At 36.0% G+C, this 72,089-nt stretch overlaps 1 protein-coding gene across 1 annotated transcript; it reads left to right on the top strand.

The window, feature by feature from the left end:
* Positions 1 to 39,256: 39,256 nt before the first annotated feature.
* LOC100734995 (cell surface glycoprotein CD200 receptor 2-like) lies at positions 39,257 to 50,932 on the top strand. The gene is made up of 5 exons (XM_013151707.1): positions 39,257 to 39,320; positions 41,016 to 41,081; positions 45,313 to 45,627; positions 45,745 to 45,993; positions 50,739 to 50,932. Exons 1-5 carry the CDS (start codon positions 39,257 to 39,259, stop codon positions 50,930 to 50,932), a joined length of 888 nt encoding a protein of 295 aa, XP_013007161.1.
* Positions 50,933 to 72,089: the final 21,157 nt, after the last annotated feature.

Raw genomic sequence — 72,089 nt, 5'->3', positions numbered from 1 at the left:
CCCTTCTTTTCTCGTTTCTCCCACCCTAGTTGTTTTCTTTTTTTTAGCAGTTTTTTTCTCTTCCACAATATCTATTATACTTTTAGATCTTATTTACTCTTTCAGTTTTTTAATACTAGGGAGATAATACGATGCTTATGCATGCAAGTCTAATTTATTTCACTTACAAGTAAGAACTCTAATTGTATCTATTTACCTATAAAAGCCTCCAGTTTATCCTTCTTAGTAGCAGAGTAGTACTCCATTATATAAAAATACCACCCAAAAAACCTCCACCACATCTTTTTAGTCCATTCCTTGGTTAATAGATATCTGGGTTGTTTCCAAGATTTAGTTATTACAAATCATGATACTATAAACATGGGTGCACATATATCGCAGTGGTATAATATTTTTAATTCATCTAGGAAAATACCCAGAAGGAGAAGAGGTGGGTCAAATGGGACTTCCAAACCTAGTTTTTTGAGATATCTCCACACTGATTTCTACAGTGGTTGTACCAGTTTATACTCCCATTAGCAACAAGAAAAATTCCTTTTTCTGCACAGTCCCAGAAGTATTTGTTACTGGATGATTTTTTTGATGATAGCTATTCTGTCTGGTGTGAGATGGAGTCTCAGTGTTGTTTTAATTTACACTTCTTAAATTACTGATGATGTTAAACATTTTTTCATATATTTATTTGCTTTTTATATTTCTTTTTTTTACTTCAAAGAGAGAAAAAAACAAAAAAACAAAGATACCAAATTTCAGAGACAAGAAAATAGGAAATTGACAATGGTTATTATATTACATATTGTTATCTTCAAAGTAGTTGCTCAGATTAGAAGATATAAGCAGGCATAATTGATCAAACAATATAAACACAAACTGCTCTTCAATAAACTAAGAGAAATCATCAGTATAATTATCTTAGCTATCTTTTGTATACATATTTTTTCCCTTTTCTCTTACTTTTATCCTTTCGTCTATCCCAGTTCTTTACTTCTGAGCTGTTTCTTTCCTTTTTACAGTACCTGTTGGAGATTTTGGGTCGTATTTACTTTTTCAGTTTCTTATACTAGGGAGATAATATGAAATTTACACATGTAGGCCTGGCTTATTTCACTTATGAGTATGGTATGAAGTTGCATCCATTTACTTATAAAACCCTTGAATTTCTCTTCCTTTATAACCGAGTAATACTCCATTGCATAAAAATACCACATCTTTTTTATTCATTCTTTGGTTGTTGAGCATTTGGTTTGTTTCCAATATTTAGCTATTACAAATTATGCTGTTATAAACATGGATGTACATATATCACTGTGGTGGGTGTTTTTCAGTTCTTGGAAAATACGCAGAAGAAGAATAGCTGGACCAAATGAGATTTCCAAACCTAGTTTTCTAAGGAATCTCCACACTGATTTCCACAGTGATTGCACCAGTCTTCAATCCTACCAACAGTGGAGAGGTGTGCCTTTCCCTTCACTGCCCTGTCAGCCTTTGTTACTGATTTCTTGATGAGAGCCATTCTTTCTGGTGTGAGATGAAATCTCATTGCTGTTTTAACTTGTAACTCTTGAACGACCAGTGATGAACATTTTTTCATATATTTGCCATTTGTATTTCTTCATCTGAAAAGTGTGTATTCATCTCCAATGCCCATTATTGGATTGGATCTTTGAATTGAGAAGAGTCTGAGGTTTTTTAGTTCTTTATAAGTTCTAGATATAAATCCTTTGCCTGAGGAACAGTTGGATAACATTATTTCCCACTCTGTGGGCTTTCTTTTTATTCTTCTGGTGATTTCAATTTGCAAAAACTTAATGAGGTCTCATTACTGATTCTTTGAACTATTTCCTGTGCAGTTTGGGTTTTGTTCATGAATCCTCTGCCTACCCTTACGTTTTCAAGATTTCTACCTACCTTGTCTTCCAGGAGATTTAGTGTTTCTGTTTTAATATTTAGATTGTTGATTAACTTTGACTTTAGTGCATGATGATAAGCATGGGCCTACCTTAGTCTTCAGCATGTGGAAAGCCCATTTTTCCAGCATCATTCATTTAAGAAGCTCTTTTTATCCCACTGAACATGTTTGGATGCTTTGTGAAAGATAAGGTAGCTGTGTCCTCATCTTCTATTCTGTACAACTGATCCTCAGGTCTGTTTTTTCTTCTCCCTCTCCCTCTCCCTCTCCCTCTCCCTCTCCCTCTCCCTCTCCCTCTCCCTCTCCCTCTCCCTCTCCCTCTCCCTCTCCTTCCTCTTCCTCTTCCTCTTCCTCTTCCTCTTGTTCTTCTTTTTGAGTACCATGATGATTTTATCACAATAGCTTTGAAGTATAACTTCAAGTCAGGGATTATGATGCTTCCTGCCTTGCCTTTGTTACTCGGGATTGTCTTTGTTATTCTAAGACTCTTCTGGTTCCAGATGAATTTTGGGAATGTTTTCTCTATATTTGTGAGGTATAGTAATGGTATTTTGATTGGGATTGCATTAAATCTGAATAATAGTTTTGGAACTTTGGCCATTTTCATAATTCTTGTTCTTCCTATCCATGAGCAAGGAATATCTTCTCATTTTTTGAGATCCTCTTCAATTTATTTTTTCAGAGTACTGTGATTTTCAATCTTTTACTTCCTTCATTAGATTTATTCCTAAGTATTTCAGTTCTTTGGATGTTAATGTGAAGGATGTGGTTTTCCTAATTTCTCTCTCAGTGAGTTTGCTATTTGCATACAGGAATGCTATGACCTTTGAAAGTTGACTCTATATCTAGCTATGCTACTGAATTATGTTATTAAATCTAGATGTCTCTTGATGGAATTTTTTTGGGATCTTCTCTACAGATTGTCAGGTCATCTGTGAGTAATGATAATTTAACTTCTTTCTTTCCTATTCTTATTCCTTTTATTTCTCTCTCTCTCTTGTCTAATTTCTCTGCTAATGTTTCCAGAAACACATTGAATAGGAGTGGTAATAGTGAACATCCTTGTCTTATTCTGAATTTTAGGTTGAAAGTTTTCAGTTTATAGACAAAAACTTAGTATGATGTTGGTTGTTGATTTGTCATAGATGATTTTATTAGATTGATGTAAAGACCACCTTTTCCAATTTTCTGTAGAGTTTTTTTCTTTTGGTAGCAGGGATTGAACTCGTGATCTTGCACTTGCCAGGCAGGCACTGTGCCCCTGAACTATATCCTCCTCTGTAGGATTTTTTAAAAATCTGGAGTGTTGGAATAGAAGCAGAAAAGCTTTTTTTTTGCTTCTATTGAGATGAACATATGATTTTTGTCTTTGGCTCTGTTGATATGGTATATTATATTTATTGATTTGCGTATGTTGAACCATCCCTGCATTCCTGAGATGAATCCCATTTGATTATGGCATATAATATTCTTGATGATTTGCTGCATTGTGTTTGTTAGTATTTTATTGAGGATTTTTCTATTGATATTCATTAGGGATATTGGTCTGTAGTTCTCTTTTTTCGGTTGGGTCTTTCTCTGGTTTTGGTGTCAGGGTAATGATTGCCCAGAGGAATGAGTTGCTTTAAATTTCATTAAAGAGTTTGAGGAGTATTGGCATTAAGTCTTCTTCTTTTTTTTTTTTTTTGATTTTATTACTCCTTAGTTCTTATTACTTTTTTGGGGGGGAGAGAATAAAGTCAAATATGGCAAAACAAAGCTGTAAGTCAAAACCAAGGATAGACATAGCACATGATGTAGAACAGAGTACAAGGTCATCAACAATGGTTATCAACATTGTCTCTTGTTTCCTTAAAAGGAATTGTCCATCTCATTAGATATTATAAAGCCGGACAAAACAGTGGAGAACAAGACCAATAAAACTTAGGCATTGTGAACATTACAGGACTTCCAAAGGAGACAATAGTCAAACTAGAATGGGCATCTTTGTGAATCTTATTGCCTTCAAATTAGTTGCCTATACCTTCAAATTTGCTACTATCGCACAGAATGGAACAGAGTCTAATCAGTCAAAACAAGATCGTGGGAGTATTACAGGACTTCAAAACAAGTTAATAGGAGATCAAAAAGAGTTACTACTATATATCCTAATTTTTTAAGTTTTTCCCTTAATTAAAATAAACATAAGAAATAGCTAAATAATTTTTTTAAAGAATAGTGGTTACCATAGTGTCTGTCTTTTTCCTTAAAATATTTGGATAAAACTTCATATACTATAGCTTCAAATATTTCCATATCAAAAAGCCCAGAGTAAAGCCTTTCTAATTAATAAGTGAAAATTTTATAAGGCTTCAAGGCCACATAATGGGGAATCATGATTATCACATATTTTTATATATTTGAATCATTACTTACAGTAGGGAAACTATTCGGTATTCATACATGCGAGATTGATTTATTTCACTTATGAGTATGGTCTCAAGCTGCGCCCATTTATTGATAAATATCTCAATGCAATCCTTCTTTATAGCTGAATAATACTCCATTGTATAGAAATACCACAACTTTTTTATCCATTCCTCAGTTGATGGACACTTGGGTTGTTTCCAAGATCTGGCGATTACAAATTGTGCTGCTATAAACATAGGTGCACATATATCCCTGTGGTATGATGCTTTCAGTTCTTCTGGGAATATGCCTAGAAGTGGAATAGCTGGAATAAATGGGATTTCCAATCCCAACTTATTGAGAAACCTCCAGACAGACCTCCACAAAGGCTGTACCAGTCTACACTCCCACCAACAGTGCAGGAGGGTTCCTTTTTCCCCACAGCCTCTCCAGCATTTGTTGTTGTTGGTTTTCTTGATCCTGGCCATTCTTTCAGGAGTGAGATGGTATCTCAGTGTGGTTTTAATTTGCATTTCTCTAATGACCAATGATGATGAGCATTTTTTCATGTATTTATTTGCCATTTGCATTTCTTCATCTGAGAATTGCGTATTCATCTCAGATGCCCATTTTTGGATTGGATCTTTGAATTTTGAAGGTCTGAGTTTTTTAAATTCTTTATATGTTTTAGACAAGAGTCCCTTGTCTGAGAGAGAGTTCACTAAAATCTTTTCCCAGTTTGTGGGTTTTCTTTTCACTATGCTGGAGATTTCTTTTGACATGCAAAAACTTTTTAATAAGAAGTGGTCCCAGTTATTGATTCTGGGAAGTATTTCCCATGCAGTTTGAGTCCTATTCATGAATTCTCTACCTACTCCTATGTCTCCAAGGTTTCTACCCAATTTGTCTTCCAATAGATTTAGCGTTTCTGTTTTAATATTCAGATCTTTGACCCATTTAGATTTTAATTTAGTACATGGTGATAGACATGGGTCTAGCTTTAGTTTTCGGCAAATGGAAAGCCAGTTTTTCCAGCACCATTTATTAAAGAGACTGTCGTTCTTCCAGTGAACCTGCTTGGCTCCTTTATCGAAGATTAGGTGGTTGAGTGTGTTTGTAGTTGTGGTTGTATCTTCTAATCTATTCCATTGATCTTCAGCTCTGTTTTGATTCCAATACCATGTTGATTTTACTACTGTTGCTTTGTAGTATAATTTCAGGTCAGGGATTGTGATGCCTCCTGCTTTGTCTTTGCTGCTTAGAATTGCTTTTGCGATTCTAGGTCTCTTCTGGTTCCAGATGAAATTTAGGAGTGATTTCTCTAGATCTATAAGGTATGTTGATGGTATTTCTATTGAGATTGCATTGAATCTGTATAAGAGTTTTGGGAGAATGGCCATCTTCACAATGTTTGTTCTTCCTATCCATGAGCAAGGGATGTCTTTCCATTTTCTGAGATCATCTTCAATTTCCTTTTTCAGTGTAATATAGTTTTCACTGTATAAGTCTTTCACTTCTTTCGTAAGAGTAATTCCTAAATATTTCATTTTTTTGCTTGCTAATGTGAATAGTCCAGTTTCCCTCATTTCCCTCTCTGTGGTTTTGTTGTTTGTGTATAGGAATGCTATTGATTTCTGAGTATTGATTTTGTATCCAGCCACATTACTGAATTTATTTATTGTATCTAAGAGTCTTTCAATGGAGCTTAGGGGGTCTTCTATGTAGAGTATCATGTCGTCTGCAAACAATGACAACTTAACTTCTTTTTTTCCTATCTTTACCCCTTTTATTTCTCTTTCTTGCCTAATTGCTCTGGCTAGTACTTCCAGTACTATATTAAATAGGAGTGGTGATAAAGGACATCCTTGTCTTGTGCCTGATTTTAAAGTAAAGGCTTTCAATTTTTGGCCATTTAGTATGATGCTGGCTGTTGGTTTGTCATAAATGGCCTTTATTATATTGAGGTAAAGACCATCTATTCCAATTTTCTGTAGAGTTTTTATCATGAATAAATGTTGGACCTTATCGAAGGCTTTTTCTGCATCTATAGAAATGATCATGTGATTCTTATTTTTGGCTTTATTGATATGGTGGATTACATTTATTGATTTGCGTATGTTGAACCATCCTTGCATTCCTGGGATGAATCCCACTTGGTCATGGTGTATAATCTTCTTGATGATTTGCTGGATCCTATTTGCCAATATTTTATTGAGGATTTTTGCATCTGTGTTCATTAGGGAGATCGGTCTATAGTTCTCTTTTTTAGTTGGGTCTTTGGCATTAAGTCTTCTTTAAATTTCTTGTGGAATTTAGCTGTGAATCCACTAGGAACTGGGCTTGTCTTTGTTGCTAAGTTTTAATTACATTTTGAATTTCATTAATTGATATTGGAATATTCAGAATTTTTATATGTTCTTGGTCCAGCTTTGGTAATTCATATATTTCTAGGAATCTGTTAATTTCTTCTGTGTTTTTCATCCTATGTGGGTAAATGTTTTCAAAGTAAGTGTTGATGATCTTCAGAATTTTCACAAGCTCTGTAATGATTTCACTCTTTTCATTCTCCATTACATGAATTTGAATTTTTTCTCTCTTTTTTTTGATAAGATTAGTGAGGGTTTCATTAAGTTCATTTATTCTTTCAAAGAACCAACTCTTCAATTTTTTAATTCTTTGTATTGTTTTCTTAGTCTCAATTGTGTTAACTTCTCCTCTGATTTTTATAATTTCCTCTCTTTTGGCCTCTGAATTTGACTTTCTCTTTTTTCTAGTAGCTTGAAGTACAACATTAGGTTGTCTACTTGTTCCTGTTACGTTTTATTGATGTGATAATTTATCATTATAAATTTCTTCAGAGGACTGCTTTCATTGCATCAGGTGGGTTCCTGTAAGTTGTATTTGCATTTTGATTACAGATATTATTATTTTCTCTTTTAGTTTCATCTGTGACCCATTGGTTATTCAGAAAGGTGTTATTTAATTTCCATGTGTTTTTGAAGTTTTTGTAGTTTCTTTTTATCATTAATTTCCAATTTCATTGCACTGTGGTCAGATAATATGCAAGGGATAATTTCAATTCCTTTTCATTTACTTAAGCATGTCCTATAGGCTATTATATGGTCCATTTTTGAGAAAATGCCATGAACAACTAAGAAGAATGTGTATTCTGATGTTGGGTGAAACACTCTGTAAACATTTACTAAATGTGTTTGTTCAAAAGTTTAGTTCAGTTCTGTTATTTCTTTGCTGATTTTTTGCCTAGTTGATCTATGTCTTTGTGACAATGAAGCATTATGGTCCTCTGTTTCAATCATGTTATTGTTTATTTGATTTTCCATGTCCATTAATATTTACCTTATGCAATTGGGTGCTCTTGTATTTTGTGCATATATATTTAATGATTGTTATCTCTTCCTCTTGAAGTTTTCCCTTAAAATAGTATGTAGTGACCGTCTTTATCTCTTTTGATTAGCAGTTTACATTGTCTGCAAACATAATAGCTACCCTTGCTTTTTTCTGAATTCCTGTGCATGGAATATTGTTTTCCACCCTTTGACTTTCAGTCTGTGAGTTTCCTTTTGAGTCACATGTGTTTCTTGTATACAGCATATTGTTGGGTGTTGTTTCTTGATACATTCTGTCAATCCATTTCTTTTAATTGGTGAATTGAGGCCATTTACATTAATGTTTATAACTGATATGTACTGGCCTAACTTTGTTGTGTAATTTTCCTGTTGTTGTTTCCCTGCTTTTCTCTCTTGTTTAATTGCTTGCCCAGTCTGGTGGTTTCTTTCTGTTGTTCTGGGAATTGTAGTCATTTTTATCTCTCTCTAGTTTGTCTTTTAATACTCTTTCTAGGGTTGGTTTGGTGGACATGAATTTCTTCAGTTGTTCTTTGTCATGGAAATATCTTATTTCTTCATTAATTTTCAAAGAAAGCTTTGCAGTGTATGTCAATCTGGGCTGAAATTTGTTTTCTTTCAGGGCTTCCAATACTTTACTCCAGGATTTTCTTGACTTGATGATTTGTGTTAAGAAGTCTGTCATGATTCTAATAGGTTTTCCTTGATAGGTGAGCTATGTCTTTTGTCTAATAGCTTTTAGTATTTTGTTACTATGCTGAATTTCAGAGATCTTGATTATTATTATGTCTGGGTAAAGATTTATTTTGGTTATGACTGTTTGGAGTTCTTATACATCTCACTTATCTGTCTATCAGATTCATTTCCCATACTTGGGACATTTTCTACTATTACTTGTGCAAATAGTTTGTTTTAATGTCATTTACATTGACTCCTGAATTTTCATTGACACCTATTGTGGAGTCTGTGTCTATATCTTCAATTCTCCAATAAGTGCATGGCAAAGACCCAAAAGAATGAGACAAGTGGCATGATCTTTAGGGCTCCAGGGGAACTAATGTCCTCTGCAGAGTTCATAATTCTGATAGCTGATCCACTGACTGTCTCTGGGCAGTGTGTATTTATTCAAAACAAGGAAAAATTTGAGTAGAAAATGCAGGATACCTGAGCAGGATTTTAGGAGGGGTTCAAGGACCCTTGTGAGCAACAGGTGATGCTAATTATGGAAAACCATTCAGAAAGTCTCCAGGTAGCCTCAGGTGTGGCCTATCTTGCCCCCTGAGGTGTCTCTTCATTCTCAGTTCAGCCATGCCTGGGTCATGCTGCAACCCTGCACATTTATTCAGTTTCAATGACTTTAATAACCTATCATCATATATTGTTTTTCTTTGCACCATTTTGAAGCTTTGAATTGTTATTTCAACCTTATTATTTTTTAAAAAGTTCTTTCCTTTCATGATCAGTAGCTGTGATTCTGTCTTCAAGGTCTGAAAGTCTGTCTTCAGTTTAATTCAAGCAGCTTCAAAATCTTTCAATGAAAATTTTAATTTCCTGGATATGTCATCAAATTTGTTTCATATATGTTCATTCAAGGTTTCCATCATTTCCCCATGCTCCTATACTTTTTTAAAATCTGTCTTCTGTTACTATGCTGAGCAACCCCTTTATTAAGGTTGTCACTTCTTTCTTTACCTAAGAGATTAGATGTAATCTGTTTTCCTCTATACTCTCATGGATTTGTTTCTTTATTTCACTTGCTATATTTACAGAAATTTCAGGTGTATGACTTCCAGTGTCCTCTATTTCAGTGTCTCCTGTACTTGTTCCTGATGAACTGGGTGTTTGAGATTGCATTTTGCTTTTTCATTTTGTCATTTTCACCTCTTTGAGTTAATATTTTGGTCTTTTCAATACTGCTAGTCTTAACATCCCCTCGTGTGTGTCTTAGGGTCCTACTGTGTGGCTGATGTTCACTAAATGGCTGGGTCCTACAGTGTAGGGGAGGGCCCAGTCACCTGAATTCTTGCAGGGATTGTTGCATGAGTCCTATATTAAGCCTAGCTTGGCTAACCTAGGAGTATGAATGTAAACCAACTCATAGTTACTATTGTTACTGCAGCTTCAGACTGTTGTAGGCCACCAGATCCACCTGTCTATAGGATGAACCTCAGCTGGGACCCTACTGTTCTCCCTGCATATTGCAAAGATGCTTTTCTCACCAGCTGGTTAGTCAGCTAAACTTCCTCATGTAACTCCGGCCATTTTCCCTGTCACTCATCCTCAAGCCCCTCCCTTCTCCACAAGATAATAACTTCTGGGAGTGGCTTTGGATTGAGGCCTTTGTCTGTATATCCTCACTGGATCTGGCTTACTCGTTGGCTGCTGTTAACTTTGAATATGTCTTTGTGTCTTTGCTCTTGCTGTGGGTTGCATTGGAGATGGTAGATTGGAATTAACTTGCTAGGATTACAATAATGTTTCAATGGGATTATAAATATAGCTTTCTCAATTATGAGAAAGATTAGACAAGGGGCTACAATTGGATTACAATATTCAATATTAGAATTATAATAACTTTTCATTGAAGTAAACTTGATAAGAATATTGCTTCTCTTTGATAAATCAATTTATTTTGTTTAGCTTTGTTTTTGTATTGCTTGTGAGGTAGTTCTTGAAAAATCTTCTCCCCATGGCCCTTTAAGAGATACATGGATCACTATTTGCTGAAAAACTCTTTAATATTTTAATGATCCTCAATTTATCTTTTATTAAAATAAATTGTATAATATTGATAATATTTTGACATGGATTCTTTCACTCAGTATAATTATTTTTCAAATTTACTTATTTTTGCTTATATCAAAATTCCATTCATTTTCTTGATGAATAGTATTCCTCTGTATGACTACACCAACACTTTTCACTTTTCAATACATGTTTGGGTTGCTTCTAGATGAGAGTTTTCAAAAATAAAGCAGCTATGAGGATTAATATGGAAGTCATTATGGAGGCATATGTCTTAATTTCTGGTAATGGAATGCCTAGATCATTTGATAGATGTATTTTTAAGGAACTTTTTAATAAATTGTCAAACTATTTTTCAAATGACTGTGCCAACTTACATTTCCACCAGTGTGGAATTCCAGTTGTTCAATACCTTCACTGAAACTTGGTTTTTCAATTTCAGCCATTTTAGTATTATGTAGTGATATTTCATACAGTTTTAGCTTAGTTTTAGTTGACACTGTTTTTTCATGTTAATTTGCCATTTGTATATATTGTTGTGTTAAATGTTTAAGTCTTTTGTCCATTTTTATTTCTTCTTTTAAACATTTTTTATTTTAAAGAGATTAAGACAAAAGAGGACATAACAAAGCAGATCAGAAAAGAACAATGTAAGCAACACAGTATTTTACCACAGGACAACCCATAATTAACAATAGCTACCATAATGTCTCTTTCTTTGAAGTAGTTGAGCATAACTTCATATACAATAGTATCAAACCATTCAAGAGAATGAAAGTATTACAGGGTATTCAGAACCAAATAACAGAAAATGAACAATGGCTACTATATGATCTCATTTTACATAGAAAATTTGTTTATACTATCACACATAATATAAAATCCAATAAGGTACAACATGATAGAACCAATGAAAACAAAAGAACAAAAGCATGGTAGAACTTCAAAGCAAGGTGATATTAAATCAGCACTGGCTATTATACATGTCTTATTTTCTTCAGAATAGCTGTTCATACAATCACAGATAATAAAATCAAAAAACCAGGACAAAACCATTACAACTAATGAATGAAAATATTATAAGGCTTCAAAGCATTGTATTGGGGAATCATGACTACCATAAAATCTTATATATTCTTACCGTTTCTTACACTAGGGAGACTATACGGTATTTATACATGTGTGTTTGATTTATTTAGCTTATGAGTGTGGTCTCAAGTTGCATCCATTATTTATAAAGATCTCAATGTGATCATTCTTTACAGCTAAGTAGTACTCCATTGTATAAAAATACCACATCTTTTTATCCATTCCTCAGTTGATGGACACTTAGAGTCGTCCCCAAGATCTGGATATTACAAATTGTGTTGCTATAAACATAGGTGCAAATATATCACTGTTTTCAGTTCTTTTGGGAATATGCCTAGAAGTGGAATAGCTGGATCAAATGGGACTTCCAATCCCAGCTTTTTGAGAAATTTCCAGACTGACCTTCACAGTGGCTGCACCAGTCTACACTCCCACCAACAGTGCAGGAGAGTTCCTTTTCCCCCACAGCCTCTCCAGCATTTGTTGTTGGTAGTTTTCTTGATCCTGGCCATTCTTTTGGGAATGAGATGGAATCTCAGTGTGGTTTTAATTTGCATTTCTCAAATGACTAATGATGAACATTTCTTCATGTATTTATTTACCATTTGTATTTCTACATCTGAGAACTGTGTATTTATCTCAGATGCCCATTTTTGGATTGGGTCTTTGAAATTCAGGGGTCTGATTTTTTTTTATTCTTTATATGTTTTAGACAGAAGTCCTTTGTCTGAGGGACAGTTCACTGAGATTTTTTCCCAGTTTGTGGGAAAAAATTTTACACTATGCTAGAGATGTCTTTTGATATGCAGAAACTATTAAATAAAGTTTTACACTTTTTACACTTTATACTATGCTGGAGATTTCTTTTGATATGCAGAAACTTTTTAATAAGATGTGATCCCAGTTGTTGATTCTGGGAAGTATTTCCCATGTGGTTTGATTCCTGTTCATGAATTTTCTACCTACCTCTATGTCTTCAAGATTTTTACCTAATTTGTCTTCCAACAGATTTAGAGTTTCTGTTCTAATATTGAGATCTTTGATCCATTTAGATTTTAGTTTAGTACATGGTGATAGGCATGGGTCTAGTTTTAGTTTTTGGCATATGGAGAGCCAGTTTTTCCAGCACCATTTATTAAAGAGACTGTCATTCTTCCAGTGAACATGTTTATCAAAGATAATATGGTCAAGTGTGTTTGTAGTTGTGGCTCTATCTCCTAATCCATTCCATTGATCTTTGGCTCTGTTTTGATTCCAGTACCATGTTGATTTTACTATAGTTGCTTTGTAGTATAACTTCAAGTCAGGGATTGTGATGCCTCCTGTCTTACTATTGCTGCTTAGAACTGTCTTTGCTATTCTAGGTCTCTTCTGGTTCCTGATGAATTTTAGGAGTGATTTCTCTAGGTTTATGAGGTATGTTGATGGGAATTTTATTGGAATTGCATTGAATCTGTATAACAGTTTTGGGAAAATGGCTATTTTCACAATATTTATTCATCTTATCCGTGAACAAGAGATGACTTTCCATTTTCTGAGATCCTCTTTGATTTCTTTTTTCAGGGTATTATACTTTTCACTGCATAGATCTTTTACTTCTTTCATGAGATTAATTCCTAAGTATTTAATTTTTTTGGATGCTAGTGTGAAGGGTGTGGCTTCTTTTATTTGTCTCTCAGTGGTTTTGTTGTTAGTGGGTAAGAGTGCTATTGATTTTTGAGTATTGGCTTTGTATCCAGCTACATTGCTGAATTTATTTGTTATATCTAGGAGTCTTTCATTGGAGTTCTGAGGGTCTTCTATGTAGAGTATCGTGTCATCTGCAAATAATAGTTTAACTGCCTCTTTTCCTGTCTTTACCCCTTTTATTTCTCTCTCTTGTCTAATTGCTCTGGCTAGTATTTCCAGTACTATGTTGAACAGGAGTAGTGATAAGGGACATCCTTGTCTTGTGCCTGATTTTAAGGTAAAGACCTTCAGCTTTTGGCCATTTAATATGATGCTGGCTGTTGGTTTGTCATATATGGCCTTTATCATATTGAGGTAAAGACCATCTATTCCGATTTTCTGTAAGGTTCTCATCATGAATGAGTGTTGGACCTTATCAAAAGCTTTTTCTGCTTTTATAGAAATGATCATGTGATTCTTACTTTTGGCTCTATTGATATGGTGGATTACATTTATTGATTTACATGTGCTTGAACCATCCCTGTATGCCTGGGATGAATCCCACTTGGTCGTGGGGTGTAATCTTCTTGAGGATTCACTGTTTGCCAATATTTTATTGAGGATTTTTGCATCTATGTTCATTAGGGAGATTGGCCTGTAGTTCTCTTTTTTAGTTGGGTCTTTCTCAGGTTTTGGTTCTAGAATAATATTTGCTTCCAGAAATGACTTAGGAAGAATTACTTCCCTTTTAATTTCATTGAAGAGTTTGAGGAGTGTCTGCAATAAGTCTTCTTTATATTTCTTGTATAATTCCACAGTGAATCCATCTGGGCCTGGGCTTTCTTCTTTGTAGGTCAGGATTTAATTACATGTTCAATTTCATTAATAGAAATTGAGTTATTCAGCAGTTTTACAACTTCTTGACCCGGCTTTGATAATTCAGTATGTTTCTAGGAATCTGTCCATTTCTTCTGTGTTATGGAACCTATAAGAGTAGAGGTTTTTGAAATAGGTGTTGATGATCTTCTGTATTTCCACAGAGTCTGTAGTGATTTCACCTTTTTCATTCCTTATTGCTTGAATTTGAGTTTTTCTTCCCTTTTTAAAATAAGGTTGGCTAGAGGCTTATCAATTTTATTTATTCTTTTGAAGAACCAACTCTTTGATTCATTGATTATTTGAATTGTTTTCTTAGTCTCTATTGCATTAATTTCTGCTCTGGTTTTTATAATTTCCTCCCTTCTTTTGGCTTTGGGCTTGACTTGCTCTTCTTTTTCTAGGTGTTTGAGGTGTAACATCAAGTTATTTATTTGTATTCATTCTGTTTTCCTGATGTGGGAAGTCAGTGCAATAAATTTTCCTCTGAGGACTGCTTTCATTGCATCCCACAGATTCCGGTAAGTTGTATTTTTGTTTGCTTGTAGGTATTGTTTAATTTCTTCTTTATTTTCCCCTGTGACCCACTGATTGCTCAAGAGTGTATTACTCAATTTCCATGTGTTTGTGTGGTTTTTGCAGTTACTTTTATCATTAATTTCTAGTTTCATAGTGCTATGATCTGATAACTTGCATGGGATAATTTTAACTCTTTTGCATTTACTTAAATATGTTCTATGAGCTAGTATATGGTCTATTTTAGAGAATGTCCCATGTATAGCTGAGAAGAATGTATGTTCTGATGTTGTTGGATGGAACACTCTTTATATGTCTATCAAGTCCATTTGTTCACATGCTTGATTCAGTTCTGTTATTTCTTTGCTGATTTTCTGTTTGGTTGATCTATTCCTTGATGTCAATGATGTGTTAAGGTATCCTGTTATAATTGTGTTATTGCTTATTTGCTTTTTCATTTCTATTAATACTTGCTTTGTGCACCTGGGTGCTCTGGAATTTGGTGTATATATATTTAAGATTGTTATCTCTTCCTCTTGAAGTCTTCCCCTAACTAGTGTGTGACAAAATTTTTGGCTCTGCTAAAAAGGTAAGAAGTATGAAATAAAAGTGGCCTTTATTTTAAGAATGTGGAGAGGGTCCATGATCTCTGGGGTCTGGTATTCTCTCTGCCTGACACATGTTGTGGGGGCATACATGTAGCCTAGGTTTGGGGTGGAGTCTAAGGGGCACAGGCCTGATGCACAGGTAGCACAGTGGAATTCATTTTGCACCACAGGTAGGGCTTAGTGGTGGGGAAGATGCCCTCAAGATAGAGCCTCTTGGTTCTGCCTCCCAGCCTCCCACTACTGCAGCTTCCCATCCAGGGCACAAAATCCTTTCAGTGTGTAGTGACCTTCTTTATCTTTTTGGATTATTCTTAGTTTGCAGTTCACATTGTCTGCAAACAGAATAGCTATCCCTACTTTTTTGGGGGGTTCCTTTTGCATGAAGTATTGTTTTCCATCCTTTGACTTTCAGTCTGTACATTTCCTTTTGGGTTAGATGGGTTTCTTGTAGATAGCATATGGTTGCATGTTGTTTCTTGATCCGTTCTGCCAGTCTGTTTCTTTTAATTGGTGAATTGAGACCATTTACATTAATGCCTATGTACTGGTTTATTGTTGATACGTTATCTTTCTGCTGTTGCATCTTTATCTTTCCATTCTGTTTGTCTGCTTTGCTTAGTGGTTTTTTCCTATGTGTATCTAGATTGTCTTTCAGTATTCTTTGCGGGGTTGGCTTGTTGGTCATGAAGTTCTTCAGCTGTTCTTTGTCATGGAAGTATCTTATTTCTCTATCCATTTTGAAGGGCAGTTTTACAGAATACATCAGTCTAGGTTTGAAATATTATTTCTTTAGGATCTGAAGTACTTCACTCCATGCTCTTCTTGACTTCATTGTTTGTGTTGAGAAGTCTGTTGTGATTTCTGATAGGTGATCTGTCTTTTGTCTCTAACAGCTTTTAATATTCTATTCTTAATGTGGACTTCTGGGATGGTGATTATTATATATCTGGGTGTGATTTTATTTTGATTATGGCTATTTTGAGTTCTATATGCTTCACTGATCTGAATGTCAGTTTCCATCCTCGTGCTTGGGAAATTTTCAGTTATTACATCTGTAAATAGCCTCTTGATATCATTTGTCCTCTTCTTTTTCATTTATCTCTATCAATCTTATGTTATTTTTGTTTGAATCATCTTGCAGCTGTTGAATTGTTATTTCCTGCTTTCTTGTGTTTTTAAAATATCTTTCCTTTCCTGTTCACTAGCTGCAATCTTGTCTTCAAGGTCTGAAATTCTATCTCCACTTTTATTGAGGCAGTTTTGACAACTTTCAATGGAATTTTTGATTCCCTGTATATCTCTTTGAATCTGCTTCATGTATTCTGTTTGTTTCCTATATTGTTCATCCAGAGATTCTATCTTTTTGTTTTGTTCCTCTAATTTTTAAACTGTGTCTTCTTTAGATGTGTTCAGCATCTCTTTCATTTCTTTTATCAATTCTTCTTTTACTTGGGAGATTATTTCTAGTTTGAATTCCTTTAAAGCTTCCCAAAGTTGCTGCTTTATTTCAGTTGCTATTATTTCAGGTATTTCAGGTGTATGGCATATATTTTCTTCTATGTACATGGCTCCTGGGCTTTCTTGGGATGGGCTGGAGGTTTGAGATTGCATTTTGGTCTTTTGTTTTGTCATTTTCCTATATTTCTGTGTTTCAAGTGATATTCCAAAGCTTCCCCTGGGCATGTTGGAAATCGTCTTCTATGCCTTAGGCTCTTGGGAGTGAATGGAGGTTGCTGAGCAGGGTCCAGTTAGGCCCATAGGACCTCCTGTGCCCTGCCCAGTGTTTCAGGAAGCTGGGTGGGCTCCTAACCACTCTGAGTGATGGTCCAAAGCTCTCCCCAGGCAAGCAACGATGCACTGGAACTTCACATGCCCTCAACTCCTCTGATTGAAGAAGGTCTCTGGGCATGGTCTATTTGGTCTTCAAAGCCTCCCAAGCCTAGTCTAGTGTGGCTGGAAGCTGGGCAGGCACTTAACCACTGGGAGCGATGATCTTAAACTCTCTTGGGCCGAGCTGGGGTGTTGAACTCACCTCTGGCAGCCCAGTTCCCCAGATTGAAAGAAGGTCACTGGGTGTGTCCCAGCCATGCTGGAAACCTGAAGAATCCAGTCTAGTGTGGCTGGAAGCTCGGCGGGTCCTTGACCACTCGAGCAATGATCTTAAACTCTCCCAGGCCGAGCTGATATGCTGGAACTCTGGAAGAAAAGATTCTGTTGCTAATATTAACAAGTGTTTCAAACACTGAACTGTCAGCAACTTCAAAAAAGGTTGCTAAAATTGATTGTATTGTTCAGGTTGCTCCTTGGTTAACCAGGTATCTCCATATCCATTTTTATTCTTATATATATGTATGTAAGTATATATGCTGGGGAATGAGCCCAGGCTTCTCACACTGGGCTACATTTCCAGTCCTTTTCATTTTGAGACAGGGTCCTAAGTTTCTAATTTTCCCCAGGGGGGCTCGAATTTCACCCCTCTTGCCTCAGTCTCCCAAATTGCTAGGAACACAGGACAGTGCCACTGTGCTCAGTTTGTCTTTTTTGTTTTTAAGTCTTTTTGTAATATACTTTAGAAATAAGTCCTGTGGCACTAGTATGTTTGGCAAACACTTACAAAAGTGTGCAGCTTGCCTTTTGTTTTCTTGTGAAGAACAAATGTTTTTAATTTTGATGAAGTCCAGTTTTGTCATTTCTTGTTTTGCTCTTTGAAGGTTATCCAAGAAATTTTTGCCTTCCCCAAGATAGCAAATATTTTCTTCTGCCTTTTTTCTTGATATAGTATAGTTTTGAATTTTACATACGGGACTTTGATACATTTTGTACAATTTTTATTAGGAATATGTTAAAACTGAATTTTTTATATTCATATGCAAATCTACTTTAAAAAACATTTCCCTCATTAATTTGCCTTGGCATTTTGGAATTAATCAGTAGACCTTGTGTGCATGTGTATAATTCTGGACTCTATTCTGTTCAGTTGACAAATAAATATGTAATCTTTTTGTTAATGCCACAATGTCTTGATTAGTATACCATTTCAGTAGATTTTTAAATCAGAATAAGGCTCATGGTTTATTCTTTCTTTTTTTTTATTTAAGAGGAAAAAGAGAAAAACGCAAAACAAAACAAAGCAGTGTAAGGTTACATATAATACCGAACTACAAAAAAAAAAAAAAAACCATAACAGTAAGAAATCACCTGTTAATAGATTACATATTATCGTCTTGGAAATAGTTGCTCAAATCACAGTATCAAAGAATACAAAGTAGACATTCAAACAGAGAGACTGCAAACAGCTGTGTTCAATGATCCAAAAACATTAATATAGTCAGCTATTCAACACCCCTATACACACTTGCTGTTATATCCGTTAGAGCTCTTTTTTTTTCCCTTCCTCTCTTTTTACAACAAAATTTACACATTTTGGATTTTATTACTCCTTAGTTCTTATTACTTTTTGGGGGGGGAGAATAAAGTCAAATATGGCAGAACAAAGCTGTCAGTCAAAACCAAGGATAGACATAGCACATGATGTAGAACAGAGTACACGGTTATTAACAATGGTTATCAACGTTGACTCTTGTTTCCTTAAAAAGATTTGTCTATCTCATTAGATATTATAAAGTTGGACAAAAACAGTAGAGAACAAGACCAATAAAACTTAGACATTGTAAACATTACAGGACTTCCAAAGGAGACAATAGTCAAACCAGAATGGGCATCTTAGTGAATCTTATTGCCTTCAAAGTAGTTGCCTATACCTTCAGACTTGATACTATCACACAGAATGGAACAGAGTCTAATCAGTCAAAATAAGGCCGTGGGAGTATTACAGGATTTCAAAACAAGTTAATAGGAAATCGAAAAGAGTTACTATTATATATCCTAATTTTTAAAATTTTTCCCTTAATTAAAATAAACATAAGAAATAACTAAATAATTTTTTTAAAGAATAATAGTTACCATAGTGTCTGTCTTTTTCCTTGAAATATTTGGATAAAACTTCATATACTATAGCTTCAAATATTTCCATATCAAGAAGCCCAGAATAAAGCCTTTCTAATTAATAAGTGAAAATTTTATAAGGCTTCAAGGCCACATAATGGGGAATCATGATTGCCACATATTTTCATATATTTGAATCATTACTTACATTAGGGAAACTATTCGGTATTCATACATGTGAGCTTGATTTATTTCACTTATGAGTATGGTCTCAAGCTGCGCCCATTTATTGATAAATATCTCAATGCGATCCTTCTTTATAGCTGAATAATACTCCATTGTATAGAAATACCACAACTTTTTTATCCATTCCTCAGTTTATGGACACTTGGGTTGTTTCCAAGATCTGGCGATTACAAATTGTGCTGCTATAAACATAGGTGCACATAAATCACTGTGGTATGATGCTTTCAGTTCTTCTGGGAATATGCCTAGAAGTGGAATAGCTGGAATAAATGGGATTTCCAATCCCAACTTATTGAGAAACCTCCAGACAGACCTCCACAAAGGCTGTACCAGTCTACACTCCCACCAACAGTGCAGGAGAGTTCCTTTTTCCCCACAGCCTCTCCAGCATTTGTTGTTGTTGGTTTTCTTGATCCTGGCCATTCTTTCAGGAGTGAGATGGTATCTCAGTGTGGTTTTAATTTGCATTTCTCTAATGACCAATGATGATGAGCATTTTTTCATGTATTTATTTGCCATTTGCATTTCTTCATCTGAGAATTGCGTATTCATCTCAGATGCCCATTTTTGGATTGGATCTTTGAATTTTGGAGGTCTGAGTTTTTTTAATTCTTTGTATGTTTTAGACAAGAGTCCCTTTTCTGAGAGATAGTTCACTAAAATCTTTTCCCAGTTTGTGGGTTTTCTTTTCACTATGCTGGAGATTTCTTTTGACATGCAGAAACTTTTTAATAAGAAGTGGTCCCAGTTATTGATTCTGGGAAGTATTTCCCGTGCGGTTTGAGTCCTGTTCATGAATTCTCTACCTACTCCTATGTCTCTAAGGTTTCTACCCAATTTGTCTTCCAATAGATTTAGTGTTTCTGTTTTAATATTCAGATCTTTGACCCATTTAGATTTTAATTTAGTACATGGTGATAGACATGGGTCTAGCTTTAGTTTTCGGCAAATGGAGAGCCAGTTTTTCCAGCACCATTTATTAAAGAGACTGTCATTCTTCCAGTGAACCTGCTTGGCTCCTTTATCAAAGATAAGGTGGTTGAGTGTGTTTGTAGTTGTGGTTGTATCTTCTAATCTATTCCATTGATCTTCACCTCTGTTTTGATTCCAATACCATGTTGATTTTACTACTGTTGCTTTGTAGTATAATTTCAAGTCAGGGATTGTGATGCCTCCTGCTTTGCCTTTGCTGCTTAGAATTGCCTTTGCGATTCTAGGTCTCTTCTGGTTCCAGATGAAATTTAGGAGTGATTTCTCTAGATCTATAAGGTATGTTGATGGTATTTCTATTGGGATTGCATTGAATCTGTATAAGAGTTTTGGGAGAATGGCCATCTTCACAATGTTTGTTCTTCCTATCCATGAGCAAGGGATGTCTTTCCATTTTCTGAGATCATCTTCAATTTCCTTTTTCAGTGTATTATAGTTTTCACTGTATAAGTCTTTCACTTCTTTCGTAAGAGTAATTCCTAAATATTTCATTTTTTTGCTTGCTAATGTGAATAGTCCAGTTTCTCTTATTTCCCTCTCTGTGATTTTGTTGTTTGAGTATAGGAATGCTATTGATTTCTGAGTATTGATTTTGTATCCAGCCACATTACTGAATTTATTTATTGTATCTAAGAGTCTTTCAATGGAGCTTAGGGGGTCTTCTATGTAGAGTATCATGTCGTCTGCAAACAATGACAACTTAACTTCTTTTTTTCCTATCTTTACCCCTTTTATTTCTCTTTCTTGCCTAATTGCTCTGGCTAGTACTTCCAGTACTATATTAAATAGGAGTGGTGATAAAGGACATCCTTGTCTTGTGCCTGATTTTAAAGTAAAGGCTTTCAATTTTTGGCCATTTAGTATGATGCTGGCTGTTGGTTTGTCATAAATGGCCTTTATTATATTGAGGTAAAGACCATCTATTCCAATTTTCTGTAGAGTTTTTATCATGAATAAATGTTGGACCTTATCGAAGGCTTTTTCTGCATCTATAGAAATGATCATGTGATTCTTATTTTTGGCTTTATTGATATGGTGGATTACATTTATTGATTTGCGTATGTTGAACCATCCTTGCATTCCTGGGATGAATCCCACTTGGTCATGGTGTATAATCTTCTTGATGATTTGCTGGATCCTATTTGCCAATATTTTATTGAGGATTTTTGCATCTGTGTTCATTAGGGAGATTGGCCTGTAGTTCTCTTTTTTAGTTGGGTCTTTCTCAGGTTTTGGTACTAGAGTAATATTTGCTTCCAGGAATGACTTAGGAAGGATTGCTTCCCTTTCAATTTCATTGAATAGTTTGAGGAGTGTCGGCATTAGGTCTTCTTTGTATTTCTTGTAGAATTCTGCAGTGAATCCATCTAGGCCTGGGCTCTTCTTGATGGGTACCGACTTAATTACATTTTCAATTTCAGTAACAGAGATTGGGTTATTCAACAGTTTTACATCCTCTTGATCTAGCTTTGGCACTTCATATGCTTCTAAGAATCTGTCTATTTCTTCTGTGTTATCAAACTTTTGAGAGTAGAGGTTTTTGAAATAGGTGTTGATGATCTTCTGTATTTTTATTGGGTCTGTAGTGATTTCTCCTTTTTCATTTCTTATTGCATGAATTTGAGCTTTTTCTTCCCTTTTTAAAATAAGGTTGGCTAGGGGCTTATCGATTTTATTTATTCTTTCAAAGAACCAACTCTTTGATTTGTTGATTCTTTGGATTGTTTTCTTAGTCTCTATTGCATTGATTTCTGCTCTGATTTTTATAATTTCCTCTCTTCTTTTGGCTTTGAGCTTGACTTGCTCTTCTTTTTCTAGCTGTTTGAGGTGTAGCATCAAGTTATTTATTTGTATTTGTTCTGTTTTCCTGATGTGGGAACTCAGTGCAATAAATTTTTCTCTCAGGACGGCTTTCATTGCATCCCACAGGTTCCGGTAAGTTGTATCTGTATTTTCATTTTCTTTTAGGTATTGTTTGATTTCTTCTTTAATTTCTTCTGTGACCCACTGATTATTCAAACGTGTGTTATTCAGTTTCCATGTGTTTGTGGGATTTTTGCAGTATCTTTTGTCATTAATTTCTAATTTCAGAGCGCTATGATCCGATAACATGCAAGGGATGATTTCAGCTCTTTTGCACTTGTTTAAATATGTTCTGTGAGCTAATATATGGTCTATTTTAGAAAATGATCCATGTACTGCTGAGAAGAATGTGTATTCTGATGTTTTTGGGTGGAACATTCTGTATATGTCTATCAAACCCATTTGTTCACAGGTGTGATTCAGTTCTGTTATTTCTTTGCTCATTTTCTGTCTGGTTGATCTGTCCCTTGGTGTCAGTGGCGTATTAAGGTCTCCTGTTACAATTGTGTTACTGATAATTTGAGTTTTCCTTTCTGTTAATAAATGTTTTATATAACTGGGTGCTCTGGAGTTTGGTGCATATATATTTAAGATAGTTATCTCTTCCTCTTGGAGTTTTCCCCTTACGAGTATGTAGTGACCTTCTTTGTCCTTTATGGTCATTGTTGGTTTAAAGTTCACGTTGTCTGCAAACAGAATGGCTACTCCTGCCTTTTTTTGGATTCCTGCTGCATGAAGAATTGTTTTCCATCCTTTGACTTTCAGTCTGTGAGTATCCTTCTGGGTTAGATGGGTTTCCTGTAAACAGCATATGGTTGGATTTTGTTTCTTGATCCATTCTGCTAGTCTGTTTCTTTTGATTGGCGCATTGAGACCATTTACATTAATGGTTATTACTGTTAAATGCTGGTTAATTGTAGGAATGTTATCTCTCTGCTGTTGCATCTTTATCTTTCTGTTCTGTTTAATTATTTGCTTTGCTTAGTGGTTTTTTCCTTTGTGTATCTAAACTGTCTTTCAATATTTTTTGCAGGGTTGGTTTGGTGTTCATGAAGTTCTTCAGCTGTTCTTTGTCATGGAAGTATCATATTGCACCATCTATTTTGAATGATAGTTTTGCAGGATATATCAGTCTTGGTTGGAAATCATTTTGCTTTAGGATCTGGAATATTTCACTCCATGCTCTTCTTGACTTTATCGTTTGTGCTGAGAAGTCTGCTGTGATTCTGATAGGTTTTCCTTTATAAGTGATCTGTCTTTTCTCTCTGACAGCTTTTAATAATCTATTCTTATGTTGGATTTCTGGGATGGTGATTATTATATGTCTGGGTGTAGTTTTATTTTGGTTATGACTATTTGGAGTTCTATATGCTTCACTGATCCTGATGTCAGTTTCTGATCTCATGCTTGGGAAATTTTCAGCTATTACTTCTCTAAATATCCTCTTGACATCCTTTATGTTGTCTCCCTCTCTTTCATTAATCCCTATCATTCTTATGTTATTCTTCTTTGCATCGTCTTGCAGTTGTTGAATTGTTGTTTCCTGGTTCCTTGTTATTTTCAAAAGATCTTTCCTTTCCTGTTCACTAGCTGCAATCATGTCTTCAAGGTCTGAAATTCTATCTTCACTTTCATTAAGGCGGTTTTTACAACTTTCAGTGGAGTTTTTTATTTCCTGTATATCTCTGTGCATCTGCATTATGTAATCTGTTTGTTTCTTATATTGCTCGTCTAGGGATTCTATCTTTTTGTTTAGTTCCTCCAATTTTTTATCTGTGTTTTCTTTAGATACATTTAGAATCTCTTTCATTTCTTTTATCATTTCTTCTTTTATCTGGGAGATTATTTCGAGTTTGAATTTCTTTAAAGCTTCCTGGAGTTGCTTGTCAACTTCAGTAGCTATTATGTCCGATATATGAGGTGGATGGGATATATTTTCTTCTATATACATTGCTCCTAGGGTTTCCTGAGATGGGCTGGAGGTTTGAGGTTGTAATTTGGTCTTTCGTTTTGTCATTTTCTATATTTCTGTGTTTCAAGTGTTATTTGAAAGCTTCCTCCGGATCTGTTGAAAATCCCCTTCTATGTTTGGAGCTACTGAGACTCTGACACCGCGCTACCCCAAGCCATTGGGCCTACAGAACCAGTGGCCCTCCTCTGCCTGCTCAGAACTCCGCAGTTCCAGACAAGCTGGGCCTCAGGGACACTGTGTGCCCACCTGCCCCTTGGAAGATCCACAGCTCTTCAATCGCAGCCGGGTTAGGGTGCTCACCACAGGCCGCAGTGCCTCAGGAGCCTGTGATCCCTCCCTGCTTGCAGAGATATCCACAGTCCTCCAGACAAAGGAAGGGACTTCTGCAGGCACTCCAGATCCGCCCAGCTCCTCCTCTGCAGGCAGATGGCTAGGCGTGGCCGGGCTTGGGGGTTAGTATAGGCCCGCCCATCTGTCAGGAGCTCAGCAGACTTCCAAGTGTAGCCGGGAGGGATGGGGAGGCGGCTGTAGTGGCCTCTAACCCACTGCTCCACTTCACTGCACCCAGAAGCCTGGGGGGTCCGGAACAGTCTGAGATTTGGGCAGACTGTGCTGGGCACTCACCACAGGCTGAGGTGCCTCAGGAACCTGCGATCCCTCCCTGCTTGCAGAAATATTCAGTCTTTCAGACAAAGGAAGGGGCTTCTGCAGGCACTCCGGATCCACCCAGCTCCTCCTCTCTGGTTTATTCTTTCTTTTAAAAAGTTGCTTTGGTTATTTTAGGTCTTATGTACATCTATGTATAATTTCAAATCAGTTATCCAGTTTTCACAAAAAGTTCTTGAAAACTTTCTGTTGTTACTGAACTCACAAATATAGGGATATTTAAAATCTTGGGGGTGAGGGGAGCATGATGCACATTGAGATAAACTCACCTCTAGCCCTTTAAAATTTTTTTTTTAATTTTGAGACAGGGTCTCATCAACTCACTGAGTTGTCTAAACTGGACTCAAATTGACACTCCTCTTGCCTCAGACTTTCAAAGTAATGTGATTGTTGGCATGAATCTTAATAACACTGAATCTTCTAATCTATAATCATAGTACTTGACTTATTTTAGATCTTTTCACATCCTCTGAACAATATTTTAAAATTTCCAATGTAGTGATCTTGAAAATCTTCTGTTAAATTATATTTAAGTATTTCATATTATTTACTACTGTAAATAGAATTGTATTTCTTTAGTTATCTGAGTTCTTGAGAGTAATATATAGGAATACAACTAAATATTGTATCTTAACCTAATATCCTGTGATGTTGATAAATTCATTAGTTCTAGTAGTTGTTTTGTAGTTCTTAGTGTATTTAGCTAAGCAGTTGTATTATTTGCAAATACTTCTTCCTTTCCAAAATTTTGTCCTTTTCTTTCTTTTGCTTTTGTCTACTGGCTAAAGCCTGCAAAAGATAACTGAGTAGAATCAATTAGACTGAACAGAGAACTTGTTCCTTATTTAAAGGATATTCATTCTTTCAGTATGAAGGGTGATACTTAAGATTTAATTTTAAAGTTATACTTTATCAGTTTGAGAAAGTTTCCTATGATTTTTAGCCTTTTATCATGTAAGGGGGTTAAAATTTTCAAATCTTTACCTGAAAATACTGAAACAATATAGATTCTCTCCTATATTCTGTTGATATGATGAATTACATTGATTGAATATTGAAATTTGCATTCTGGGGGGGGAACCTCCTTTGGTCATGTTCTATCATATTCTCAGCATGTTGTTGTAGTCTAGTTGCTAGTATTTTCTGTTTTGCTGAGTTTTCTTATGAATTTTCTTCTTTCTTTTATTTTATATTTACTTTGATTTTGTATTTTGGAGATTCTTCATTTTGAATTGTGTGTCACTGTTTTAGAATTTGTAGGTTTTCTATAAAAATTTAAACCTATAGTCTAGCTTCCTTCTTTTCATTCAACAAAATATTTTCCTATTTTCCCTTGTGTTTTATCTTTGACTAATGAATAAAAATGTGGTATGGTCAAGGAGTGAATTTGTGTGATTTTGTGGCAATTGTACAAAAAATGTGTATGTTATGATTGTTCGTTTTAGTGCTTTATAAGTGTCACTTGAGCTAAATAGGTTTATAGTGCTGCTCTGATTTTCCATGATTTTATTCTTTTTTCCTCTTCTCCTGTCTTTTTTTCTCCCTATAGTTCAGCAATTGGTGATAGAAGAAAACTGAAATTTCCTACTCTGTGGTCAATTGTCTACTTTTTAAAAGTCCTTCAATCTTTTAAATGTGTGTTAATGGGAACCTGCGCATTTATAATTGTGATATTTGCAATAATACTATGTGTTAAATAGTATTATTTCACAAATGAGGAAATTGAGACTCTGAGAAGCAAAGTTCCACAGTTGTTAAGGACATATCAGGATTTCCAGATAGACAGTCTGCATATAGTTCCCATGCCAGCAAGGGCCTTGTGAGATAAGCTTTGCTTGCTTCCCAGACTTAGAATGTTTGCTGTATGCTTGCTGTCATGCATCCCTCAGAAAATTAAATATACAAATAGATTCTTTGTAAGGTGAATGATCAATGAAGCATTGCTCAGGTTACAGAAAGAAATCCTTGGGACCCAGACAAGGATGGGAAAAGACAAGGGTGGGTACTCACATGGACCTATAGCCATCTGCTCTTGGTCCCGTCCCTTAAGTCTTCCTGTGACTGTCTTGGGAGCTTGCATGCCGGTCCCTCAGATGAATCCCAGAGTGGTCCCTCTCATGAACTTTCAGGACCAGCTATAATGGGAGACTACAGTATCACAATCATTTCACATGGTTGCTGTTTGCACCTAAGCTAGCTACGGAACAGCAAGGACAGCTCAGTTTATGAGCTGACAAGGAAGGTTTAACCTTCCATGTGACAGCTCAAGGTTCCAGGTGGCCTCTCTTGGGACTGATGTTCTTTCAGCACAGACCAATTTTCTAGCTTACAGTTTATATTGATTCAGCTGTGGGCACTCAGCTGGCACAGCTGTGTCCCCTAGAGTGCTGATTCCTTATATAAATGTAGTGACATACAGCTTTGGTCTGGGGCTGTCTGAAAAATAAGTGAAAAAATGTCCCCATTGCAAAGTTAAAAAGAAGCCTCCTATTCACTGGTGGGAGGCTACTACTAGAGCTAAGCAGCTTGTGCCATTTAACACTGTACACGCCAGGTTTTAAATTGTGTTGTTCATGTGATTCTTTCTTACACACACCCCTCCCACAAGCTCACTCCCTTCTGCTCTGCCTCAGACATTGCAGGAAGTATGTGGATGCAGCCAGTGGGCGATGACCTTTCAGAGTAAGGAAATTAAAGTCCAGAGAGAAAGAATCATTTACCTAAATTGAAACTGGACCGGAACCCAGAAAGAGGAAGTCCTCATGCAGTGACTTTTGCTAGACACTGTGGCCCATATTTCACCAAGAACTGTATCAATATGAAAGGGGGACTGTCAATGCCACAGAAATGTTTGGGGAAAAATAATTATATTCTATTTCTGGATTTCCTACAGGTTCTGTATTTATTTGTTGTGGCTGCCATAACATGGGATCACAATTTTAGTGGCTTAAAGCAACAGAAATCATTTTCTGAGCACTCTGAAATCTTGAAGTCTGAAATCAGAGGGACAGTGGTTTCAGTTTCTTCTGGAGCTCTGGAGGAGGATCAGTTCCATGTCTCACTTTTAGTTTTTGGTGAGTGCCTGAAGTTATTGGTGTAGAATCATCACTGCAAACCTGCCTCTATCCCATGTGTGTGTGCACGTGTGTGCATCTCTCTTCTATGTATCTTTTTAAAGAATACTTGTTATTGAATTTAGAACCCATCTGGACCCAGAACTGATCGCAGATTATCTCATCTGAAAAACCTCAACGTCATTACAGCTGTGGAAAAAACTTGCTCCCCTTCCTCCCCCCAAAACAGTTAAATTCACAGGTTCCAGGAATTAAGACACGGACATATCTTTGTTAGTCTGTGGGCATGTGTAGGTTCACTCATCATTCTGTAGATCCCCTGTGTTCTATTCCTTAGAATTTATTTGTGCTGTATTGGATGCTAGATATTAAAATTAAGTAGAATACCAGAAGATATTACTACTATAATGAAGAAAATGTTTATTGAGTTTCAGCTGTGAGACAGGAATTCAGCTAGGAGCCACTGGTGTAAAAACAGTTATGATAGATCACTATCCTTCTCATTGTCTAATATCAAGTTCTAAGGCCGCTGATAGAAGACACTTGTGGGGCCTTAGCCTTTTGAGCCCCTCCTCCATTTTTTTTTAAACTGGGGACTAAACTCATAACCTTGTGCTTGCCAGGCAGGTGCTTGCACTGCTGAGCTAAACCCCCATACTCCTTGGCTTTGTGGTATGAATTCACCATATGAGACATCATAGTTCAGGAAGTTGATGGTTCAACATGCCAGCCTTAAACCTTTGAAAAGATTTGATGTAGTGACCTTCTTTATCTCTTTTGATCATTTTTGATTTAAAGTTCACATTGTCTGCAAACAGATAGCTACTGCTGCTTTTTTTCTGGGTTCTTGTTGCATGGATTATTGTTTTTCATGCTTTGACTATCAATCTATGAATTTCCTTTTGAGTTGTATGTGTTTCTTGTATACAGAATATTGTTAGGTTTTGTTTCTTGAACCACTGTGCCAGTCTGTTTATTTTGATTGGTGAATTGAGGCCATTTGCCTTAATTGTTATAATTGATATGTACTGGCTTATCTTTGTCATATTGTCTTCTGCTGTTGTTTTCTTGCTTTTCCCCTCTTTTTAATTGCTTGGGCTGCTTATTGATTTCCTTATGTTGTTCTTTTGGGAATTGTAGTAACTTTTATCTCTCTTTAGTTGGTCTTTTAGTTCTCTTTCTTGGGTCAGTTTCATGATCATGAATTTCTTTGTTGTGCAAACATCTTATTTCTCCATTAACTTTGAAAGATAACTTTGCAGAGTACATCAATCTGGATTGGAATTTGGTGTATTCCTTGACTTGAAGTATTTTATTATAGGCTTTTGTTGACTTGATAATTTATATTGAGAAGTCAGCTATGACTTGAATGCAATTTCTTTTATAGTTGATGTGCTTCATTTGTCTAACAGCTTTTAATGTTCTGTTTTGTGCTGAATTTCTGGAATCGTGATTATTATGTTTCTGGGTTTGATTTATTTTTTTTTTATGGCTAATTGGAGTTCTATATTCCTCACTTATCTGTATGTCAGATTCTACTCCCATGCTTGGAATATTTTTTGCCTATCACTTATGCAAATAGTATTTTTGTGTAATTTATGTTAATTCTTGCTTTTTCTTGACTCCTATCATTTTACATTGTTTTTCTTTGCATCATCTTGAAACTGTTGAATTTCTTGATTCCTTATTGTTTTCAAGACATCTTTCCTTTTGTACTTAAAAGCTGCAATTGTTCAAGGTCTGAAAGTCTATCTTCAATTTCATTGAAGTGGTTTTGTCAGCTTCAATGGAATTTTTAATTTGATGGATATCTGAATCTGTTGTATTCACTCTTATTCTTTCCTATATTGTTCATTCAAGGTTTCCGTCATTTTCTTATGATCCTCTTTTTTTTTTAACATGTGTCTTCTTTAGATAGGCTCAGCAATTCTTTCATTATGGTTGTAATTTATTTTTAAACCTGAGAGATTGTTTTTGATCTTATTTCCTCCACAGACTCATGGAGTTGTTTCTTTACTTAAATTGCTATTTGAGAAATTTCAGATCGGTGACTTACAATTTCTTCAATATCAGGATCTTCTGGATTTGTTCTGGACAGCCTGGAGGTCTGAAATTACATTTTCCTCTTTTTTCTTGACATTTTGTATTTCAAAAACTTTTCATTTTGTTTTCTGTGATAATCCTTGTGAGTTTTGGTGATAAGTGCATTATCACTACTATCAAGGCCTCTCTAGGAGAAGTCTGTTCTTCAGGGACATCTTCTGTGTGTAGGAAATTCTTGGTTTGTTTCTATCTCAAGATCCTACCTTCTCAATTAATTGAGAGTGGAATGTTGGCTTTTGTTTGGCTCAGTCACCAGTATTTTGATGTAAGGCTGAGAGAACCTTATTACCCCAGAGTTTGTCAATACTGTTACACAGTGCAGAACAACTGATCCCAACAGATATGACATCACACCTGCAGTAATAGAGTTAGCGATAATGATAGCATTAAGCATGTTTAGAATTGACAAGCTGTAGTAACTATTGATTTTGTATTTTACACCATAGAATCAAAGTCTACGGCTAAAAAATAGAATCAATCATAAATTAAGGGTTTGTATGCAAAGTGTTTTCTCTTGTTAGAGTGAATTTACCCTGCGTTTGTCCAGAGGAACCAGTTGTCAAGACTAGAGTGCTTCCTACACTGGCTGCCCATCCCACGATGCAGGGGAATGGGCCAAGCACCTGGGTTCCTGTGGGCCAAGGTTCTCAGAATGGTGGAGAGACAGTGGGAGGGATTTATCCTCTCCTGTATGGCTCACCGCATCCTCCACCACCACCACCACACACACACAGAATGGTTCACAGGCAATAGGTGGGCTCTGTTGCTTTTCAAATACTAAACTTGAAGTAACCTTCTTCATCTGCAGAATCTCCAGAGGTAATCTCTCTCCTGGAGAAGAACAAAGCTGCAGTGTACAAAACTAGTTTTAAGCAAGCAGGCAGCATAGATCTTCTGAGCCCGAGATGAAAATTGCAATACTAAGCATTAGAATTAAATTGATGGGAAAGTGACTGTGAAGAGCATAAGTCACTGAGCAGACAGCAATGTGCCTGATGTGACCTGCTCTGTCTTATATTTATGTGGCCATAGGTTAGTAGGCTTGTAGTTACTGATCTGATTATTATAACTTATTCATTCACTGAATCATTTCCTTTGGAAATTCTAATTGACTTATATTAAAATTCTAATTCTGTTCTCCATTTATTTTATTCCCTGTTTTTTTTTTCTTCTTTTCCTATATATTTTCTTGTTGCAGTGAAATGGGTTTTCTCAGGTCAGTGTTACCCACTACTATTTTCCTTCTACTGTCTCCATTATATTTTTAAATTCATGACATTTAATTTCAATAACTATATTTTTCATTTCTAAAAGTTCAGCTCTTTCATTTTAATTTGCTCCTTTTCTTTTCAAGTCATCTTATCCATATGCTACTTTTGGTGACATTTGTGTTGTCCCATTATTTTCAATTACTGTGTTGCCAGTTATCCTGTGGGTTGCTGTGATGCAGTTATGGAATTATGGGAGACACAGTGACAGTTGTATGGTAGATGGATGGGGAAGAATTTGAAGAGCAATTTTGAAAATACATGAAATTTGACAGGAGTTTAAGAAGTTAATTGAGCTAACACAGTAGAAAGAGGGGATTCTGAATAAAGGTGATTGTACATGCAAATACAAAGAGTCATGAAAGTTTTTGTTGGCTAGAGAAGAAACTCAAGGTAAGCAGTGAGTGATGAGAAGGGGAAAAGTACTAGGAAGATCCAGAAGTGGGCAGATAACACCGGTGAGTCCCAGGGGGCACTGGGACAGTAGTAAAATGCCCACCTATGAACACATCCGGCTCTTGGGGGACATGCATACATAAACCCCAATAATGTGTATGAAAATAATTATACACAGACATGTAGAGAAGAATGGAAATGGTGAAGAGTAGCCTCCTTTCTGTTTTGCATTTTATTTTTACCTCTGTGTTTCTGAGTTTTATTTATCTGTATTAGGAACAAATTGAGTGACATCATCTGAAAGCAACAATAACTCTCACTGGAATAGAAAAGAAAAGTGAGACTCAAGATACCAGTCTTTCACGCCCTGCAGACACTCCTGGATTCTATCAACTATTTATGGGATTACAAGAGGGAAAGTGGAGCTAAGTCCTACGATCTTTGTAGGAGAAATTACCAGAAACAGGTTTCTCTTGATAATTGAAATGGCTTTATAGTCAAAGCTTTGCAGAGAATATTTAGTGCTAAGTCAGCTTACAGTTCTCTTTCTTTAAATATTATATAAAGTTAGAAAATATTGTCAAGAATGTAAACATTAAAGAAAATTCATAAATTGTCTTAGTCTGTCCAAATTGTGCTGTGGGTCTTTGTTTTTGAAGTTATGAAACACAATTCCAGTGGTTAACAGTTATATTTGTTCTGAATTTGTTCTGAACTTACACTCTGTTTTAGACATTTTTGTCTAATTTTACAAACAAAGGGAATCCTGGTGTGTGTGTGTTTATGTGTGTGTGTGTGTGTGTGTGTGTGTGTGTGTGTGTGTGTGGTACTGGTGACTGAACACAAGATCTTCACACTGATCTGCATGCCCAACCCTTTCTTACTTTCTATTTTGAGACAGGGTCTCACTAAGTTGCTAAATTCCTAGGACTGGGCCTTACACTATGCTATAACAGATAAAAATTGTAAGAAATTTGCATTTCTTCAAACTTTCCTTCCATTTTCATATTTGTTATTATGTTTGCATTTTGAATATTTAAAGTATTTATATTTTGTTCTTTAGCAATAATTCCTTGAAATATTTAGTCTTATTTCAATATTTAAATGGATTTATTGTTCATCATCAATAATAGTTTTTTATTTTGGGAAAAATCACTAGTCTATTTTAAAGTAATATGGGATGGAAGAAAAAGGGTTAAAGAGAGAGAGTTTCTTTCTTTCTTTCTTTCTTTCTTTTTTCTTTTTGGTACCAAAGGTTGAACTGGCGACCTCTTGCTTGCCAGGTGTGCACCTGTACCACTGAGATAAATCTCTGACCCATTTATTTTTTAAATGTTCTCCTGTTCTCTACGAATCTATACGTAAGATATACTACAACCCAGTATTGCTCAGAATGCTTATTTCTCTCTGTGATGCAATTCATTAAATATATGGTGAGATGTAACTTATCAACATAATTATGAAGAAATCAACAGGATTAGTTTTTATTATGTGTTAAAAAGAAAGAGAAATAAAAAAGAAAGCAAAAACGAAAATCTCAAACTCTCAGGAACAAAGTAAATTCTGACTCTTTATCAAAGCTTTTTAGAAACTACTGATTAAACAAAATTATTCTCAAATGTTAGAGCAGATACAGAAGCTGTAACAATGAAAGACTTGTCTGTGGTTCAGATGAGAAAAAACAAAAACAAGACAAAAAAACAATAAAAGCGAGCATATTGTATGCTTTAATACCTATAATAAGCACAAGTGACCACACTGTGAGAAACTATTACCTGCCTCTCACAAAGATTGTGTTTAAAGTTGTGAAATTAGTGCTATTATATGAAGTGTTTGTATTAGTGGTGGAAATATCTGTGATAAAATCAAACTGAACAGGAAATTCGTGTGGCTATTTCAGTGCTAAAATGTACACTTTAGAGAGGCAGGTGGAGGAGACGGGAGAAGGGCTGCCTAGAGCAGTGTGGGCTGGAGATGCAAGCTGAGTGTGAACTGCTGTGTGGGCACAGGAGTCCCTGACATGTTCTGCAGAAGAAGGTGAAGCTGTATTTGTAGGAGACTGTAAAGTCTTCAAAAGTAACTCTAAAGTGAGCATCTTTTCTATACAGGAAGCAGATGATGCCCAGGGTGACGAGAAGAGTTTAACTTTACAGGACAGCAAGCCTGCAGCAAATTAAAAAATACAGAGTGCTTAGTGACTGTGGCATGGAGATGGTCAAGGAGCACTTAAAAGCAACGATATTGAATGACATGAACGAAAGTGCTGGAGTAGGAAATGCCAAAACTCTTCTGTTCCTCTACTAACGCAACAATTAAGTGAGCAAAGACTGTGAAACTCAACTTCTTTGAGACTCTGGAATTTAATGTTAGAAACAGGCCACCACAAGGGAATACTTACAGAAGAGAAAAGCTGCTAAACTTCAGGAAGAGAGGGGTGTGGCATTCTAACTTAACTATAGCCCCACAGCCCACCTGGCCAGTGTCTATGGTGACGGGGTGGAGGCAGAATCAATCTTGTTTTTGAAAAGAATTGTAGCCCTATGCTTTGACGTGTCTAGTGGTTCTATGATGGATCAGTCAGAAGCCTGCCTCTGTTTCTTTCATGTTGGAACTGTCCTAGAGCTGGAGCATCCTACCCAGGCATTTGTTAAAAACTACTTAATAGCACATAGTCTTGTGGCAGCTGCGTTTGATCAAGGATAAAAATGGGACAAACAGCAGACAGACCAAAGCCTAGGAAGGAAGAGACTTGCAAAGCAGATACTGTTAGGCTGTGAACTTTGTAAAGCTACCCTATCCCCTGGGGAACTGAAAGGCCACCTACATGCCCAAGGCTGAACACAAACTCAGGAAGATCTAAGAAGCCTCTAAATTCTCACCTCTGGCTGACAGGCAAGCAGAAAATAAAGTCCAAGGCAGATTTGTAAACTGTCTAGTGGGTGCTGAATGTGTTCCCTAATTCATCTGCAAGAACAAGGAGATATCTTCACTTAAATGCAGATATTTAAAGAAATCACGTCAAACCAATAGAAGATTCATAAGCAACAGAGAAGTCAGTAGGCACACACAATGTGATGTTAACTTTAAAATTTAGTTTAAAAATTCACAAACAAAAGATCAATAATAGTAGCAATCAGGAATCTCCAGGGAGAGGCAAATCTGATTTGCAGAGTTGCTGCATCATAATATTTAAAACACTTAGTGCTCAGCAATTAAAAATTATGAGAGATGCAAGGAAACAGGAAGTTATGGCCCATACACAAGGAAAAAGGAAACAGAAAGCATCTGTGGGGAAAATATAATTTTCTAGTCAAAGGCTTTAAATCAAGTATTTTAAATATGCTCAAAGAGCTAAAGAAAACTTTGTAAAAAATAAAGAAAACTAGAGAAACATAATCTCACCAAATGAAAACTATTGATAAAGATAAATATGTAAAGCAAGGTTAAAAGAAATTCTGAAACCATGAAGTACACTGCCTGAAGTTCAGTAGCAGATTCAAGCAGGCGGAAGACAGAAACTAAGAACTGAAGAACTTAATGTGAGAACTTGAAACAGAGAAAATGATCATCTCAGTGGAGCCACTCTAGTCCAAGGACCTGGGAGTAGAAAAAGGAGGAGGACCAGGAACACAAGGAGGAGAAGAAGAAATATGAGGAGAAGGAGGAGAAGGAGGAAGGGAAGAAGGAGAAGAAGAAAACGGAACGGAACCTCAGAGGTCTTTGCAATATCAAGAGAGTGATTATGTACAGTGGGGTTGGGAGGGAGAAAGAGGCAGAAAGAATATTCAAAAGAATAATGTTTGAAAAGTCCCCCAATTTGATGAAAGATATGATACCACATATTCCATGAACTGCAAGTAGGATAAACTCACCGGGAGCCACACTGATACACATTATAATCAAATTATCAAAAGAGAAATGAAAAGTCTCAAAAGTAGGAAGGGAAGTGACACACTGCATACAGGGGGCCTGGAGGAAGAGTAGCAGCCAATTATTCATCAAAAATCATGAAAGGTAAAAGGTTAGTTATATTTTAAAAAACTGAAAATTGGTAACTCCAGTCAAAGCTATCCTTCAAAATGAAGGTGAAATTAAGATATTTTCAGATAAACAAACGTGGGAGAAATTCATCCCCCTAGAGAACAACTCATAGCGATGTGAAGAAATAAGGAACTCGGGTATAAATAACCACAAAACATAAAAGACAACATTTTTGGTTTGTGATTTTCCTAAATGATTTAAAAGACAAGTGCATCAAATATAACTATAAATCTCTATTAAGTAGATGCACAAATGTAAATTTTTACTTGTGATAATTTTAACATAACAGTAAAAAGATGAAGTTGTCTGAGAGCTAAGGTTTTTTTTTAAATTATTGAAGTTAAGTTGATACTAATTCAATCTAGATGACTAGAAATGTAAATTGTAATCTAGTGCATAACCACAAAAATAACTCAGCAACATTAAAAAAGGGAAGGAGAATAAAATCAAAACACTACACTAAGCGAACATCCAATAAGCATCCGAAAGCACTAAGGAGAATTGAGAAAGAATGTATGAGACAGAGAAAACCAAACAAGAAAGAACAGAAGTTAGTCCATTCTTATCTGTAACTATGTTATGTATCATGTGTTTAGAGAAAAACAAATACAACACAATTACATATTGTTTATAGGAGATTCACTTTACATCAAAAGACACAAACAGAAAACAAAAAGGTAGAAAACGTGTTTTTGGGGATAGTAAACAAAAGAAAGCTAACGTTGCTATATTCAATATCAGGAAAAAAGTGTAACTAATTTATTAACTCAGGATGCAGAGGTGGGAGGATCACAAGTTTGAGCCCAGCCTGGGCAACTTGAGGTTTAGACTTTGTTTCAAAATATAAAATAAAAAAATCCAAGGATGAACTTCAGTTTGAAGTGCCTGATTAAATTCCGGAACTACAAAAAATTTGTTATCAAAAACAAAACAAAAAGAAACTGGGTGTGGTGGCTTGTACTGTAATAGAAACTTTATATTAGCCTCAAACTTGAATAATCCATTTTCACAGAGAAATAATATATTTACATCATATATATATATATATATATTTTTTTATTTAAAGAAAAGGAAACGAAAAAAAATACATGGAGATTAAAAAAAAGGGTAGAAATAATACTAAATTACAGACAAACAAAAGGTAAGAAATTGCCAGTTGATAAGTTACAAATTGTCATCTTCGAAATGGCTGTTCAGGTTATAGAATTAAAGTATTTAGAATGACATTCAAAAAAGTGACCCTACAAACCATTCTGCTCTATGGCCGAACAAAAGCTCCGTAATATGATTATCAGTCCCACCTATTTGTTTTACATCTCTAAGAGGATAAGGTTAACCATATCAAAACAGAACAGAACATTAAAAAATAAAAATAAAAATAAAAAACAATTTAAAGAAATACAGATTTCAAAGCAAGTCCACTGGAGATCTACCTTATCTAACTGTCTCTAGCTTCTTACAAATAGTTGTTCCTAACTTCACCCACTTTCTATACTTATTGCATATTATAGAACTAATCAAATCATTACAGGATGATGGAGTCTTTTTAGGTCCTCAAGTTCCAAATTAGGGAAGACAATACCAACTACCATCGCATCTCTCATTCTCTTTGTGATAGCCGTCCCCATCTCTGCATATGCTGAAGTTGAGCTGAAGAAACCAGTCCAGAGTCATTTTAATCAGCAAGCAATAGATTGCTAGAATTTATATTATAATGCTACAAAATAAGCCTCGGGTTTTTCAGGTCTCTTCCTCAGAGTATTTGTTCCTATCCTCTCTGTATTATAGGGAAAACCAAGTCATAACAAGACAGCGAAACAATTTCCTAGATAAACATGCAATGGATAAGACTTATAAAACTATAATATAAATGATCTTCCGTAGCTACTATGTTTTCTCTTGTTATTTTCAATAGATTTGTCGACAACACTGGCTTATTATAGTTAAACATACTATCACCTATTTTTATAAAAACTTATCTTTGACTGCATTGTAGTATTTGAGAGCTGTTACTGATTCATACCAGTATGGATATCCTTTACATCTTGTCATGCTCAGAGTAGTTTCCTCTACTTTTAGGGTTGATTCTAACACGCATACCGATTTCAAATAGGATCAGTCAGGGCCAACCAATAGTCTTATGATTCAGATACAATTAAGATCAGTCATAGTAAGACAATGTAAGTAATACAGGATTTCAGCCTAAGTCAATAGGAAAGTAAGGATAGTTACCATGGTATAACCTGCTATTTTTGGTTCTAGAGGTCTGTGTCCTCAAATCTGATATGAGCGGACAGACCAGAACAAATTTAATTCAATCTAAATATGGCACTAGGTCTACTGTGTCTTTTAAATCGTTATACACCATTAGCAATGACCTCTGCTTTTTTTTTTTTTTAAATATAGTTTCAGAGCTGTCTCTACTAAAGACTAGCTTACTGTCTCTGCCTCATGTCTGCTACTCCACTTTTCTGCTATAATTTGTCCACCTTATTCCCTCATTCCACTGTCTGCCCCGTTCACTGAGTCCTCTCTGCCACTGTTGCTGGAATCCTGGTATCTCTTCCTCTCTTTCTCTGTAATGTCCTTCAGCGCTCTCTGTAGGGTTGGATTGGTGGCCACGAACTCCCACAGTTCCTCCTTGTCTTGAAAGTATCTTATTTCTTCATTAATTTTTAGAGAGAGTTTTGACGGATATATGAACTTAGGTTGCATATTTTTTTCCTTCAGGACTTGGAATATTTCTCCCCACTCCCTTCTTGACTTAAGAGTTTGTGTTGATAAGTCTGCTGTTATTTTGATAGATTTCCCGTTATAGGTAACCTGCATCTTTTCTCTGGCTGCTTTTAATATTCTGTTTTTTTGGTGGATTTCTGGGATCTCGATTATTATATGCCTCGATTATTATATCGCTCGATCCCCTAGCTCGCCGCCATTTTCAGACCCCCATCATATATTTTTTTAAAAAAAACCTTTAACATGGTGTTAATGATGAACTGTCTAAAAAATTTTATTTATGTGAGGTTCAATAACTGGTAAGATAAATGAATGACAATTTAAAAATGGCCTAGTGTTCATTTCTGGGAAGAAATTATGAGGAGAGGAACTAAAGAAAACTCTGAGTAAAATGTTACTACCTTGGTTTAGGAAGTGCATGTAAGAGTGCATATGTATATACAAATTCAATAAGCTGTACACTTACGGTTTCTGCACTTTGTCAGGTATGTTTTATGCCCGTGAAATGCTCCTTTTTAAGTGAATGGCTATATTATGTCTGTTACTCTTTTAAGGGTTGTGGAAGAACAAATAAGATATGGTTTGGGGTTTTTTTTTTTTTTTGCTTTATCACTGACATTTCCTGCTTATGGTTAATTAACCAAAATGTACAGAATGGAGATAAAGATAAAGATAAGCAAAATGACATTCAACCTTGTTGGAATAAGAGTCAACAAGAGGACCTAGCAGAAGAGATTCACTCCATTCATTGACTATTTACAGTGGACTTGTTTAAGTGGAAAATCACTCCAAATGTATACCTTGGTGAGAACTTTGGCTGTGAGGTTACTGATTTCCATCATTATCTTTATGCCTGGTAAGTCTGACATTCTGATATCTTTAGAAGAAAATGCATCTATCTTTCAATAGTAATGAGGATGCTCTTGAGTTACTCATAAGACATTTTAGATTTGTGCTACAGGCACAAACCTAGTTTATATCTTGTATATTTTGTCTTTTATCTTTTGTGTCCCCTGAAATTATTATAGCTAAAGGTGTTTCTAATGGTTGTCTTTTAACCTTAATGCTGGAAATAAAATTATTTTTCTCAGCACTATTACACTATTACAGCACTAGTGTTTTAGGTCTGAGGATATACTTAATATATATATATATACTTAATGCTTCTTTCCTTCAGGTCAAAAGACTTCTTTAGTATTTCTTCTAAGGCAAATCCAGTGATAATATATTCTGTCAGATTTTTTTGTACAAGAAAGTATTTCTCCTCCATTTTGAAGCATAGCACTTCTGGCTATGGTGTTCTTGATGGGCAGTTGTCTTCTTTCACATTCTAAAATACACTGTGCTAATCCTTTCTGGCCTGCATGACAGAAGAATGTACTGACAGTCTCATGGAAGGTTTCCAGTGTGTAACAACTCATTTCCATCATAGCTTTTAATATTCTCTCTTTAGCTTTTAACACTTTGATTACACTGTAGTCTTGATGTAGGTCTCTTTGGATTCATAGTAGGACGTGTCAATTTAGTTTTCTGGATGTAGATTTCTCCTTTTCCTCCCCTGACCTGAGATATTTGTCATTATGTCTTTTAGTATGTCTTCTCTCTTTCTTCCCATACATTACACAAATAATTCATACATATTCTCTTTGATAGTGTCCTGTAATTTCCTTAGAGTTTCTTTAATCTTTCCATCCTATTTTATAGTTGCCCCTCAGATTGGATGATTTCCCATGGTTTGTCTTCCTGTCTGCTTGTCATTTTGATCTAACATATTTTTGAACACTACCATTTAGTTTTTGAGTTCAGTTATTACAATTCTCAACTAGGTGATTTCTGCTTATGGAATATTTTTTATCTCCTTGTGACATTGATCAGTTCTTGTACTGCTCTCCTTAGCGTGGTTTGCAACTTTGTCTTTTAAAATTCCCTGTCAGGTAAATTATATTAAAAAAATATGTCTCCAACAGATATTCACCATTCATGAATCTTTAAATCAGTAAGACCTGACTGGTACATACCTTGCTAGGAATGCTAGGGTTTGACTGATAGAAAAAGTCAGAAATATTTAAAATAAAATGACAGAAATAAATTCCATGCACTGTGAGACCTCCTTGAACTACATATATTTTGGATAGATTTTATTTTTCAGAAGTGTTTTAGTTCGTAGTAAAATTGAATGGAAAGTACAGAAAATTCTGATGGAACTGTTGAGTTCACCCAGGCACTGCTTCCCCTGCTGTGGACATCCTGTAACTCAGTGTTACGTTTGCTACAGTCACTGCACCCATGTGGACTCATGATTCTCACCTGAAGCCCAGAGTTTCCATTAGGGTTAACTCTTGGTGCGGTAAACTCTATGGCTTTGGACAAGTATATGAAGACATGTCTCCATTCTCCCGCTATCATACAAAGATATCTCACTGCTATAAAATTCCACTGTGCTTTAACTTTTTATGATTTTATTTCTGAAAGACTTTGAGGAAAAACAGTGACTTCACTATTTGAGTATTTAAAAATTAACTTCACTTATTGTTTTCTAAATATTTTCTAGATTCAGGTACTTCATGTATGGATGAAAAACAGATTATACAGAATAATTCATCCCCTCTTGCAGAAGGTAATACACTTTCACAATTAGTGGCCTGCACCAAAGGGATGGAGGGTTTAACTTAGAAACAGTCAGTGATGACCTGGCTGAAGTCCAGCTGATGACTGCAGAATATGGTGATCTGAGTGCTGGGGTAAAAGGGACAAAATTCACAGTTGAACAGTTTTGGAATATATGTGTGGCTAAACACACAGGAAGAGAAACTTATCTAAAAGCGGTTTGATAGTATCACAGTAAGTTTTTAATAAAGTTCTTTTTTTCATTTTAATGAAGAAAATAAAAACAACAGTACAAAATTTCAAAACAATATTTTGGAGAGTAACTATTGCTAGTACATTGAATATTGTAATAAAGTAGTCGCTCATATTAAAAGATATAGATGTGAAAAATTGATCAAACCATACAGGCACAAACCTTACTTTTCAATGAACTAATAGTTTAACTATTACACTATTTTGTGGGTGTGTCTCTATTTTTTTCTTTCCCTTTTGTCTTTTCTCCTTTCCCCCATCCCAGTTTCTCTTTTCTTTTGAAGTTTCCTCCCATTTCATAATCCTATCGTGCACTTTCTTTTTTTATTTAAAGAGAAAAAAACCAAAACATTAAAAGGGTACAAGTAATACAGAATTTCAAGAGAAAAAAATATACAGTAAGAAATAACTAGTTTAATAGATTACATATTGTCATCTTAGAAACAATTGTCCAAATTACAAAATTAAAGCATACACTTGAATAACTATTTGTAAGAAGACAAACTGTAATCATCAACTAGTGATTTCTTACTGTTTATTTTTCTTTGAAAGTATGTATTATTTCTACCCACTTTCTGTTTTTTTTAGTCTTTCTTTAAATTCAGTTTTAAAAAGAATACACTACAGTACCCAGTGCTGATCATGCAGTGTCATGAAGTGAAATCCAGCAATACTATTATTCTTTGTCCAAAATGATTTTAACCTTCTTTAGTTTGTTTAATATAAACCTAAATGAAGATATGGATAACTGCATGTATGTTTAAATGTATTGGATTGACAACCATGTTACTAAGTTTTTGTTGGACAGTTGAACAGAACTTTTTGCAGTCTCTCTGTTTGAATTCCCACTTTACATGTTCCATTTTTGTACCTTGAACAACTATTTGTAAAACGACAACATCAACTAGTGATTTCTTACTCTTTTTTTTCTCTGAATGTATGTACTATTTCTACCTATTTTCTTTTTGTTTAATCTTTCTTTAAATAAAAAAAATTAAAGCAAACAAAGTGGACGTTCATATAGTGAGATTGCAGACAGTTCTCTTCAATGATCCAATAAAAACTCAGTAATATGGTTTTCTATCCTACACACTTAAATATACAGGCAGTTATATCCTTTAGATCACTTTCTTTTCCTCTCTTTTTTACAATAACAATTAAACTTTTTGGTTTTTATTACTCGCACAGTTTTAATAAAACCAAATGTGACAAAACAAAACAGAGTCAGTTAGAGCAGAAGGATGGACATAGTATATGATGCAAAAATAGAATACCAGGTCATCAAAAATGATTATCATTGTGCCTCTTGCTATCTTGAAAAGAGTTGCCTGTATCATCAGCTATAATAGAATTGAACAAAACAGTACAGAACAAGACCAATGAAACTTACACTGGAGACCTTATAGGAGCTCAAAAGAAGATAATAGTCAAACCGTCATGGGCATCATAGTAAATCTTACTGCCTTCAAAGTGGTTGCCTATACCCTCAAACTTGATACTATCAAACAAAACAGAATACAGTAAAATCAGACAGAACAAGATGGGGAGAGCAATACTGGGGTTCAAACCAGGTTAACAGAAAAACAAAAACTTACTGTAATATATCCTGCTATTTTTAAATTTAGTTTCCCCTTAATTAAAAAATAAGAAAAAATAAATTAATTTTTAAAAAAGTGGGAGATTGAGATAAAAGAGGATATAGTAACCGAACAACACAGGTCAGAACCGAACAATTTAAGCATCATTGTGTTTCACCAACAGAAAACCTGACATAATAGTAGTCACCATAGTGTTTCTTTCCTTGAATTATTTGAGTATAACTTCGTATACTATAGCATCAAACATATCAAGACAGTGTGAAGCCATTCAAGAGAATGTAACAATTACAGGGTATTTAGAACAAGCTAACAGAAAATGAACAATGTTTTCTATATTATCTCTTTGCCTATAAAAATTTTGTTTATACTATCATGTATAGTAAAATATAATAAGATACAACACGTTAAAACCCATGGAAACCGACGAACAACTGCTTGATGGAACTTCAAGACAAGATGATATTAAATCAGCACTAGCTATTATGATGTCTTGTTTTCTTTAAAATTGCTATTTGTACTGTCACAGACAATAAAATCGAACAACCCAGATTAAAGCCACTCCAAATAATGAGTAAAACATTATATGGCTTCAAACCAATATGACTGGGAATCATGATTACCACATTCTTTTATGTATTCTTATCATTTCTTACACTAGGGCAACTGTTTGGTATTAATACATGTGAGTTTAATTTGTCTCACTTATGAGTATGGTCTCAAGCTGCGTCCATTTATTTATAAATATCTCAATGTGATCATTCTTTATAGCTGAGTAGTACTCCATTGTATAAAATACCACAACATTTTTTGGTGCATTTTCTATCTTACTTACTTTTCACCATCTTATACTAGGAAGACAATATGATTTTTACACATATGAGTCTGATTTATTTCAGTTATGTATGGTCTCAAGTTGCATCCTTTTACCTGCAAAAGTCTTAAGTTTATCCTTTATAGCTGAATAGTACTCCACTGTATAAAATGCCCCATCTTTTTTATCCATTCGTCAAGATTTGGCTATTACAAATTGTGCTATTATAAACAAGGGTGCACATATATTACTATGATGTGATGTTTATAATTCTCATGGGAAAATACATGGAAGAGAAATAGCAACATTGAATGGGACCTCTAATCCTAGTTTTCTAAGGAATCTTCACTGATTTCCATAGTGGCTGCACGAGTCTACACTCCCACTAACAATGGAGAACGGTTTCTTTTTCTCCACAGCCCCTATCACCAGCTGCAATTGTGTCTTCAAGATCTGAAGTTCTATCCTCTCTTTCATTCTATGTGTTGTCTATACTAATACATTTCTTTTTATGAAAAAATTGCAATGGCAAATAAATCTGTTCTTTTCTTTTTAATTTTTTAAAGAGAGAAACAGTAATAACAATGTACAGAATTTGAAAAAAGATAATAGAAAATTAAAAATGGTTAATGTATTGCATATTGTTACATTCAAATTAATTGTTCAGGTTACAACATATAGGTATGCAAGATAATCAAACAACCTAAGTGCGAGCCATTCTTTTCAATGACCTAAAAGAAATTAGCAGAACAATTATCTTGGCTACTGTGTATATACATGTGTATATAATTTTTTCCTCTTCTTCTTTTCTCCTCACATCCCAGTTGTTTTTCTTCCCTTGTTTTTATATTTATGCAACATGCTGCTGTCTCACCAGAAAAAAAAAAAAACAACATTTCTAAGCATCATCAACTTTCATTTTCACGGGATACCTAAACTGACAAAATTGCTTGTTATTTCAAGATCTGTTGACATCATTTATTCTCTTAACATTTTGAATTTCAACTTGAATACCATATTAGTTAATTTCAATGAAAGTACCACATACTTTCCAAACTAATTTTTGGCAGCAAAGACACTTTGGTGGAGAGGCATTTAGTTTTGATGTTACTGATTTTTTTGCATATATTACAAACTCAGGTGGATTTAATCACACAACTATTGCATTTGCTTTTCTGAAAGGCTTAATTCTTGTGATAAATCCAATATTCCCACCATCAAAATATTAGATTTTAGAATATTTAATTTAGAATTCACTTTCTTATCAATTTCAAAATATCAAAATACCTCCCAATTTCAATATATTTTTAACACATGTTGATTCCATTGTAATGATAATATAGAACAAAATGCTTCCTATTTGAGTTTCATTTGCATTTATAGTATACATTATGTATATCTTATGAATATTTATCTTTATATAAATCTACTATTCTGATACGATCAACAGCTAAGCAATGTCTAAACACAGATTCACACTACGTGTTATAGATAAATGTCAACGTAAAAGATCTTTCTGAAGCTTGTTTTTTCCCATTTCTTCTTTTTGTGTGGCGTGTGGTATGTGTATGTGTGTCCAGCTAACTTTAGGCTGTCTGTAGAGATGGGCTCGACGACGGTGCTCTGTTGCCCTGATGTCCTACTGACAAACGTGCTGCTAACAACGTGGAAAATCACCCTCAGAGGTCAGCCCTTATGCACAAAATCCTATGATAAGGAAGAAAATCAGACCTCTGACAACTGCACTGATGAGAGGATAACGTGGGCCTTCAGACCTGACCTGAGTCCTCACCTTCAGATTAATGGAGCGGCTGTCACACATGATGGAATTTACATCTGTGAAATGGTAAACTCTACTGGGAATTTCCAACATGAATTTCAACTCCAAGTGCTAGGTAAGGGGCATCATAAATTGTGAAGCATCACATCGTCATATTGGTGACTGAGACAAATTCTCTAAATTTCAACTCTGATCTGGAGGCTGAAGCATAGTTTTCCTCACATCCCCGCAGTGCGCCCTGAAGCAAACATCTTTCTCAACAAGAATAAAACCGTGGTGTGCCAGGCAGTGGCAGGCAAGCCGGCTGCACAGATCTCCTGGATTCCACCAGGGCACTGCCAGAAGGAAGAAACGACCAGCTACAGCAACCGCACAGTGACGGTCAGGAGCAGCTGCAGCTACTCAGGGAACGTGTCCACCGTGACCTGCTTGGTCTCGCATTTGACTGGGAACTGGAGTCTGTCTGAATCTCTGAGTCCTGGTTAGTAATTCTGTTAGTTTTTTGTTTGATTTTCCTCCATTCTTTCATTGGATTTAGAACTGTGCAGAGAAATTTCTTTCAAAGACTTTATCTCCATTTTATCTTCCCTCCCTTTCCAAAATAGATAATGTCTAAAAGAATATTACAGAACATTTTTGTAAAAAGCCACATTGTAGAATGCAGATTATTCCATTTATATTGATTTCTTCTATACTAGTATTAGATTGACTTAAGTAGTGTGTTCTAACAGGATACTCATAGTTTAAATTGAAGTGTAAAGTATCACTTCAAACAAGTACTTATGGTTTCATGAGAAGGAGTAAGTTACTCAAAAATGCCTTCATAGAGTTTAGTCTGGGATGATTTTCTCCTTTATGCTCTTCTCATCAAATTTCTTACAATAACATCTGATATTTATTTTCTTCATTGTGGTCTTCTATCGTACTCCCATTTCTTGTCATCTAAAAATATTACAGTATTACTTTAATCAATACAGTATACATAAAGTCAATTTGTTACATATGACCCTAAGTGAAAAACACAGGTCTAACACTGCTTTACCAAGCCCTCTTTTCTGTCTTCATTTAATGCACCAGAGCCAAGTACTTTCAAATCTTTAAGTGTTTTTTGTGATAATTAACTCCATTTTTTTAATCCACATGCTTATATGGCTGTTTCTTGTTTATCACACTGACATTATAGTCACTTCCCCCTAGAGTGGACAAACTGTCAGCATTCCCTTATTCCTACCCCACCCTTCTATCAGTTGTAGCAGCTTTTAGTAATTACATTAAGTTGAATTTGCAAATAGGATTCTTAAATCAATCAGTACATGCTTTCTCTTTTTTACTCTTTTCCATATCCTTTATGCTGGCATTACTTTTTAAAACTTCCAAAGTATGTACTTACTGCTAGGTAATGTGAAGCTTATACACAAAACTGAAGAACTATTAATGCTTTCCACAGATCACATTTAGGTAACTGATCACTTCTATTTTTTTCTGAATGATTTCCCTTCTTGAGTTTTTCATGCTCATGGGTGAATCAATCCTGACTGGTCACTTGACCTGGTGTGTAGTTATTGGCCTGGATGGTCTCTTTGCCTTAATTCTCTGCTTGATTCTGTACATATTTAACCTGAGTTTCTCCTACCTTCTACCATTTGTTTGCTGTAATCTCTCTCTTTGATATATTTTCTTTGGTATGAACATTTTTCTCTTTTTTCCTTTTCTTCCTTTCCTCTTTCTCCCAGCATATTTTTTTGCCTTTTGAATAGTTTTTTCCAGCTCACAGTATCTGTCATACATTTTCTACCTTATTTACTCTTTCAGTTTCTCACACAGGGAGACAATGTGATGTTTACATATGTGAGTCTGATTTACTTCACTTATGAATATAGTCTCAAATTGCAGCCATTTACCTATAAAAGTCTCAATTTATCTTCCTTATGGCTCAGTAGTGCTCCATTATATAAAAATACCACATCTCTTTAATCCACTCCTTGCTTGATGAGTTCTTTTCAAGATTTAGCTATCATAAATCGTGCTGCTATAAAAGTTGGTGCACATATATCACTGTGATATGATGTTTTCAGTTTATCTAGGAAGATTCCCAGAAGGGGAATAGCTCGGTCACTGGGACCTCCAATTCTAGTTTTATGAAGATTTTCCATATTGATTTCCACAGAGTTTACAACAGTCTGAACTCCCATCAACTGTGGAGAAAAGTTCCTTTTCTGCATAACTTCTCCAGCATTTGTTATTGGTTGATTTCTTGATGACAGCCATTCTGACTGTGGTGAGAGGGAATCTCAGTGTTGTTTTAATTTGCATCTCTTCAATAACCAATGATGCAAAAGCTTTTATGTATTTATTTACCATTTTTATTTCTTCATCCGAGAAGTATTTGTTCATCTAGATGTGTTTTAATGAAGACTTTCAAAGCTATGAACAGTGTTTTTGTCATTTCCGTTGACTCCTGCATTTTCTTTGACTCCAGTCAGTCTTAAGTTGTTCTTCTTTGCATTATCATGCAGTTGTTAGGTTATTTTTTCATGTCCTTGCTATTTTTCAGAGATTTTTTTGTTTGATTATTGGCTACATTTGTTTCTTTTAGATCCAATAGACTAACTTCACTTTCATTATTACAGTTTGCAAACTTTCAATGGCACTTTTAATTTCTATTTGAATCTGTTTAATGTATTATATTTGTGTTTCTATGTTGAGTATTTATGATTTCCATTATTATTGTACTCCTCTATTTTTAAAATCTATGTCCACTGTAGATTTATTGAGAAAGTCCTTCATTATGACTGTTACCTCTTTTTTTAACCTGTGAGATTGTTTTGATGTCCTGTATATTCTTGTGTATATGTTATTTTTTTCTTCTACTATTTCTTTTACTGTCCTTCCAGTAAATTCAAGTGGATGGCTTCTGATTTCCTCTATCTCATTGTCTCCTGGATTTGTCCTTGGTGGGCTGGAAGTCTGGGATGGCATTCTGTTTCTGCTTCTTGTTATTTTATATTTTTCAATTTTAATTTGTTTCTGAGGTTGTTTGCATTTTTCGTATGTTAGGTAGCTTTATAACTGGCATGGAAGCTTCCCTAGGCAATGACTATTCCCCTGAGGTGTCTTCTAGATGTAGCTTTCTATTGGTCTTTGTCTCAGGATCTTATCTTCCCACTTTATTAGAGATGTTGTCTTGCTGTTTGGCTCAGCATCCAGTCCTTTGGTATTAGGCTGTGGGCATGATTGTCACCCCAGATTATCCCAGTGTTATTGTTGCAGAAAAACCGATTTCAAACTAAATGGAAGACCCTTTGCCCTGAGAAATCTAGATGTCAACTTTATTGACTTTATGCCAGCAGACTAAAGGACTATCACTGAATCCAAATCACCAGCAACAAGCTAGTTTAGAGTTTAGCTTAAATACAGTTTGAAAGCAGGCGTCATGTTATTGCATGATTGGTTACATGAATTGTGTTAAGTCACATATTGTTCTATTTACTTAAAAGGAATTGTTTACCATAATGGAAGAACATCCTGGGGATGAGGAAAAGGGATTCAAGCAGTGCAAGAAAAGTTAAAACTATCCTTAACTACGCCATTTTTTTCCAAACTAAGTTCTTAAAGCTTGATGGGAACAACATACGTTGTTTTAACTAAGGACAGTACAAGCTGGACATAGTCAAATTGACCTAGCACATTATCACAAGCAAAGCAGTTGGATTCAGTCAATGCTGACTGAATTTAGCATGGTGCTTACATGGCAAGCAGCAAAAGGATAGGCAGAGGCCACTATTTGATTTTTAACTGTCACATGTCTATAAGCTTGCTATTTTATAACTGTGCCTTTGCTATTTGTATTTGTGCCTTTACATTATCAGTTAAAGGTGTTCATCATACTTGAATGTTAGCATTGAAGTGACCCAGGGGCTGTCTGCTGCTGGAATCTGAGCCCCAAAGCACTTGGAGATACAATGATGGTCCTACCTTCTAGCTGCTACTCCTTGACTGGGTTCGAGGCTCTATAGCTCTGGTTCATTCACAGCCAGTGAGTGTGTGGTGGGTCACTTGGGAAAGTGTCTCGTGTTCTTACTGTTGCTTCTGACTGCACAAGACTCTCCCAGTCTAGTTCAGGTCTCTGTCTTCCAGCGAGGAGCAAAGTTGCTTGCTGACTCCTCACCTATCAGGTCAGCTACACAGCTACTCTAGCCACATGACTTGGTCTCTGGTCTGTGTCAGTGAGCTATTTCTCTGGTAGCAGAGAATTCTGTTTTTTTTTTTTTTTTTTTTTTCTGCTCTGTCAGGTCCTCCTTTAGTTTAGAATCCCTTTGATTTCTTTCCCAGTTTTTGTTTCCAGACTCTGCAATTTGTTCTGCAGAAGCCGAGCAGTTGTCCCTCAGCACTGTGCCACTTTTAATACCCCCCTTGAACTAAGTGTCTATTGGCACTTATATTAATTGGCATTCATGTATGAACTTCTGCCATCCTGTTACACTATGAGGCCAGATTTTTAGACTACTGGAGCCAGAAGACCTGTAGTCCAAATCCCACAAGTGCAGGGATTTCCTCTGTTCTATATATAGCCAATGAGAAAAGGCTCATTGGTTTGAAAATTCCAAAACAATGTTGTTGACGTTTTTTGGGAATAAAACTAAACATTTACAAATAAAATACTGAGAAATCCAAGATTTATAAACAGATTCAAGGACTGGGCAGAAGCTTCCTCTGCCTCCCCATCCCTTCCCTCTGTGTCCCTTCAGCCACATTCATAGGACACCAAGAGCACAGTTTAGAAACCACTTGCCAAGCTGACAGTTGCTTTGTTGACTTGTGCAAGTAAGTTGAGTGTTTACTGTGGCCAGCAGTTTATAGGTAATTACATTTGCTGCCATGCATTCATTTTCGTTTCATTGCCTTAGAAGAAAAGTAAACAGAATTATGTTTCCAACTATCTTCTTTATGATAAGCTACTTATTTCTCGTGCTAGAGGTGAGAACACCCTTTGTTCTTACTGTAACAATGGGGTGTGAGTTTCACATCTCTCATACAGGAATTCACCATTCATAAACCTTAAAGCAGCAAGACCTGACTGAGATGACGCCTTGCTGGAAACACTAGGGTCTGAGTGATAGAACAGTTCAGAAGTGTTTAAAATAAAATGGCAAAAATGAATTTCATGTACTATGAGACCTCTTTGAATCACATATTTTTGGTTTTTTAATAGATCTTATTTTTTAGAAGAGCTTTACATTCACAGCAAAATTGAGCGGAAAGTACAGAAAATTCTCATCGAAGCTTTGACCTCACCGGGCACCACATCCCCTGCTGTGGACAACCTCACTGTTGTTATATTTACAACAGTCACTGAACCCACGTGCACTCATGATCCGCACACAAAGTCTATAGTTTCGATTAGCGTTATGTCTTGGTGAGGTAGATTCTCTTTGAGTTTGGGCAAGTGTGTAAATACATGTATCCACCCTCATGGTATCACACAAATGCTATCACTTCTATAAAAGTCCTCGTGCAGCACCTTTTTATTCAAACATGACTTAGGGTAATTCTTCTTCAAACTTTTGTTTAGGTTGTTCACTTGTTTTGAACCATTTTCTCTTCTCTTCTAACCACCTATTTAAAGCAGACGAGTGTACTTCACTCAAATCTCACTTTCCCCCAACTCCAACTAGAGCTGATTAATCTTTCTATTTCCTTTTTTCTTCAACCCTTTCTTTTCTTTTTTTTATTTAAAGAGAAAATCAAAACTAAATGAAGCAAAACAGTAAAAGGCTAGAAGTAATACAGAATTTCAAGAGAAAAAATATACAGTAAGAATTCACCAGTTAATAGATCACATATTGTCATCTTAGAAACAGTTGTCCAGATTAAAAAATTAAAGCATACAAAGTGGACATTAATACAGTGAGATTGCAGTCAGTTCGGTTCAATGATCCAAGAAAAACTCAGCAATCTGGATCTCTAGCCTACACATTTAAATATACTTGCAGTTATATCCTTTAGATCACTTTCCTTCCTCTCTTTTTTACGCTAACAATCACACATTTTGGTTTCCATTACTCCCACAGTTCTTATAACTTTTTCTTTGAAGAGGAAAAGAAAAAAGATTTTTAAAAAGCCAAAAAAAAAAAAAAAACCCAAAAAACAAAACAAAACAAATCAAGACGGACCAAAGAAAAACCCAATGTGACAAAGCAAACAGAGTCAGTTAGAACAGGAGGATGGACATAGTAAATAATGAAAAAAAAAAAAGATTACTAGGTGATCAACAATGGTTACCATTATGTCTCTTGTTATCCTAAAAAGGGTTGCCTATATCAGCTGGAATAAAAGAATTGAACAAAACAGTACAGAAGACCAATAAAACCCACATTGGAGAGCTTACAGGACTTCCAAAGAAGATAATAGTCAAACAATAACGGGCGTCATAGAATATCTGGTTGCCTTCCAAATGGTTGCCTATACCCTCAAACTTGATACTATTAAGCAAAACAGAATATAATAAAATCAGTCAGAGCAAGATGTGGAGAACAATACAGGGATTCATATCAGGTTAATAGGAAAAAAAAGTTACTATAATCTATTGCACTATTTTTAACTTAGTTTTCCCTTAGTTAAGAGATACTAAGAAATAAATTAATTTTTAAAAAAAGAAAAGAAAAAGGTGGGATTGAGATAAAAAAGAACATATCAATAGAACAATACTGGTCAGAACCGAAAAATTTAAGCATCATTGTGTTTCACCACCAGATAGCCTGACATTAATAGTAGTTACCATAGTGACTCTTTCCTTGAAATATTTGAGTCTAACTTCGTATACTATAGCATCAAACTTAACAAGACAGTGTGAAACCGTTCAAGAGAATGAAATTATTGCAGGGTATTTAGAACCAGCTAGCAGAAACTGAACATCAATTTCTATATTATCTCTTTGTCTATAAAAAATTTGCTTATACTATTGCATACATTAAGATATAATAAGATACAACATGTTAGAACCAATGGAAACAAATGAACAACAACTTGATGGGGCTTCAAAACAGGATGATATTAAATCAGCACTAGCTATTATGCTCTTATTCTCTTCAAAATAGTTATTTGTAGTATCACAGACAATAAAATAAAACAACCCAGATTAAAACCATTCCCATGACATTATATGGCTTCAAACCAGTGTGACTGGGAATCATGATTACCATGTACTTTCATGTATTCTTATCGTTTCTTACACTAGGGAAACTATTCGGTATTTATACATGTGAGTTTGATTTATTTCACTTATGAGTATGGTCTCAAGCTGTGTCCATTTATTTATAAATATCTCAATGTGATCATTCTTTATAGCTGAGTAGTACTCCATTGTATAAAAATACCACAACTTTTTTATCCATTCCTCAGTTGATGGACACTTAGGTTGTTTCTAAGATCTGGCTATTACAAATTGTGCTGCTATAAACATGGGTGCACATCTATCACCATGGTATGATGCTTTCAGTTCTTCTGGGGATATGCCTAGAAGTGGAATAGCTGAGTCAAAAGCTTCCAGTCCCAGCTTTCTGAGAAATCTCCAGACTGACCTCCACAATGGTTGCACCAGTCTACACTCCCACCAACAGTGCAGGAGAGTTCCATTTTCCCCACAGCCTGTCCAGCATTTGTTGTTGTTAGTTTTCTTGATCTTGGCCATTCATTCAGGATTGAGATGAAATCTCAGTGTGGTTTTAATTTGCATTTCTCTAATGACTAGTGATGCTGAACATTTTTTCATATATTTATTTGCCATTTGTATTTCTTCATCTGAAAATTGTTTATTCACCTCAGATTCCCATTTTTGGATGCGGTCCTTGAATTTTGGGGGTCTGATTTTTAAAAATTCTTTGTATGTTTTAGACAGAAGTCCTTTGTCTGAGGGGCAGTTCACTAGGATTTGTTCCCAGCTTGTGGCTTTCCTTTTCATTATGTTAGAGATTTCTTTCGATGTGCAGAAACTTTTTAATAAGATGTGATCCCAGTTATTGACTCTGGGAAGTATTTCCTGTGCGGTTTGAGTCTTGTTCATGAATTTTCTACCTACCCCTATGTCTTCAAGGTTTTTTCCCAATTTGTCTTCCAATAGATTTAGTGTTTCTGTTTTAATATTTAGATCTTTGATCCATTTAGATTTTATTTTAGTATATGGTTACAAGCATGGGTCTAGTTTTAGTTTTCGGCATAGGGAGAGCCAGTTTTTCCAACACCATTTATTAAAGAGACTGTCATTCTTCTAGTGAACATGTTTGGCCCCTTCATCAAAGATAAGGTGGATGAGTGTGTTTGCAGTTGTGGTTGTATCTTCTAATCTATTCCACTGATCTTTGGCTCTGTTTTGATTCCAGTACCATGTTGATTTTACTACAGTTGCTTTGTAGTATAACTTCAAGTCAGGGATTATGATGCCTCCTGTCTTGCCTTTGCTGCTTAGAGCTGTCCTTGGTGTTCTAGGTCTCTTCTCACTCCAAATGAATTTTAGGATTGATTTCTCGAGATCTATGAGGTATGTTGATGGTATTTTTATTGGGATTGCATTGAATCTGTATAACAGTTTTGGAAGAATGGCCCTTTTCACAATATCTATTCTTCCTATCCATGAGCAAGGGATGTCTTTCCATTTTCTGAGATCATCTTCAATTTCATTTTACAGTGCATTATAATTTTCCCTGTATAGGTCTTTCACTTCTTTCGTGAGAGTAATTCGTAAATATTTCATTTTTTTGGATGCTAGTGTGAAGGGTGTGGCTTCTCTTATTTCTCTCTCTGTGATTTTGTTGTTAGTGTATAAGAATGCTATTGATTTTTGAGTATTGATTTTGTATCCAGCCACATTGCTGAATTCATTTATTATATCTAAGAGTCTTTCAATGGAGTTTTGGGGGTCTTCTATGTAGAGTATCACATCATCTGCAAATAGTGATAATTTAACTTCTTATTTTCCCATCTTTACACCTTTTATTTCTCTTTCATGTCTAATTGCTCTGGCTAGTATTTCCCGTACTATATTAAATAGGAGTGGTGACAGGGGACATCCTTGTCTTGTGCCTGATTTTAAAGTAAAGGCCTTCAATTTTTGGGCATTTAGTATGATACTGGCTGTTGGTTTGTCATAGATGGCCTTTATTATGTTGAGGTAAAGACCATCTATTCCAATTTTCTGCAAGGTTCTTGTCATAAATGAATGTTGTACCTTATCAAAAGCTCTTTCTGCATCTATAGAAATGATCATGTGATTCTTACTTTTGACTCTATTGATATGGGGATTACATTTATTGATTTACGTATATTGAACCATCCCAGCATACCTGGGATGAATCCCACTTGGTCATGGTGTATAATCTTTTTGATGACTTGCTGCATCCTATTTGCCAATATTTTATTGAAGATCTTTGTATCTGTGTTCATTAGGGAGATTGGCCTGTAGTTCTCTTTTTCAGTTGGGTCTTTCTCAGGTTTTGGTACTAGAGTAATATTTGCTTCCATGAATGACTTGGGAAGGATTGCTTCCCTTTCAATTTCATTGAAGAGTTTGAGGAGCGTTGGCATTAGGTCCTCTTTGTATTTCTTGTAGAATTCTGCAGTGAATCCATCTGGGCCTGGGCTCTTCTTTGTAAGTAATGACTTAATTACATTTTTTATTTCATTAATAGAAATTGGGTTATTCAGCAGTTTTATATCTTCTTGACCTAGCTTTGGTACTTCATATGCTTCTAGAAATCTGTCTATTTCTTCTGCGCTATCAAATCTTTGAGAGTAGAGGTTTTTGATATAAGTGTTGATGATCTCGTGTATTTCTATTGGGTCTGTAGTGATTTCACCTTTTTCATTCCTTATTGCATGAATTTGAGCTTTTTCTTCCCTTTTTATAAAATAAGGTTGGCTAGGGGCTTATCAATTTTATTTATTCTTTCAAAGAACCAACTCTTTAATTCATTGATTCTTTGTATTGTTTTCTTAGTCTCTATTGCACTGATTTCTGCTCTGATTTTTATTATTTCCTCTCTTCTTTTGGCTTTGGGCTTGACTTGCTCTTCTTTTTCTAGCTGTTTGAGGTGTAGCATCAAGTTATTTATTTGTATTTGTTCTATTTTCCTGATGTGGGAAATCAGTGCAATAAATTTTCCTCTAAGGACAGCTTTCATTGCATCCCACAGATTCCAGTATGTTGTATTTGTGTTTTCATTTGTTTGTGGATATTGTTTAATTTCTTCTTTAATTTCCTCTGTGACCCACTGATTATGCAAGAATGTGTTATTCAGTTTCCATGTGTTTGTGGGATTTTTGCAGTATCTTTTATCATAATTACTAATTTCATAGTGCCATGATCTGATAACATGCAGGGGATGATTTCAACTCTTTTGCATTTCTTTAAATATGTTCTGTGAGTTAATATATGATCTATTTTAGAGAATGACCCATGTACTGCTGAGAAGAATGTGTATTCTGTTTGTGTTGCACGGAATACTCTGTATATGTCTATCAATTCCATTTGTTCACAGGTGTGATTCAGTTGTTTTATTTCTTTGCTGATTTTCTGTCTTGTTGATCTGTCCATTGGTGTCAATGGTGTGTTAAAATCTCCTGTTATAATTGTATTACTGCTAATTTGGTTTTTCATTTCTGATATTACTTATTTTATATAACTGGGTGCTCTGGAATTTAGTTCATATATATTTAAGATAGTTATCTCTTCCTCTTGAAGTTTTCCCTAACCAGTATGTAGTGACCTGCTTTATCTCTTCTGATCATTATTGGTTTGAAATTCACATTGTCTGCAAACAGAATAGCTACCCCCACTTTTTTTGGGTTCCTGTTGCATGAAGTATTGTTTTCCATCCTTTGACTTTCAGTCTGTGAGTATCCTTTTGGATTAGATGGGTTTCTTATAGACAGCATATGGTTGGATTTTGTTTCTTGATCCATTCTGCCAGTCTATTTCTTTTATTTAGTGCATTGAGACCATTTATGTTAATGGTTATAACTGTTATATATTGGTTTATTGCTGACATGTTATATTTCTGCTGTTGCATCTTTATCTTTCTGTTCTATTTAATTGTCTGCTTTGTTAAGTGGTTTTTTCTTAAGTGTATCTAAACTGTCTTTCAGTATTCTTTGCGGATTGGCTTGGTGATTATGAATTTCTTCAGCTGTTCTTTGTTGTGGAAGTATCTTGTTTTTCCATCAATTTTGAAGGACAGTTTTGCAGGGTACATCAGTCTAGGTTGGAAATCATTTTCCTTTAGGGCCTGAAATACTTCACTCCACGCTCTTCTTATCTTTATTTTTTGCGTTGAGAAGTCTACTGTGATTCTGATAGGTTTTCCTTTATAGGCGATCTGTCTTTTCTCTCTGACAGCTTTTAATATTCTATTCTTTTGTTTGATTTCTGGAATGATGATTATTATATGTCTGGGTATAGTTTTATTTTGGTTATGGCTATTTGGAGTTCTATATGCCTCATTGATCCTGATATCAGTTTCCAATTTCATGTTTGGGAAGTTTTCAGCAATTATTTCTCTAAATATCCTCTTGACATCCTTTATATTGTCTCCTTCTTTTTCATTTATCCCTATCAACCTTATGTTGTTTTTCTTTGCGTCATCTTGCAGGTGTTGAATTGTTATTTCTTGATTTCTTGTTATTTTTAAAAGATCTTTCCTTTCCTGTTCACTGGCTGCAATCTTGTCTTCGAGGTCCAAAATTCTATTTTCGCATTCATTGAGGTGGTTTTTACAACTATCAATGGAGTTTTTGATTTCCTGTATATCTCTTTGCATCTGTTTTATATATTCTGTTTGTTTCTTATATTGTTCATCCAGAGATTCTATCTTTTTGTTTAGTTCCTCCAATTTTTTAGCTGTGTCTTCTTTAGATATGTTCAGCATCTCTTCATTTCTTTTATTATTTCTTCTTTTACCTGATAGATTATTTCTAGTTTGAATTCATTTAAAGCTTCCTGGAGTAGCTTCTTTATTTTGGTTACTATTGTTTCAGGTATTTCAGGTATATGGCATGTATTTTCTTCTATGTTCATGGCTCCTAGGCTTTCTTGGGATGGGTTGGATGTTTGAGATTGCATTTTGGGCTTTTGTTTTGTCATTTTCCTATATTACTGTGTTTCAAATGTTGTTCCAGAGTTTCCCCTGGTCGTGTTGTAAATTGACTCTTATGTCCAGGGCTCTTGGGACTCCTCTGGTGGTAGCTCCCTCCTTGAGCAGCGGGGGCCCTGGATTAAAAGAGGCTTTCCAGGCTTCTCTCAGGTAGACCTAAAGCCTCCTCAATTTGCTGCCCCTTCTGGTAGCAAAGCTCCCCTGAGGGATAGAAGGCCACCTGGTGTGGTCCAGGCAATCCCAAACCTGTTAAGCCCAGTCTAGTGTGGCTGCAAGCCCAGTGGGCCCCCAACCCGCAAGAGCAAGGATCTCATACTCTCCCAGGGATTGGATGTTGTGTAGTCATCCAGCTCCTTGGATGGCAAAACTCTCCAGGCTTATAGAAGGTTCCCTTATGGCCTAAGTAGGCATCCAACCTCCTCAGCAGGACTGCTCCTTCCTCCAGGCAGTGGCAGTAGCACTGGTGCTCTCCAGATCAAAAGAAGGTCACAGGTGAGGTCAGAGCAGGTTTCAGCGGCTTGGCCCAGCTCCCTCCTTCCGGCCAGCAGCTGTGGTGTGCTCCTTGGCCAGAGGAGGCAGCAGGCAGACGAGGCAGCAGGCGGGGCTAGACCCTCACCTTGTGGCCTGCAGCAGTGGCAGTGTCTTCAACCCTTTCTTTAACAAGTATTCATTATGTGTTCTCTAATCATGACGCACATTAGCACTGTTTCAGGTCTGTAACTTTTATAGGGATTTGATGTCTATCTAAGGACTCTGAGGTTTTGAGGACTGTTATCCTGTTGTCATCTTTTGTCTGTCAGCATCTCAGAGATTGTCTGACACCCTTCCAGTTTAGTTTTTGGGCTCTGAGCAAGTTATTTAATGCATACCTCCCCTTGGCTGCCACATTCATAGAGGAAAAGATTTTAGAATGATTGTCCTAATTTGTGTGATTCTAAAACAACTTGGGGAGTCGCTTAATGGTGGAACAAAATGAAATTTAAAAGATATAAAATACTTTGTTAGAGGGATTTTATAGCCACTCAGTGACAAAATTAGTTTGCTGTATGTAGAAAGTATTATCAATCAGGCCTAAACTATTAAGAATAATGCCTCTTCAAAAGACTACAATGTGAATGGGAAAGTTTTCTTCTTTATTACAAAATTGAAAAAATGCGTTACGTACATTTACTTTTTTTCAGAAAATATTTGTTGAAAATTTACCAAATGTAAAATAGACATAGTTCCTAAACTGCCATGAAGTTATGATACATTAGTAATATTTGAGTGATAATTTGTGATTTTGATAATCTGTGAACTGTGATGAATATTTTCAAATGCTGTTTTAAACTATGATTTTAATTTATTACTTAAAAGAATACTTGAAGTGACTTTTTATCGTGGTTTATATTTAAAGGTATTATTACAGCCTCAGAATTACTGATCATTCCGTTCGTGAAATTCTCTGTCTTAGTGGTTGTTCTGGTCATTGTGGGATTTGCTTTCTCCGGGAAGATAAATGCTTGCAGGTAGGAATAAAAGACTAAAATGATAATATTCATTAGAAAATATCATTGTGAGACATTAGTCCACCATGTTCTGGGTACAGCTGGACCAGCTTCACTGCACACTCTGCTTTCTTTAATATTAGACTTCGTGAATAACCCAGAAGTGCCCACAGACCTGGGACAAGAGCTCCTACTTCGTTGTGATTTTGACTCAGGAGGTTCCTAGGCGAGCCCCCTCCTTCAGATGCAGTGGGAGAAATGAAGCTATAGGGGTTTCTCAATTGTTTATGTGCAATTATTTTCTTCTGAGGGCTTGTGCTGATTTCTGCTGAATTATATATATGTTTCCTAGAGAATGAAAAAAAGCTGAAAGTCAATTAGGCTCTATAAGACATGACAAGAAAGCAGCAATTTGCAGTAAAACTTTCATGTTTAAAGTTTAGCTTAAATGTTATCATCACTATTTAGACCCTAGAGTTTATGAGAATCCTTGTAATAGTTGGCAAAACCTGTTTCAGTGCCTTAGCACACAGTGAATACAACACGCAAATGCTTGAGTCTTGCCACCACAAAGGCCCAGGATGATTTATCTGTTGTCCCCTTGCCCTTTGTGAGCTCTTACTAACAAAAGTGAAACCACTTTGCTTCTCAGCTTAAAGAGGAAAGTGCTTCAGCAACAAAAAGCCTAACAGTGCTGGCTAGTTTTTCTATGTCCCTCAGGTAACCACTATATTGCTTATTTGAATAATTCAAATTTCATTTATTATAGGGATGTTCAAAGGTATTTCTTGGTTTCTCTTGCAAAATATGACCATTGGTTTTTGAAAATGAGTTGCAAACATAAATCTTGTGAGATGTTTTCAGAAAATCTCCTTAAGGTGAAGGAATATCACAACAACGGGTTGTACTCTACTCATCTGCATGTTATGGTCTAGTTTGGCTCCTGTTTAAAGGTAATGAACTAAATCTAACTTTTCTCTTATTCCCAGGGGTGATGAGTGAAGCTCCAGCAGCCAACTTGCAACCATGACTAACACTGAGAACGATAGCTCCTCAATAAGACGGAGAAAAAGAAAGCTGGAAGGATCCAGAGCCTGATAACCATGGAGTTTCCCTACCAACCCTAGACTATGTACTTATTGGCTTTGTGTGAGGGAGAATAAACTGTTTTGTCCATGTCACTGCTGCTTTAGATTTCTTTCTACATATAACTGACCATAATCCTAATTGGTACAAATGTCTAGTTGGTATTTGAAGGTTTGCTGTCAATAGTGCAACAACAGGTTGTGCTCTCTTTATCTGCATGTTATGGTCTATTTTTGCTCCTGTTTTAAGGTAATGAAGTAGACCTAACCTCAGAAGCTAGGCATCGTATGTATAACAGCTATCCCTATAATAATTACAGAAGAATTTTTGTTCATTTAAATTCAAGGGAAGCTGTGGGCTTGTGATAGGAAAGCACTTGGGAATCTGGGGGTGTGCAAAGATCATCCAGTAGCCTACCGGCTAATCCCTAGACTTATAAGGACATGTGTGCATTGCAAGATTAGGAAGATGAAGATACAGCTGTGGGCTCTTAGAGAGGATATGAGTAGGAAAAAGAAGAACTGAGATCTATTACACTTTATCATACTAAGTCTCCTCTCTGCCCTCCTCTTTGGTTACTGAGATTGAACCCAGGGCCTTGCTCCTGCTAGGCAATTGCTCTGCCACTGAACTACATCCTCAGCCCTTTTCAGTTTTGAGACAGAGTCTCATTGAGTCTCCTAGGCTGAGCTGGAACTTGAGTTCCTCTTGCCTCAACCTTCCTACATAGCAGTGGTTACAATTGTGAGTCTCCTCAACTAATTTAACTATTTTCTCACCGAATGAACTCCATTCATTTGTTGGTGAGATTTATGCAAATTCATGATATAAGAGGGTTTCTAGATGACATTAAACTGGGAGAATAAAACAGCTACAGTTATTCTCTTCTAACCCTTATCTTTTTATCCGTATCTTAAGATGGAAGAAAAAACCAATTGTTATTATATTTTGAACACATGTATGCATACATATATATGTGCATAAGAAATCAATTATGTCTCAAACTGAGGAAAATTGGGAACAACTTTCATTAAAACACATTTGAGAACCACTAGATGGTGCTTCAACTTAATTCTTTTAGTATTTTAAAGCCAGTTAAAATCTACTTGTGGTTAACAGGCAGAGAAATCCTGTATTTTTTCTATAATTTTTCCATATAACTACTCTACCATTTACCAATTCTTTTGGTTTTCCTGGTTTGTTTTGGAGCAATTACACATGTAAAAGGGAAATAGTTTAGTTTAAAATTAAGAAGAAAAATAATTTCAGTTCCTAAACTTGTACTGCGCTTTTCACTTAATTTTGGTAGAAAATATTTACCAAATGAGATAGCTTCACTTCAGGGAGAGGGAAATGTAAGAATGTCTTCATGGCTAAACCAAGATTAATACTTGTTTCTCAAACTGGAGAAATGAAATCACCTGATTATTAAGAAGCAAATTGCTGTGTCAGTGGCTTCAGATTCTTTTGAATTACAGCTCTAAGTATCTGTGCTTTCCTACTTCTTGGGCCCTCCCCCATCATATGTTAGAGGCAAACATGGCATTCTAAAGCTGGAAGGAAGTTACAGATAAGTAAGTTTAACTTCCTCATTTCAAAAAGAGGAAACTGAGGTTCTCAGACCTCAGTGGTCATTGTTGTGATCAAGAAACCAGATGGCCTACTTTACTTCTGAGAGGAAGGCAGTCACTAGAAGTTGGTGTCAGGCAAAAGGACCTTCAGAGGATGGAGACTAACAATCTCTTCCTTGGGCTCTACTGAGGACCAGGAGCCCTGTAGTCTCCTCTTATCTGATTGGTCCAGGCCTCATGATGATTCTTTATTCAATTTCTGTGAAAGAAACTAATGATGCTCAAGTTGATGATGCCTGTTTCTGGAGCTTAAGTCAACTAAAATTAAGACATGTCTGGTGAGAGAGGAGGCCTGAGCAAAACTGGGGCTTTCTGAAAAAGGCAGATGTGGAGAAAGTGTGTATAGTCTTGTTGAAGGAGATTATAATCGTCAATTTGAGGTTTATAAAATGAAAGAACTTTTTCAGTGGACAGGGGAGGAAAGAAAGGCCGATCAAGAAGAGAAGACAACCTGGGCGAAAGCAGAGAGGTGTGTCAGGGTGAGTTCCTCTCAGGCCATGGGGGAAATCATATCGTCTCTCCACACAAGTCTTAAATCTCGGAAAGTCATCTGGGCATAGAAGAAGATAGTTATTCTGTTAGGAATGCCAGGAGGGTTTTTCAGATCCAGCAAATCTTGATGGATTTATCATGTTCTCTGGAGAGAATGTCCAAATCTCATGACTGATTCACCCAACAGAGACTTGAGAACTGAACAAGGGGCCAAGAACATTGATTTACACGTGGCAGGGAGTGTGGGAGAGCAAGCAGGCCTGAGGGATGATGGGGGGCTCACTTTCCAAGCTTGATGAAGCTGAAAAAATTGAGATGCTTCTTATTCTAGTTTACCCCCAGGAAATAGGAAAAAAACTCTTGCTTAGTCCAATTGAAGAAAGAGCTCAAAGATAATGTTTAGGTTCATAAGTGACCTTCTGAAAATTTTTTATTACACCTGCATTCAAATTCCTCTCATGCACAGAAGTATATAGAAAAAAAATTTCAAGTAGGTTCTTCATCAAGACTTCTCTCCTGTGTGAGACACATGGCCCACACATGTGCACCACAAAGATCCCATTTCCACTGTTCTTATCCTCTCATCAGCCCTCACACATTGAGAAGAGAGCTTCTTGAGGCGCAGCACTCTTCAGGGAGGAAACAAATGAATATCTAGCAGGCAGAGGGGAGGATCATAGAGTGAGTCAAGAGAAATTGCAGCTTGAACCAGAAAAAGTGAAAAAACATACACAAGATTGTTTTCAGTAAAAGTAAAATATAACATAATGTACTAAAACAAGAGGAACTGTAAAGTTTAAGTAAATGTTATGACTTACAGAAAAAGAGAAAATGGACCACTCTCCAAACTATAGCTGTGATTTGCCTGTCAGTAGTAATGGGATCCTGTTGGAAAAACAAAGCTGTGTATGAGAGACTAATCAATTACTGTCACTCTTTGACATGACGGAAATGCTGGAGAGCACCACACTTTTTGTTTCTCTTTTGAAAACAGAGCAAGAGGTGGATTGAGGAGGATGCTGTGTGGCTACTGCAACTCTGAAGGGTGATGCTGTGTCCTGGGGTTCCTTAGGGTTCTCAGACTTAAAGAGGAGGTGGGTTTCCTCTCTGGCAAATGCTGCGTGGCATGCCATGCTGTTGGGGAGACTTTTTGGTGTGCGGCTGTCAAGCCTTCCAGGGGATGTGAATATGTCTTTAGACATGACTGAGACTTGTGGGAGCCAGGAGCCAGGAGCCAGGCCAGATTATGTATCTTGCATCCCATTACAAGAATTCACAATTTACTTGTTTATAAAAAATTTTCTCAATTCTCCATTCTAAGGCTTTTGGTCCAAGGACACCATCTGTGACATAACACTTAAAACAACAAAATAAAACAAGGAAAGAAAGAAAGAAAGAAAGAAAGAAAGAAAGAAAGAAAGAAAAACTGCCATAGACCTCCCTGCACCCCATGTAATGGGAAATTTCAACATTATTTATAAGATGGTGAAAACCAAGGAGAAGCCCAAGAGAGCTCCAAGAAGCTACAGTTAGCGTCTTGGGACTAGAAAAAATGATTAAATAGCCAGCATTCCAATAAGAAGCATCTGTCTTTTATCACTTTCTGCACAGTAACATAAAATGAGCAGAGGGGGGCCGCCCTGTCAGTGGGGGCACAGAAGGTCAATTATTGGTAACATTTTCCACCACTCTGCAGCTCAGACCTTCGTACCACGAGCTCTCCACCTGTCTAGGAGAAGATCGTATCTGTGCTGCAGCCTGAGGTGGTCTAATGCTCTGTACGGTCACCTGTCACAGTCTTGCATCCTGAGAATGATTAAAATGCAGACCCTAGGCAGGATCTGGAGACGAAATCTCATCCCTCTGCCAAAACGGGCTTGGGTCTTTAAATTACTTTATTATTTTTTTTTGTTGTTTCTAGATTTCTATCCAAACATGCTTTCTTTGGCAGTCTCCCCAAAAGGGCCGTGAAGCCATAGAGCATAAATTACCCCACTCTTACCACTTCAGGATGGTAAAACACACTTAAAACTTCCAAATCACAACTGTTCTTGGGCTGTATGCGTTTTGGCTGGGCAGAAACCAGTAGATCATGGGCAATGTGCACACCACACACACACACACACACACACACACACACACACGCACGCACGCACGCACACACTGGATGGTCTGTGTAACAATCATTCTTCAGCTGTCAGCAAGCACATGGCAAGGCTGTGTTTATTCTGCCGCTCCAAATTTCTACTTAATTTCTCGTAGTTAGTTCTGTTATTTTCCTTTTTCTTCTTCTTCTTCTTCTTCTTCTTTTTTTTTTTTTTTTTTTTTTTTTTTTTTTTTTTTTTTGTACTAGGGATCGAACTCATGACCTTGTGCTTGCCAGGCAGGAGCTGTGAATAATGTTGTTTTCTTAGTAACTGCTTTTCAAAGAGACTAGGAAATGTTGAACTTATTACTGTATTTCTCATTTATGGGTAAAATGATTAAGATAGTTGCTGCCTACCATTTTAAGCTGATCTCTTACAGTTTATTCTTTTATTCTTGTACTGTACATGCACCCACCCTTACCTTGCCCAGAGATTTTTCTGCAGCCCTTTCTAGCTGTTTTCAGGCTCTGCTGATGCCAAGATGGAGGAGTCTACTCTCGCCCTCGCGGTCTCTTTAGTGCCTCTGTGTCTCTGACACCCTCCTGGGGCCTTGCTCTGCATGAGGTATGACCCTACCATAGAATTTCTTAAAAGGTATTTTGTGGATTATCAAGGCCCTTGACTTTACAACTATTGGAGTACTTGAGTCCCCAACTCTTAAGTTGTGGGATCCACAAGGATAGATGCTACATGCCACTTATATTTTGTCTTCTTCACTGCCTCAGATAATATCATGTTCAAAATGTGAGTGCTCAATAAATGCACACTAAATTTGAATTTTGAAAAAGCAGGTGAAGCGGGCAGGATTCTATGATCACTAAGAGGATGTATAGAAACTGAGTAAGTGAAGTTATATTTGTCAAAGGCAGAATGGGATAACATATTTTGCAATGTATATAAGACAAAATGTTAATGTGAATATATTAACTTCAAATCAAACAAAAAAGATAAGAATCCATAGTAACATAGACAAAGGATACGAGGAGCCATTTTATGAGGTACGAAATATAAAAGCCTATTAAATAGATTAAGTGATGTTTAACCTAAGTAGTAATCAAGGAAGGGCCAATTAAAAAACAATGGCGTACCATTTTTTATGCATCAGATTGGTAAAATTAACTCAGTAGTGTCGATTGTTCAGAGTGGTACAGGGACAGAGCAGTTTTCAATGAGAGTATAAATTAATATAGGCATTCCAGAGAGCAGTTTGCAAGGATGATCTAGTAATTGTCTTTTCAGTGCCTACTCAAAATACTACTGTTTATATGCAGGAGGTAAATATTACAACATGACTACTAATAGCAAAAAACAGGAAATGAACCTCACTTTGAATTTTTTCATGTTATGTGATATTATTCAACAACTAAAAGGAATGAGATTGTCTTAACAGAGAAGCCCTCTCTGTTTAAAATGCCAATCCTGTCCATATCCCTTTCTCCACTTCCTTTTTCTTCGTAGTAATTATCCCTCTGCATTATTACATATGTTCATGCATATTTGTCTCTCATTTTTCACCACCTCTAAAATGCAGAACTCAGGAGAATAGAGACAGCCTGTCTTCCCAGCATCGTACATTAATGCAGCCTCTGGCATATATTCCCTGGCACACAGTAGGGACTCAGTAAATTGTTATTGAATGAAAAACATAGAGCCATGTGTAACAACATGGAAAGATTTTCAAGGCGTACTGGTGTGAAGAAGAAACAAGTTAGGAACTAATACATATAGGATGATATAATTCATGTACATTGAATACAAAACAAATTTTAATGTTATTTTAATAATTCTACCATCTCTTCTTATTTCTAAATTGGCTATTCTGAGTTCATTAGCTCTGCCAAAAGATATAAGTAAGGAAGAGGTAAAAATGTCACCTGTATGTGTTTTCCTAACTCTGGATTTAAAAGCATGGACACTCTTAGGTATGGGGGAAATTTCAAGTCTTTCCCCCGTCCTACCATGTCATCCTATAACATAAAGAAAATTGCCTGAACTGAGAGAAGTAGGACTGTGGAGAGAGAGATGAAAGTGTGGATTCTTTTTGGGTGGACTAGCTTTCCCTCCTTACACCCCAAAAGTGAAAGAACTAAAGAGGACTCTTGTTAGAAAAGAATGTGGATGAATCAAGGGAATAATCTGGCCTCAGCCAGCACTCCAGGTGAAGACTGATTATTACTCTTCCAACTGTGATGTGGCAAAGGTAGTCTACAGTTCCAAAAACTGGGAAGATGTATCCAAAGGTTTTCTTACATGATCATGCCACAGACGACATGCAGGAACAATTAGATGCTTTTGTAACTACAATCAAGTTTACATATGCCTGGTGGAAAAGAGGAGGGATAGCTGATCCTTTGGAAGAAATTATTTTTGTGTTCCTTTTTCTTTTCTTTTCTTTTGTCTTTTTGAAACAGTGTGTTATTGTGTGATTCAGCTGGCCTTGATAGCCTAAGCTGGTCTCAAACTTACAACAATCCGCCTGTGTCAGCCTCCTAAGTACTGGGATTACAGTCATGTGCCACCATGCCTGGTTTATTTTTGTGTCTTTAAGGTAAATATTCTAAATATTAATTTTTTTTGCAATCAGGAGCAGAAGCCATGCTTTTCACCCATACCTAGATATTTCAATATGTACATGAAAGAACATCAGGAAAGTTGTGAGCATGACACTGGGTGGTGGTGGAAAGAAACTTCATCTGTAATGTTTAAATTTTGAACCCAGAATATATTTGTGTAATTCAAATGCATTTCTCCCTCTGTCTCCATTGGTTTTACCATGTTGTTTCTTATTGGATTTTATTATATGTGATAGTATAAACAAAATTTTTTATAGGCAAAGAGATAATATAGAAACCGTTGTTCATTTTCTGTTAGCTGTTCTAAATACCCTGTAATACTTTCATCCTCTTGAATTGTTTCAAACCATTCAAACATTGATATGTTTGATGCCATAGTATACGAAGTTATACTCAAATATTTCAAGGAAAGAGACACTATGGTAACTACTATTGAGTCAGGTTATCTTGTGGTGAAACACTATGTTGCTTAAATTATTCTGTTCTGACCTGTGTTGTTATGTCCTCTTTTATCTCAATCTCCCCCCTTTTTAAAATTTATTTATTTTTTAATTAAGGGAAAAATAAATAAAAAATTAGCAGGATATATTATAGTAACTTTTTTGATTTCCTATTAACTTGATTTGAAGCCCTGTATTGCTCTCACCGTCCTGTTCTGAGTGATTGTACTCTATTCTGTTTTGTTTGATAGTATCAAATTTGAGGGTATAAGCAACTACTTTGAAGGCAATAAGATTCACTATGATGCCCATTCTGGTTTGACTATTATCTTCTTTTGAAATCCTGCAATGTCTTCAATGTTTAGGTTTTATTGGTTTGGTTCTGTATTGTTTTGTTCAATTTTATTATACCTGATGATATAGACAATTCTTTTTAAAGTAGCAAGAGGCATTATGGTAACCATTGTTGACCACCTTGTATTCTGTTTTTACATCATGTACTATGTCCATCCTTTGTTTTGACTGACTGCTTTGTTTTGTCACATTTGGTTTTATTCTCTTCCAAAAAAAAGTAATAAGAACTATGGGAGTAATAAAACCCAAAATGTGTAATTGTTATTGTAAAATAGAGAGGAAAAGAAAGTGCTCTAAAAGATACAATTGCAAGTGTGTTTAGGTGTGTAAGATAGATGACCATATTACTAAATTTTTGTTGGATCACTGAACACAACTGTTTGCAGTCTCACTGATTGTCCACTTTGTATGCTTCAATTTTGTAACTTGAACAAAAATTTCTAAGATGACAATATGTAATCTATTAACTAGTGATCTCTTACTGTTTATTTTTTTGAAATTCTGTATGACTTGTACTCTTTTACTGTTTTGTTTGTCTTTAAATAAAATTTAAAAAAATGCATTTCTCCCAACCTCCAAACAGGAAGTAAAGTAATGTATTATACCTTTTTGATAAAAGGTAGGGAAAAACTATAGAATTTACTAAGGCCACAGGAGGGGCTGAGTTGAAAGCTTACAGGCTACTAAAGGTGGATGCAAATAAGGCCGTGGGATAGCTGTCCAAATATGACCTCCAGGAAGCTAAGACTCTGAACTTTTGCTTTTTTATTCATGTGGATCATTCTTTTGACTTGCCTACAGATCTGTGTAGCAGCCTAAAAATATCAGAATTTATGAGAGTTCATAACTCAAGAATTAATTAAAGTCATATGAGGCAAAAGATGAAACGTGAATTCCAAGTTTTGTTCTGGATATGCTTTCTTAATTATTTGGGCAAGTGATATAAAAATCTGATATTTATGACTATCTCACACTTTCATAGCTGGTTTTAATAACAAGCATGTTAAAATGGTACACAAATTAAATTTCAAGTTTTTATTGTTTCTATTTTAACCAGAATGACCTTACATTTTATTTTTAATTTCTTGATTTTTTTTCTGTTTCTTGAGGTTCATAAAAAGTTCATGGTTTTAGTCAGTTTTTAAACATTTGAATATAAAGCTACTGAAGGAGAAGAGTTTAAACTGAAAAACATTTCATTTATAAATCAGTAGTGTTTGAGAATCTCAAACTCTTGGCATATACAAATCCACAATGATTTATCTTATTTGTGCCCTGTAACTTTCATCATTCCATAACATAACCTGGCTTCTTTCTGCCCATGAAGTTGCGGTTCAGAAGACAGACCGAGTCAACCAGAGTGAGGCGATATCTCTTAAGAAGTTCCTATTGACAACAGATATTCTGATGTATCTGATTCCTTTTGGGTGACTTTCATTACAACCTACCATGATGTGATGTGCATACAGTAGATGCATATTTAAGCAAAAATGACATTTATTAAGAAATACTGAACAGCTCATAGAATCTCTGGGGCTGGGAAATCAGTCTACTGAAAGGGACAGGAACAAAACAGTCTACTGAGGAAGGTCACTAATGTTAGAATTACTAGATCAGAGGGGGTGCTATAGCTTACAGTGATGCCATTTGCCACATGTCCTGGACACCTCCTCCGCGTCTCATTTTCTTCCTGCTTGCATCCATAGCTCTTAAGAGTCAACACAATAGATGGGCAAGTGCATCTGACAAGACATGCTTGAGGCACTTGTTCTAAACCCAGCTGTCAGGGGAACTGGCAAAGTAAATACCTTGCATTTTCTAGGTCTAGATCACAAGGAAATACTCTACTTCTTATTGTGTAGAACCCAACAAGTGGAGAATTCACATACAGAAAAGGGGAGCTAAAAGGCCAAGGAGTAACAAAAACCCAATAATGGCCCTGAGAGGTTTATAAACAATAGCTTTTTCAATACTGAGTTTTAAATTCCTACCTGAGTATAATAGTTTTCTATGCTGCATTACAAGTTACTCCCAAACTTAGCAGTTTAAAACAGGAAACACTTATTATTTCACACAGTTTTTGTGGTTCAGAAACTCTGGGATGGCTTAGCTGGAAGGCCCTGAGGGCTCTCACGAGGTTGAGTCAAGAGTTAGGTAAGGCTCCAGCCACTGGTGGGTGTGATGTGGGCTTGAGGATCCGTATTGAAGATAGCTTACTCATGCGCTGACGGGCTGTCTGGCGTTGGCAGGAAGTGTCTGTCCCTCGCCACGTACACTCTTCATAGGGCTTTCTGACTGTACTTGTGATGTGGAAGCTGATAGAAATCCAAAAGTAAGCACCAGGAGCTGCCACGTCTTCTATGACAGCTATGCACTGTATTCTGTTGGCTGCATCTGGTGGCCGACAGTCCTGGTTAGTCCTAGTCAGTGTAGGAAAGGCCTGCACTAGGGTGTGAACCCCAGGATGCAGGCCAAACAAAATATTTCATAGTCAGTAAAAGGTCAGGTGACTCTGAGTTATGCACACATATTTGCAATGAGATCGTCATAATTACTGGATTTGAAGGCCAAAAGGTTAGCTGAATTTATTAAGTTAGAATGATTAAACAAGACCCAGAAATTCAAAGTGTATCAGATAGATTCAAGACTTTTTTTCAGTTGAAGCCAATTTCAAAATTCTTTGCCAAAAGCTTTTTATTCTTTCAAAGTTGTCGCAATAAAATGACAATTTGTAAAATTAAGAGGATTTGCTTTTCTTGCAGCATTATTTTCCTGATTGGAAAGTTGTAAATTATTTTTAAATACTGTGTGTGGGGGGGCTGGAATTAGGAGCAATCATGCAGCTTAGGCCACAGACGGTAAAACACGACCACCACTTTGCTTTAGAACATTTTAACCTTTTCTTGTATAACTCTTACGAGTTTGCCTCAGTCTGTTTTAATCCCACTGCTTTCATGAGGTAAGAAGTAAGGAGAATTTAGGTAAATTTTTTTCTCTTGGGCCCTAAATATGTCTACTTTAGTCCATTTGGGCTGTCATAAAAATAGAGACTAAATACTATAGAACCAGAAATTTATTTTTCACAGTTTTAGAGGCAGAGGAGCTCTCTGGAGTGTCTTTTCTAAAGGGAGTAACTTGTGTGATTTAAGCACCAACCAAAGGCCCTATCGATTAATACCACAATTATAGTGAGGATTAGGATTTCAACAAATGAATTTGATGGGAGAAACACAGCTATAGTCTGCCTCATTGAGTTTAAATAGTAACATTGCATTTAAGGTGGAAAGAACAAAAAGGAAAATGAAAGAAAGGAAAACATTTCCCAATAATTAAACTCTTGGGAGAAGAGAATTTAGTCCACCAAGGACCAGGGAACTTTCTGAGTGCACAGACATGCCAATTGTTTCAGTATTTGTTATGATTTAGATTTAAAATATCACTCAAAGTTGCATGAAGGTGACTGGGTCATGATGGTGCTACAGTCATCAGCAGATTCATTCACTGATGAGTTCATAGCTGACTGTGCTCTTTGGTGGTGGAGTCTGGTGGAAAAAAGCAGGTCACCGGGGGCATTTTTGTCCCTCATTCCTCTCCCCGCTCTGTTTTCAGACTGCCCTGAATTAAGCAGTTTTGCCCTGCCGCTGCCTTGGGTCATGTTTCTGCCTTAGAACCTGCTGACCATGTACTGAATCTCCTGAAAATGTGAACTAAATTAAATCTTTCCTCCTTTAAATTGTGCATGCTGGCTATTGTGTCTTATTCATGGGAAAGTGAGTAAATACAGCACTGGAAAGAAGCTATAAAATAGGAGAGTCTCTAATGCTGGAATCAGGACATTGTAGAAGGTCCTATGAAATTTCATGGTCAAAACAAAGAGCCATTTCCTGGAACCTGTATCTGCTGTGGGCTGGAGCCCAGTCCTGCTGACCTGTGATGTTTACTATTAAATATTCAGATATTTTGCAGGTTGATTATTAAACGATTAATAGCTTGAAGTAGGCCAAACTTTTACTACACTGTTATCAGGATTCCTTCTCTACCCACCTTGATAAAGGGCAGTAAATCGACACATCACTGGGGTCCTGTAAGGAGGCTGATAGTGGGGATGCCCTGAGAAGCTAGTACTAGGATACTGAGTTGATATCACCCCCAAAAATGGTAGCAGTGGGAAAGCCAAGTTTCCCTGGGTTATAAAATTGACTGGGCAAGTAGAAAGTAATGCTC

This window comes from Cavia porcellus, unplaced genomic scaffold (genome assembly GCF_034190915.1).
Source record: "Cavia porcellus strain 051 isolate PalLab524CR breed Dunkin Hartley unplaced genomic scaffold, mCavPor4.1 scaffold_15, whole genome shotgun sequence".
NCBI classification, from domain to species: domain Eukaryota; kingdom Metazoa; phylum Chordata; class Mammalia; order Rodentia; family Caviidae; genus Cavia; species Cavia porcellus.
Note: the sequence above shows the minus strand (reverse complement) of the source record. Positions and strands in the feature narration are given on the sequence as shown.

Bases quoted from the DNA above. Each gene is read 5' to 3' on its own strand.
- LOC100734995 (XM_013151707.1), top strand. From the start codon at position 39,257: ATGTATACCTTGGTGAGAACTTTGGCTGTGAGGTTACTGATTTCCATC. The intron at 41,082-45,312 runs GTAATACACTTT...ATGTGTGTCCAG, and splicing joins TTCATCCCCTCTTGCAGAAG to CTAACTTTAGGCTGTCTGTA. The intron at 45,628-45,744 runs GTAAGGGGCATC...ACATCCCCGCAG, and splicing joins ATTTCAACTCCAAGTGCTAG to TGCGCCCTGAAGCAAACATC.